Source organism: Bos grunniens, chromosome 6 (genome assembly GCF_055505025.1).
Source record: "Bos grunniens cultivar Pamir isolate PY7600 chromosome 6, Bosgru_T2T1.0, whole genome shotgun sequence".
NCBI lineage: Eukaryota > Metazoa > Chordata > Mammalia > Artiodactyla > Bovidae > Bos > Bos grunniens.
Window position 1 is genome coordinate 34,144,637 of NC_141170.1, and position 58,573 is coordinate 34,203,209.

Sequence of the window (58,573 nt, forward strand, 5' to 3'; positions counted from 1 at the left end):
GGTGATGGACGGGGAGGCCTGCGTGCTGTGGTTTCTGGGGTCGCAAAGAGTCGGACACGACTGAGTGAGTGAACTGAACTGACTGAACTGAACAATGAGAGATGTTGAGCATCTTTTCATGTGTTTGTTAGCCATCTGTATGTCTTCTTTAGAGAAACGTCTGTTTAGGTCTTTTTGCCACTTTTTGATTGGGTTGTTTGTTTTTTTAGTATTAAGTTGTATGAGATGCTTGTATATTTTGGAAATTAATTCTTTGTCAGTTGTTTCATTTGTTAGTTTCTCCCATTGTGAGGGCTGTCTTTTCACCTTGCTTATAGTTTCCTTTGCTGTGCAGAAGCTTTTAAGTTTAATCAGCTCCCAGTTGTTTACTTTTTATTTCCATTACTCTAGGAGGTGAGTCATAGAGGATCTTGCTTTGCCTTATGTCATCGAGTGCTCTTCCTATGTTTTCCTCTAAGAGTTTTATAGTTTATGGTCTTATATTTACGTCTTTAATCCATTTTGAGTTTATCTTTGTGTATGGTGTTAGGAATTGTTCTAATTTCATTCTTTTTCATGTAGCTGTCCAGTTTTCCCAGCACCATTTATTGAAGAGGCTGTCTTTGCCCCATTGTATATTCTTACCCCTTTGTCAAAAATAAGGTACCCATAGGTGCATGGGTTTATTTCTGGGCTTTTTAATCTTGTTCCATTGGTCTATATTTCTGTTTTTGTGTCAGTACCACACTGTCTTGATGACTGTAGCTTTGTAGTATAATCTGAAGTCAGGAAGGTTGATTCCTCCAGCTCCATTCTTCTTTCTCAAGACTGCTTTGGCTATTCAGGGTCTTTTGTGTTTGTATATGAATTGTGAATTTTTTTGTTCTAATTCTGTTAAAAATGTTATTGGTAATTTGATAGGGATTACATTGGATCTGTAGATTGCATTTGATAGTATAGTCATTTTCACAATATTGATTCTTCCTACCCAGGAACATGGAATATCTCTCCATCTGTTTATGTAGTCTTTAATTTCTTTCATTAGTGTCTTATCATTTTCTGTGTACAGTTCTTTTATCTCCTTAGGTAAGTTTGTTCCCAGATATTTAATTCTTTTTTTGCAACGGTGAATGGGATTGATTCTTTAATTTCTCTTTCTGATTTTTCAGTTAGTATATAGAAATGCAAGTGATTTCTGTGTATTGATTTTGTATCCTGCAACTTTGCTAAATTCACTGATTAGTTCTAGTTATTTTCTGATACTATCTTTAGGGTTTTCTACGTAGAGTATCATGACATCTGCAAACAGTGAGAGCTTTATTTCTTTTCTGATCCAGATCAGAAAGCTTTTTTGCTTCTCCGAAAAGCTTTAATTTCTCCATTAATTTTGAATGAGATCCTTGCTGGATACAGTAATCTTGGTTGTAGGTTTTCCCTTTCAATACTTTAAATATATCCTATCATTCCCTGCTGGCCTGCAAAGTTTCTGCTGAAAGATCAGCTGTGAAGAACATGGGGTTTCCCTTGTATGTTAATTGTTGTTTCTCCCTTGCTGCTTTTAATATTCTTTCTTTGTGTTTAGTCTTTGTTAGTTTGATTAGTATGTGTCTTGGCATGTTTCTCCTTAGGTTTATCCTGTATGGGACTCTTTGTGCCTCTTGGACTTGATTGACTATTTCCTTTTCATGTTGGGGAAATTTTCAATTATAACCTCTTGAAAATTTTTCTCATACCCTTTCTTTTTCTCTTCTTCTGCTGCTGCTGCTGCTAAGTCACTTCAGTTGTGTCTGACCCTGTGCGATCCCATAAACAGCAGCCCACTAGGCTCCCCGTCCCTGGGATTCTCCAGGCAAGAACACTGGAGTGGGTTGCCATTTCCTTCTCCAATGCATGAAAGTGAAAAGTAAAAGTGAAGTCGCTCAGTCGTGTCCGACCCTCAGCGACCCCATGGACTGCAGCCTACCAGGCTCCTCCATCCATGGGATTTTCCAGGCAAAAGTACTGGAGTGGGGTGCCATTGTCTTCTCTGATTGGACTTCATAGTGCCGATAAAATCAACAACTACAATAGAGGTGGAAAAAGGGGGGGGGGGTGATTAAAAAAGAATCTACAGAACAAGTTAAAACATAAGAATAAGAAACATTTTCTTGAGTCATTGCTGTCAGAGTCCTTTCCCTAGCTGGGAGTCACAGTCCACCTTAATTCCCTAGGATGCCCTCCATCACTGTGTTGATCTCTGGACCTGCACTGGGGGCAGCTGATTCTAATCTGGTCCTGCTCCTGTATGTCCTTGCCTCCAATGTCCACAGCTATCAGAACTAGTGTGTTTTATTTTGTGGGCACTCTCCCATGACCTTTTATATATTCCATAGACACAGAGTCTGCCTAGTTGATCATGTGGATTTAACCTGTAGCTTGTACAGCTGGTGGGAAGATTTTGGGTCTTCTTCCTGAGCCACACTGCCCCTGGGTTTCAACTGTGGTTTTATTTCCACCTCTACATGTGGGTTGTCCACTGGGGTTTGCTCCTGAGGCTGCCATGGAGGACTTGGGTTTGCCCCTGTGAGGGCCAGGTGTGGAGGTGGTGTAGCTGCTTGGGTCACAGGGGTTCTGGCAGCACCAGGTACTCAGGGGAGTTGACGGCTAGGGCCACAGGAAATATAGTGGTCTAGAAGGGTATGGTAACCAGTATGGGCCAATAGGCTCCAGTATTCTTGCCTGGAGAACCCCCCTCCCTGACAGTGAAGCTTGGCAGGCCACAGTCTATGGGGTCGCAAAGAGTCGACACGACCAAAGCGACCCTTCATCCATAGACGAAAGATTTTTTTTGCCTGTGGCAGCTCTGCCCCAGTAAGAGTTGAGCGTGAAGGTGGCACAGCTGATTGGCTTTCAGGGACCCTAATGGGACCAAGTGTGCAGGGACACAGATTGCCTATGCCACAGGAATTATGACTCTATCAGAGTCTTTTTTTGAACTTCTTGTAGCTGGTGCTCAGAAGGCCTTTTTGGCTAGTCTTTCTCCATAGCTCCACCCATTCAGGCACTTAGAGGGCTCCCTTGCCTGGGGTCCTTCTCTGTTGTTTGGCACATCAGGCTTATAGAGGGGTCCCCTTGGCTGGGGTCCTACTCTGTAGTTCCGTGTGTCAGGTGTCTGATGGGCCAGACTCTTTATTGTTCAGCTGCCGATGCTTGCGGGTGGGGAAAGAGAGGCTATGGTGATGGCTCCACCGGCTATGTGTGACTCAGCAGTATCACCTTGCTTTCATGGCTGCCAGGCTTTCTTCCACCAGCATGTGCCACCACGATCTCCTCCCTCACATCCCCTCACTCCATCTCCCCACAGTCAACAGCAGCCCTCGCCCTGGGATTGCTTCACAATCCCTAAACTCCAGGCCCCAGCCACTGTGCCTTCCAGGGGACCAGCGTTCCTGTCCAGGATATATATGACTATGGCAAGGACTGTCTGATTCTCACTCCATTTAGGCTGCCTCAGATTAGCTGTTTCACTCTCAGCCTTAAATGTGTCTCCTCTGACTCAGACAATTGCCCCAATGTGGGGATCAGACCGCTGCTTCAGTTTCCCCACCCACCGAGGGCAGGTCCTGTCCTACTAACACTCCTGCTTTTTCCCCTAATGCCTTCGTCCTACTGAGTTTTTCATGGTTCTATATATTCTTTTCCACTGGTCAGGTATTCTTGTCCACTGTCAGCTGGTGTTCTGCATGCACTTCTGTGTCTGAAGGTGTATTCCTTATGTATCCATGGAGAGAGATGTACTCCACATCCACCTACACCTCCTCCATCTTTTTACTTTTAAAATCATCTTTATATTTATTAACTTTTAACAGAAGCTTACTATTTCTTCCCATTACAAAATAGGCCAAAAAAACAAACAAACAAAAAGAAACCCTCCACAACCCTGTAACATAAGCTGTATCAGTGACTTTTTCACCAAGAGAAATCATAGATATTTTCATTTCATTTCATAGTTGTTAGATATGCATCAAAATATATTTATACTCATTACAGCTTTGAAATTATTTTATTAGACTCATTGCTATATCCCATTATCTAACATTTTAAAACAGAAGCATATTTACTTATATTAAAAATTGTAATGGACACATATATAGGTATGGCTGAGGCCCTTCTCTGTTCACCTGAAGCTATCACAACATTGTTAATTGGCTATACCCCAATACAAAATGGTTTTGGTATTTAAAAAAATTTAAATAAAATTTAAAAAAATAAAAATAAAAAAAGATTTTGATAACTACGTTGCTCTATACTGTTTTTTATATAACCCTATGTATTTTATCTTATGCATCTAAAAACATTATTATGAGAAGGGGTCCATAGTCTTGACCAGAGAGCCAAAGATGACAATGGATATGGCACAAAAAAGAAGTAAAGAGCCTTTAACCTATAGGGTAAAGACAAAATATAGTTTCAAGACATACAAAAATTTAATGATTATCCTCTTCCTATTTTCCATTTTAATCTCTCATCTTGGCTCTTTCCTTTTGCTCCTATCCTTAATTTTCATTTTTTTAAAGGTATTTTAGTGCTGTGAACACACTATAATGTTACATGCACACATGATTCCCTTTGCATAGAATTTCTTTCTTCCTCATCACTTCAGCAAGTTTGCATTCTTGAAAGGGATATACCAACTGACCATACCCTTAGAGTATGTGAATGTTAAATTTTTACTAAATATCTACTATTGTTAAACATATAGTTTAAAAGATAGAAAACAATGCTTTTTTTATATTATTGTGCTAGGCAGGATTCTAAAATAGTCCTCCAAGATCTTCTGCCCTAATCTTACTGCAAATACAGTGAGATATCATAGCCATGCTTATGCTACTGCTGCTGCTGCTGCTAAGTCGCTTCAGTTGTGTCCGACTCTGTGGAACCCCATAGATGGCAGCCCACCAGGCTTCCCCATCCCTGGGATTCTCCAGGCAAGAATACTGGAGTGGGTTGCCATTTCCTTCTCCAATACATAAAAGTGAAAAGTGAAAGTGAAGTCACTCAGTCATGTCCAACTCTTAACGACCTCATGGACTACAGCCTACCAAGCTCCTCCATCCATGGGATTTTCCAGACAAGAGTACTGGAGTGGGGTGCTTATGGTACATCACTTGGCAAAAGGCATTTTGTAGATATGATTCATATTACTAATCTCTTGACTTTGAGTTAATAAAAGAAGGAGATTTTTCCAGGTGGGTTGAAGTCCAAGCCTTTAGAAGTAGATTTCCTTAGAAATAGAGAATGTTCTCTTCTGAACAGCAGAAAAATCAAACAGATTCCAAGTGTGAGAAGATGCACCACTGCTGGCTTGCAGACAGAGGGGACCATTTATCAAGGGATGCAGATAGCCTCTAGAAACTGAAGGCAGCCCAAGCTGACAGGCAGCAAAGAAACCAGGACCTTAGTCCTTCTGCAATGAACTTAATTCTACCATCAGACTAAATGAGCTGGCAAGTGATTCTTTACCACAGCCTCCAGATAGGAGCCCAGCAGAGCCCTCACCATGCTTTTAGTCTTTAAACACTAAGCAGGGAACAACAATGAACTCACCTGGACCTCTGTCCAACAGAGTGAAAAACAGATAATAAATGGCTATTGTTTTAAGTGGTTATGTTTGTAGCAATTTGTTATACATGAACAAAAAGTGGACAAAGGCATAGAATTTTTAATTTATTAGCCAATATGTTCATTTATTCATTGCAATTATATGTGCCTGCTTTGCCAAAAACTTCTTTTCAAAGCAAAAAGGAACTTGAAATATGAATTCAAATGTTGATTTCCAAATCGACTAAAAGAAAGATTGAGTAAATGTTGAATATCAAAGTGTTTGCAGAAGTGCTGAAAATTCCATTCATTCATAGACATCACAATTTCTGGCCTCAAATCTTTCATTATCTAGCAGAAGGAATATTTTGAAAATAATCAAAACTAAAACTAGATGCCTGCTTGAGGGGAAAACATGGGTCAAGGGCTATTTAGAGGAAATTAGAGGAAAACATCCTGGGGGGAACACAGGCTCTCAAAGTCTAGGGACCCTGTGTAGTCAGATTCTAATTAAATGACTTGAATCTTACAGTGAGGTGGGTTTTTAGCTGAGAACTATACTACAAAGAGGGGAAACAATATTTTAGGTATATGGGCAAAGACACAGTGGGGAAAAAAAGGATCTGATCTACAGAAAACAAAGCTCTAAGTCAGAATGTAGGTGCTGATGTTGTTGTTTAGCCGTGACTGACCCTTTTGTGACACCATGGACTGTAGTCCACCAGGCTTCTCTGTCCAGGAGATTTTCCAGGCAAGAATACTGGAGTGGGTAGAATAGAAGGTCTTCTTGACCAAAGGATCAAACCCACATCTCCTGCATTTCAGGCAGTTTCTTTACCACTGAGCTATCTAGGAAGCCCAGGTGCTATTTTAGCTACAAAGAAAATCACAAGATGAGTTGGGAGAGCCCTTGAAAATGGCAATTGGCACAAACATCAATATATTTTCACTTTCCCATCTTAAAGTTAGATCTCTCTTTAAGCAGACACCAAAGAATTACTGGGCCAGATCCAGACATGTCTCAGACTATTGCACTAACAAAATCAAGTGAACAACTATCCAACCTTTTATGAAAAAGGTTGATCTTGCTCAAAGGTTGATCTGATCGTGTTTCACACCTGTCTCTAAAAGGGAAAAGGGCAGGGCCTGAAGACCAGACTGTCCTGACTCAGAACAAAGAGTACCATCTCTTGAAAGACAAACACAAAACTGCTCCAAGTATTAAGGGTGTTGCTTAGGTTTTGAACACAATATTTTCTCATTTAATTAGCCAGAACCAGGAAATTCTTACTTGCTATGACAAAGGTTATCAAGTGATTCTTCACCTCAAATCACACTATTGGTTAAAGTTTACCCATCCCAACTTGTTCAACTAGTTTATTTTAAATCCTTTAAGTATCCTTTCTTTAGTCAGCTGAAAGAATGCCCAGAGTGCTACTCATTTGACGAGAAATCACAAAGCAGCACAGAGGTGGAAGAGTTTGCATTCTTGACAGTGGATGATGTATCAGTAAGTTTAATTTTATTTCATGTTTAAAAGATATGTTTCATATTTGTGGCTTCCAATTCAGGAATTATTCTGATTTGTGAATTTAATAGTTTTTTTCCCCTCTACTATTGGAGAAAATAGTAACATAGTAATATTAAAACTCTTTATTTCAGGAAACCATGCTAACAATTTTTTTTTTAATCTGAAAATTCCACATGTTGGATTTTAATAGGGAAATTTAAATTTAATGTGAAAATGACATAATAACAGAGAAAGGGAGGAAAAACACAGAGCCTGAGGTAAAATTGTGTACGTTTTCAGCATGGAAAGATAGAGTAAGTAATAAAGTGTTTTCTCATCCCAGCTTAGAATGCTGTTTGTGATCTTTCTAAATTATGCATTTTTTTTTTTTTACAAGTTAGATACTTTTTATTCTTAGAGATTTATATGTATTTCCCAACATACCATTATTAAAACACAATGAAAAATGCAACTAAAACTCAGTTTCAGTGCCAGAGGACATTAGAGTGTAGTGGGACTGTAGCAAACTATCCTCTGGGGGTGCTCACTACTAGCTTGGGCCAACTCTTGCCGTCCAAATGAACTTTAATAGATACACTGAAAATAGAAGAAGTATATAAGTCGTATGTGTGTGTGTGTTAGTTGCTTAGTCGTGTCTGACTCTTTGCAACCCCATAGACTGTAGCCCACTAGGCCCCTCTGTCCATGGGATTTTCCAGGCAGGAGTACTGGAGTGGGTTGCTATTTCCTTCTCCAAAAGGAACTATAGAAAGAAATAAAGTGAAGTCACTCAGTATGTCCAGCTCTTTGCAACACCATGGACTGTAGCCTACCAGGCTTCTCCATCCATGGAATTTTCCAGGAAGGAGTACTGGAATGGGTTGCCATTTCCTTCTTCATATAAGTCATATGGGAAGTATCATGTTATAGCCCTTCTTCTGAAAATGATAATTATTATTAAAACTTCAAAAAGCAAATAAGAACTTTAATGTCCTTTGATAAATTCTTTCTTTTAAAATAAAAAATTAAATAACAATATAAGAATAATTTATACATATGACTATAAAAAGTGAAAAGCAAAAAATAGTGAGAAGTGAATAAATCTAAGATTTTGTTCTTTAATAGATTTGGAAGGAAATCTACAGAAAATAAAGCTTAAATGTTTTAACCTCCATTTCCCTGTCCTATCTATTCTTCATTTTTCTACATTTTCCAAATGTTTCATTTGGAACATTAATTCTTCTTACATAAATATGATGTCAATAAGTACAAACTGCTCAAGGTAATAAAAGAATTACAGATGTCTTTTCTAATGACTTTTAACTGGAGTTGCACTCTTGTCTTCATTGGTAATAATAGAATATTGTCTATAAAATTCAAAATACATGGATTTCTGGACCACAATCCCCCCCCAACAAACTCTTTACAATCACTCAAAATGTTCCCCTTTCTCCTTGCTCACCTTAGAGACACAAATTAAGGTTTAAGTGGTTAAAAAAAAAAAACAAAAAAACTTTTCACACTTGACCTTATTTCTAGAACAGGCACACGCTAGCAATTTTCTTTTCAAATGGACAGTAATAGAAACATAATGATGATACTATTACCAGTATTTTTATTTTTACTTCAAAGTATTTCTAATCTGTAGGGGAAATATGATGATTTTATACTAATAATGATAATTCAATTAATCAAATTATTTTTTGCCCTTCAGTATATTTAACTGTCATGTATTTATGCAAGACCTATTTGCTATGTACCAGTCACCATTTTTTGATATTGAAATGCTATGCTAAGTCACTTCAGTCGTGTCTGACTCTGTGCAACCCCATAGATGGCAGCCCACCAGGCTCCCCCATCCCTGGGATTCTCCAGGCAAGAACACTGGAATGGGTTGCCATTTCCTTCTCCGATGCATGAAAGGGAAAAGTGAAAGTGAAGTCGCTCAGTCGTGTCTGACTCTTAGCGACCCCATGGACTGCAGCCTAACAGGCTCCTCCATCCATGGGATTTTCCAGGCAACAGTACTGGAGTGGGGTGCCATTGCCTTCTCTGTGATATTGAAAAGATGGGAATAAATAAACATAAAGTTTTTAAATTTTTACTTATTTTTTAATTGAAGGATAATTGCTTTACAGTATTTTGTTGTTTTCTGTCACACCTCAACATGAATCAACCATAGGTATACATATATCCCCTCCCTTTTGAACCTCCCTCCCATCTCCCTCCCCATCCCACCCCTCTAGGTTGATACAGAGCCCCTGTTTGACTTTCCTGAGACATACAGTAAATGCCTATTGACTATTTTATATATGGCAATGTAATTTTCCATGTTACTCTTTCCATACATCTCACCCTCTCCTCCCCTCTCCCCATGTCCATAAGTCTGTTCTCTACTTCTGTTTCTCCATTGCTGCCCTGAAAATAAATTCTTCAGTACCATTTTTCTAGGTTTTGTATATATGTGTTAGTATACAATATATACCTTTCTCTTTCTGACTTACTTCACTTTGTATAACAGGCTCTAGGTTCATCCACCTCATTAGAACTGACTCAAATGTTTTCCTTTTTATGGCTGAGTAATGCTTCATGGTGTATATGTACCACAAGTTCTGTATCCATTCATCTGTTGATGGACATCTAGGTTGCTTCCATATTCTAGCCATTGTAAATAGTTCTGCAATGAAAAATTGGATACATGTGTGTTTTTCAATTTTGGTTTCCTCAGGGTATATGCCTAGGAGTGGGATTGCTGGGTCATATGGTGGTTTTATTCCTAGTTTTTTAAGGAATTGCCATACTATCTTCCATAGTGGCTGTATCAGTTTACATTCCCACCAACAGTGCAAAAGTGTTGCCTTTTCTTCACACCCTCTCCAGCATTTATTTTTTGTAGACTTTTTGATGATGGCCATTCTAACTAATGTAAAGTGATATATCATTGTAGTTTTCATTTGCATTTCTCTAATAATGAGTGATGTTGAGCATCTTTTCATGTGTTGGTCAGCCATCTGTATGTCTTCTTTAGAGAAATGTCTGTTTAGGTCTTTTTCCCACTTTTTAATTGGGTTGTTTGTTTTTCTGGTATTGAGTTGTATGAGCTGCTTGTATATTTTGGAAATTAATCCTTTGTCAGTTGTTTCATTTGTTATTATTTTCTCCCATTCTGAGGGTTGTCTTTTCACCTTACTTATAGTTTCCTTTGCTGTGCAAAAGCTTTTAATCAGCTCCCACTTGTTTACTTTTTATTTTATTTCCTTTACTCTAAGAGGTGGGTCATAGAGGATCTTGCTTGGTTTGTGTCATTGAGTGTGTCATTGAGTGTTCTGGCTATGTTTTCCTCCAAGAGTTAAACCTACAGTTTTAATTCAGCTTCTTTTAGGATTTATGTAAATTTCAATTCTGGTTAAATGTTACAGCTGGTTAATGGAAAATGAAATCTACCAGAAAGGTAAGGAGAGAAATGAAAGTGACATAAAGAGACAAAAAAAAAAAAAATAGACTGAAGTAAAAATCAGAGAAAAGCAAGAGACCTACATCTGGTTAACAGACTAACAAACCATTTCGATCTCTCCATTCTTATTACTTTCCATTCTCAAGGTTTTCAAATTTTTCACCTCCAGGACCAAAATTCTTAAAACCTTGACAGTCCCATCCACTATTCAGATAAGTCGTATGCCTACTTTACGTATTTTTGCCATATTAGCCTTGGCTTTCTTTGGCTTTGTGCCTCACAGGAGTAGTAAAGGATGAGGGTGCTGGAAAGAGTTGGAAGAGGTGTTGTTGAAAAGCTGTCTCTACTCTTTCCATTGATGATCCACGCCCCAGAGTAATTAAGTCTCAGAGGATTTTTTCCATTTGGAATACCCAAACATTTAGTAATTCGTTTTTGTCACCCATGGCCAATATGGAGAAAACATATCTTATTCCTCATTGTGCATGCCAATACCAAGTAGAATGCTTGAGACATGTTAGTTGAACCACTATTCATTCTTCAAATTTATTTGGGACCAATTTCCAACTAACAACTCATCAACTACTGGTTGTTTGAATATTCTCTGTTATCTTAATATCCACGTAGTTAGATTTCATACTATTTTTAAAGACTCCTTTCTATAGAGAAATATTTTGTTTACTTGTCTAGTGAGCCATTCTGTATTTAGATATAGTAACATACGTGCTGTGCTTAGTTGCTCAGTTGTGTCCAACTCCACGACCCCATGAACTGAAGCCCGCCAGGCTCCTCTCTCTGGGGATTCTCCAGGCAAGAATACTGGGGTGGGTTACCATGCCCTCCTCCAGGGAATCTCCCCAACCCAGGGATTGAACCAAGGTCTCCGGCATTGCAGGCAGATCCTTTACCACTGAGCTACCAGGGAAGCCCATGAATACTGGAGTGGGTAGCCTATCCATTCTCCAAGGGATCTTCTCAATCCAGGAATTGAAACAGTGTCTCTACCAGGGAAGCCCCATGTATGTATGTATGTATATATATATATATATATATACATATATATATATATAGAGAGAGAGAGAGAGGCATAAATATATTTCTAATATTTAGTCCTTTTTTCTTTCCTGAAAATGAATATCTATGAACTAGATTCCCTGGATTATTGCATTCTTACAGTGAAGTTCTGAGTAATATTACATTATTCTTTACCCCACACAGAAATATTGCAGTCTCTTTCCATTTTTAAAAAAAATTAAGATACAGTTGACATATAACCTTACAGTTTCAGGTGTATGACATAATGATGTAATATTAGTATTAATATATCTTGTGACCACCACAGTGACCACCACAATGATCACCACAATGATCACCACAATGTTTAGTTAACATCTGTCATCATACAATAGTTACATTTTTTTTCTTGTGATGAAAACTTTTAAGGTGTACTTCAGTAATTTTCAGATACAAAATATGTTATTATTAATTATGCTGTACATTACATCCTCATAACATTTATTTTATAAAAGTTTGTACCTTTTGATCCCCTTCACCCATTTCACCCATCCCCACCCCTACTTCTGGCAGCCACCTAGAATCTCTTTTCACGTAGTAACACCCATCAGTGAATTTTACGTCCCACAATGATTGTTTAAATGAGGTTTATGTTTTATACCAATAGGCATAAAAGAACTCCGTCAAGTGAAAACATATCAATGTAGAAATCAGGGACTAATGATTTTAATTTAAAAACCAAACTTGCTTTTAAATGAGAGTCTTTCCTCAGCTTCAGTAATAGTACCTTATGTCCTAGGAGTTCAGCATTATCAGTGGAGTACTAGGAATAGATATCAAAAAGGTGAGATGACTGATGGTCCCCAAAATGAATAATTAATATCTCTGATGCTTCTAGTTCAAAAATGCACTTAAAACTTTACCAGAACATAGACACATATAATACATATATATATATGTATTGTCTTTTTTATAATATATATTTTTAAAAATAAGAGTTAAGATACAAACATATCTATTTTATCTATCATGTATTTTTTACAGGAAAATATCATGATAGATTATCCATAATTTAAAACTCTTCTGTTTAAAACGTTTTTAATCTTGGAATAATTGATACCCATTTTATAAGAAACACCACAATAATGAACAACCCTCTGGCTAATTTTTGCATGCATTCAAAATTATTTCCTTAGAATAAGTTATTTTCTGCACTTGCACAATTTCTGGAGTACCATCCCATAATTACCAAATTACTCCATGTCCCAAATAATTTTTTTCTCTGAATATTGCCTATGTCCCTGTAAAACTGAAATATAATCGTTCCTCAGAACACAGCATTGTTTACAGCCCTCTCAAGTAAGAGCTTTTTATTGAAGATTTTGTCTTGTCCTCACTTTTTAATGCCACCTCAGATCATTCCTTTCCACATCCCTGTAAACCTCCTTATTCCTTTGAGGCTCACACAGTTCTACTCTACCCTTTTCCTTCCTCATCTTTGTCCTCATGGACCCATGATAATGCCTTTTATGTATTAAAGGCTGACACTTGCTTCCCTATATCATTCTTTACTCCAAGTCCTACATTTACCCTAAGTAGCCTCAGTGCTCATGCTGATTGACCTTGAAATCCTACTCATTCATTTCCTTGTCTCATCACTACAACCTTCTCTTCAAATATTACTCTCATCCCACACCCTAGACTTTGTCATGACTCTCTGACTCATACTTTTGGACAGCTATCACTATCTTAACCTTCCTTATTACAGTCTCAGTTACTTCTAATGTATAAGTCATCCACTTTTTAAAAATTATTATTCATTGGTTTTTCCAGTCTATGAATTCTTCCTATCCTTCAGCTTTCCACCTCCACCAAACATATACCACACACACATACATACACTCCTCTTGGTTTCTCTTGTGATCCTTAAATTCATCAATGGAACAAATTTTTCAATGTCTCAAACTCCACTAAATTCTCTTGCTGCATATTTTCCTTCATCATTTATACCTGGATAAATTCTAGAGAGAATGTACCTCTGAACAATGGTTCACCTCTGCCAAGACAGAACTCTGGGAATGCAACAAGCGTGTATGACGTGCCTGTTCATCTGAGCCCTCAGCCCTAATCATTACATCCCCTTATTCTATGCTCTCATTTTCTATAATTAGTGTTTTCAATTTCTCTAGCCTCCTCAAACTGCCAGTTCTCACCACCTGTCCTCTCATGTTTCTAAGATATATTTTGATGATCAGTTAGACGAGAATTCCTTCAGCTTCCTTACCTCAAACCAACAAACCTACCTATATCCATTCATGCTCTCAAGAGGATGCTGCAGTTTATTCAAGTTCTCCAATCTATTAGATTGAACCATATGAAGCTGTCAACGTATCACCAGTTTTGTCCTACACAAATGGCAATTTTATATGTGTGAACTTAATAGTTTAGAATTCATGATCCTTCAGCTGTGCTCTCAACTCAGTCCTCCTCCAAACTTCAGCTTCTCTACAAGTTCCCTCGTGGCTCAAATGATAAAGGATATGCCTGTAATTCAGGAGACCTGAGTCTGATCCCTGTGTCCAGAAGATCCCCTGGGGAAGAGAATGGCTACCCACTCCAGTATTCTTGCCTGGAAAATTGCATGGACAGAAGAGCCTGATGGGCTACAATCTATGTGATCCCAAAGAGTTGGACGTGACTAAGCAACTAATATTTTGACTTTCACTTTTCAAGTATACTCAAAACTTACATATTCTTACGAAAAAAAAAAAATCTTCCATCAACCCCATAACTTCTCTCTCTTCTAATCTATAATTCAACTCATAAAAAAATTGTTGATATCCACTGTTTCATCTCGTTTCTTCCAGTTATTCCTCAAACCCTTGACATTTGGGTTGTAACTTTGGTTTGCTACTCTGTTCCTTCACCTGTTGTGGTCACCGTGATCCACTATTATTTAATCCACTAGTTATTCTAAACTTTTATCAAGTTTGATTTCCTAACCACACTGGACAATTTGGATCAATCTCTCCTTGAATATCTTTTATCCTTTATTATCATATCACACATGTTTTCATTAGAGAGTGAAGAGGAACTAAAGAGTCTCTAGATGAGGGTGAAGGAGGAGAGTGAAAAACCTGACTTAAAACTCAACGTTCAAAAATCTAAAACTATGGCATCTTGTCCCATCACTTCACAGAAAAGAGAAGGGGAAAAAGTGGAAACAATGACAGATTTTCTTTTCTTGAGCTCCAAAATCACTGTGGGTGGTGGCTGCAGCCATGAAATTAAAAGACGTTTGCTCCTTGGAAGGAAAGTTCTGACGAATCTAGATAGCATATTAAAAAGCAGGAATATCACCTTACCAAAAAAAATCTGCATAGTCAAGAAACTATGGTTTTTCCAGTGGTCATGTATGGATGTGAGTTCAGTAAGTTCAGTTCAGTCGCTCAGTCATGTCCAACTCTTTGCGACCCCAGGAACCGCAGCACGCCAGGCCTTCCTGTCCATCACCAACTCCCAGAGTCCACCCAAACTCACGTCCATTGAGTTGGTGATGCAATTCAGCTGTCTAATCCTCTGTCGTCCCCTTCTCCTCCTGCCCTCAATCTTTCCCAGCATCAAGGTCTTTTCAAATGAGTCAGTTCTTCGCATCAGGTGTCCAAAGTATTGGAGTTTCAGCTTCAACATCAGTCCTTCCAATGAACACCCAGGACTGATCTCCTTTAGGATGGACTGGTTGGATCTCCTTGCAGTCCAAGGGACTCTCAAGAGTCTTCTCCAACACCACAGTTCAAAAGCATCAATTCTTCAGTGCTCAGCTTTATTTACAGTCCAACTCTCACATCCATACATGACCACTGGAAAAACTGTAGCCTTGACAAGATGGACCTTCGTTGACAAGGTAATGTCTCTGCTTTTTAATATGCTGTCTAGGTTGGTTATAACTTCCTTTCAAGGAGTAAGCGTCTTTAAATTTCATGGCTGCAGTCACCATCTGCAGTGATTTTGGAGCCCAGAAAAATAGTCAGCCACTGTTTCCACTATTTCCCCATCTATTTGCCATGAAGTGATGGGACGAGATGCCATGATCTTAGTTTTCTGAATGTTGAGCTTTAAGCCAACTTTTTCACTCTCCTCTTTCACTCTTATCAAGAGGCTTTTTACTTCCTCTTTACTTTCTGCCATAAGGGTGGTGTCATCTGCATATCTGAGGTTATTGATATTTCTCCCGGCAATCTTGATTCCAGCTTGTGCTTCCTCCAGCCCAGCATTTCTCATGATGTACTCTGCATATAAGCTAAATAAGCAGGGTGACAATATACAGCCTTGACGTACTCCTTTTCCTATTTGGAATCAGTCTGTTGTTCCATGTCCAGTTCTAACTGTTGCTTCCTGACCTGCATACAGATTTCTCGAGAGGCAGGTCGGGTGGTCCGGTATTCCCATCTCTTTCAGAATTTTCCACAGTTATTGTGATCCACACAGTCAAAGGCTTTGGTTTAGATGGATATGGGAGTTTGACCATAAAGAAGGCTGCTAACTGCTGCTAAGTCACTTCAGTTGTGTCCGACTCTGTGCAACCCCATAGACAGCAGCCCATCAGGCTCCACCGTCCCTGGGACTCTTCAGGCAAGAACACTGGAGTGGGTTGCCATTTCCTTCTCCAATGCATGAAAGTGAAAAGTGAAAGTGAAGTCGTTCAGTCTTGTCTGACTCTTAGCGACCCCACAGACTGCAGCCTGCCAGGCTCCTCCGTCCATGGGATTTTCCAGGCAGGAGTAGGGTGCCAAAGAATTGATGCCTTCAAATTGTGGTGCTGGAGAAGACTCTTGAGAGTCCCTTGGACAACAAGGAGATCAACCCTCAATATTCACTGGAAGGACTGATGTCTGAAGCTGCAATACTTTGGCCCCCTGGTGTTAAGAGCTGACTCATTGGAAAAGACCCTGATGCTGGGAAAGACCAAAAGCAAAAGGAGAATAGGGTGGCAGAGGATGAGATGGTTTAGATAGCATCACCAACTCAATGGAAATGATCTGAGCAAACTCCAGGAGACAGTGAAGGACAGGGAAGCCTGGTGTGCTGCAGTCCGTGTGGTCACAAAGAGTTGGACACAACTTAGTGACTGAACAGCAACAATAAGATTTATGGTAGGTTAGAGACCAATGTCAACAGGAGAGTGACAGTGAAAAGATGGTAGGTTCTGTGGCTTATAAATCTCAGTAGGATTAAAGTCAGGGTACTAAGGCGGTAAACTAGAAGGATATGTCATGACAATTGAAGAGTTTGATGACTAAATTAACATTTAGTTTATGGAGAAATAGAAGCTTTTGGTAATGACAAGATATAGAGTTTGAGTATGAAGGTGGGCAGCTAAGGTAAAGAGAAGGACAACGTCACTGGCACAAATAGCCAGAATATAAAATAGGACATGATCACTATAACAAAATAGACAGCAACAAAGCAGGATAGGCAGCGTCAAGGTAGCTGTTAACTGGAGTGGGATAGCTGTGAATAGATCAATGGTTTTGGCCCTTAGAGAAGGCTTTAGAGCAGCACACTGAAAGGTTTTCAGAAATGGAAACACCAGGGATTTCCCAGGAGGCTCAGTGATTAAGACTTCAGCTTCCAATGCAGGGGCTGTGGGGTCAATCCCTGGTCAGGGAGCTAAGATTGCACATACCTCGGGGCCAAAAAAAAAAAAACAGAAGTAATATTGTAACAAATTAAATAAAAACTTTAAAATTGGTCATCAAAATATTTTTTTTTTAATTGAAAAAGAAATAAACAAATGGAAATGTCAGCCACTGGAGAAAAGGAGGTTAGAAACACAGAGGGAGAGAGGATATTTTAGGTAGAGCGGTGCTGTGAGTGGAACAGGGGTGGGTGGCTGTAAGAAAGAGAATAGCACATGTGAAGGGAAGTGCCATACATTAAGAACCCAAAAGTGAATTAGACACAGCAAATGAAAGACATTTTTTTAAACAAAATGTAAAGTATATCAACATCCCTCCCATATTACTGCCCACTGGGTTCCTATAGACCCTCAGAATTAATAACACCTTGCCATGGGCTTCAGGGACCCCATGATTTGGTCCTCGCTTGTCTCTCTAGCTGAACCTTTTCTACATTTCCCTGGGCCCACTGTGATCCAACACATTATGTTCATTTCTTCCTGGGACTCAACAAACTCACTCCTGTTCCAGCTCTAGGAACTTGTTACCACTGGGTTGCTCTTTGCCCAGTTCTTCTAGATGTTTCCTCACTATTTACCACTTAGCTCAAAGGGCATCTCTTTGGGGATGATTCATTAAATACCCTCTCCCCCTGGCTTCCAGTCACTCTTTATTCATCAATGTGTTTAACTTTCATGAGCTGAATCTTACTTTTTGGCTTGTTTAAGTATTTCTTGAATGAATGAATGAATATTAATCTAAAGAGTACAGTCTATGTAATGATAAACATCTGAGAGTTTTTATACAAGGGTATCACATTAATAGAGCTATATATTTAGAATATAGTTCTCACTGGTACACTGTAGAATGTAAATATTTTATAGGAAATCATCTGGAGATAAAGAGATCTATTAATGGCCACTCTACTTGTTCAGATAAGACATAATGAATGCCTAAGTTTGGATGGTATTAAGCAAATGGGAAAAAAGACAAATAAGAAAGACAATTCAGCAGTGACTGATGAGGTAAAGGAGTTGTTGAGAGGAAGATGTCTGTGATTTCAGGTTTCAGAGAATGGGTAATCTAGAAAACTGCAAATAATATTGTTAATACATATATTTGCTTTCTTTATTTGATTAAAAGTTAAAAGGAAGTAAAAGGTGATGGGAATAAGAAATGAACAGACTCAAGTGGAAAAAGAGTGATATAATAAGAATGAGTCAGAAGAAACTAGAAGATAGAAAAGACAAAAACCACTGTGCTGTGCTGTGCTTAGTCACTCAGTTGTGTCTGACCGTCTGTGACCTCATGAACTGTGGCCCTCCAGGCTCCTCTGCCTATGGCTCTGTCTATGTCTTCTCCAAACAAGAATACAGGAGTGGGTTGCCATGCTCTTCTCCAGGGGCTCTTCCCAACCTAGGGATCGAACCCAGGCCTCCGGCATTGAAGGTGGATTCTTTACCATCTGAGCCACCAGGGAAGCTCAAAAACCACTACAGCACAGCAAAGAAAAAAAGATTAGTTGAAGATGTGGAGAAATTATAATATTTTTAGATTGTCAGTGGGAATGTAAAATGCATAGACACTTTGGAAAAGTTTAGCAGTTCCTCTAAATGTTAAACATAGATTTAGCACATGACCATATTCAACTCTTTGATATGTATGCATAGAAATGAAAACACGTACATACAAACTTTGAACATTAATGTTCACAGAACCACTATTTATAATAGCCAAAAGTAGAAACAATTCAAATGCCCATCAGCTGATGAATACATAAATAAATCATAGTATATCCATAAAATGGAATATTATTTTACAATAAAAAGAAATGAAGCTTTACCTTTCATTATGGAAAACCATATGGAGGTGATACATGCTACCACACTGATGAATTTTGAAAATACTACATTAAGTGAAAGAAGACAGATAGCAATCACTTCATATGATTTTATTTATATGAAATATCCTTAATAAACAAATCCACAGAGACAGAAAGTAGATTAGTGGTTGTCTACAGTGAAGGGCTAGGGGAAAACAGAGAATGACTATTAATGGGTATGGAGTTTCTGTTTGGGGTGATGAAATGTTTGAAAATTGATTGTGATGATGGTTGCACAACTTTTGTGAACACACTGAGAACGACTGAATTGCATACTTTAAGTGAGTGAAATGTATGGTATGTGAATTACATCTCAAGAAAGTTGTTAAAGAAATAAAGGAAGGAAAGAGACAAAAAGAAAGAAGAAGGAGGGAAGACACCAAAAAGTTCAAAAGCTCAGAAGGGTGTTTTCATTAAATATGAAAGCTCCTGAAGGCTATTGTTCACTGAAGCTGCCAGTTGCCTGCCTCTCACCATCCCTCCAATTTGGCATTCATGAGACCTCTACATCAGTATCAAACAGTTCCTTCAGTAATTCTTTCTGACTCAAGAAAATCCTCAGTTAATTGTCTTTTCATGTTTTAAACTTTATTTTTTCAAATAACTATCTCCCAATGCTCAGATATAGCGACCGAACTCTTTCGTTAGGAAGGATTTGTAGCTAACACATTAGGACATGTTTCAATGTTCAGAGAAGGCCTGAGTCCTTGTGGAAGTCAAAATTTGTTGGTAAATATCAGTAGGAAGAGACATGATTAAAGATAAATGATGCTTAATTGAAAACATTAGTAGGAAATCAGGAAAAATTGAAGCCAAAGTGGGTGGGAAGTACTGCTCCAGCTATCTTCTTCAACAGCCCAGGTCAATGGCATATGCCCTCTTTTTGGTTTTCATCAGGCTTTAATGACCTCAGTGTTCTAAAATTCCCTTCAAAGAACAGCTTCTCATAGAGATTCACCATGTAAATTTGCATTAATGAGCAGAGCTCTGAAGAGTAACACTCTCTGACCTTGTTTATTTCCTTTTGAACTCTTATCAACTAAAACACTAATTATTTTAATCACATTTTAATTATGACATCCATCAACTTTTTATCTATGAAACATTATATCTTTCTTATTTGCATTATGTGGGGTTATGTAAATAATACACACAGCTTGTCAGAACACGAAGCATAAAAGAAAGCACAAATCACTTAATCTTTTACACAACTTTGAATAAGTCTATCCACATTATAGATTTAATGAAAGTCTCATAATGTCTGGTGGTACAATTGAAATGATGATGATTATCATTGTTCAGCCACTGTTATTATGAGTAATAACACCAGCGCCTAAGGATATTTGCATAACAACTTTCTTCCAGAGTTATTCCGTCTTCCTCAGGTGATGAATTAAAACCCCAGCTAGATGATTCATCTGTATTATTTTGCCTTGAATTTTCCCATACCCATTATTTTTGCCCAGTAATTCTTTCCTCATGGATGCTCACCATGTGAGCATCAAAATGTGTTCACCACATAATGTCTACTTCTGAATCCTGTGATTTCTCTTGAAGGCTCTAAAGTCCTTCCTAAACCCAGATAGAATGATTCTATCTGCTGGAACTCTTCGCGGGGAAAATCGGGGCTTTGCTAGTCTCCCAAGCTGCTTCCCTATCTCTGTGTATTTTGTGCCTAGTGTCGTCACTCAGATTCTGAAGTACTGGACACCAGTTCTCGCTTTTTTCTTTCATGAACAGAACATCCAATATCTAGTATAAACTTTCCACCAGCTCACTCTACTCCATTTATGTACAAACTCCTTGCTGACATTTTCAGTTGCTTTCAATAATAAAAATAAGACAATAATCCAAACTCCTAAGTCCTCACCTTGTTTTAGATACAGTTCTAAATGCCTTTTCATACATTAACTCATTTAATGTTTTCAATAAATCCCACAAGGTGGGTATTATTACTTTCATCTTACCATAAGGCAGCTGAGGCACAAAGAAGTTGAATGGCACAAAGACTGTCCAGGGTCCTGCAGTGGGAAGTCAGGATAAAAACTCAGGTAGGCTGGCTGCAGAAACTACACTCTTAACTGCTCTGCTGGGTACCCTCTTTCAGAGACCAGAAGCCCTTCAAATCATGTGGTGGCTGCTGTGCAGAAAAATCACTTTATTCCTCATATTTGAATTATTGGGCTTCCCACATGGTACAAGTGGTAAAGAACCCACCTACCAATGCAGGAGACATAAGAGAAATGGGTTCAAACCCTGCATCAGGAAGATCGCCTGGAGGAGGGCATGGCAACCACTCCAGTACTTTTGCCTAGAGAATCCCATGGACAGAGGAGCCTGGACACTTACAGTCTATGGGGTCACAAGGAGTAGGACACAACTGAAGTGACTTAGCATGCATGCACATTGATTCACTGACTGACAACATTTTGATTAAATAAAGCATTTGAAAAAGCTCCAGAAAAAAATAATAGATGCTCAGAGAGCCATGTAAGGTGAAATAACCTGAAGATGTACCTTGGTAAACGTTGTAACATTGAAAGAGAATGGTTGGTAATGAAAAGAGAAGGATAAGTTCTTTCTATACTGAGGTTTGGTTGAATATCTCTGCATGAGCTGGTCTGGATAATGTGTCTGTGAGTGCTCAGTCACAGCTGACTCTTTGCGACCCTGTGGACTATAGCCCACCAGGCTCCCCTGTCCATGGGATTTCCCAGGCAATAATTTTGGAGTGAGTTGCCATTTCCTCCTCCAGAGGATCTTCGTGACCCAGGGATCAAACCTGTCTCTCCTGAATTAGTAGGCAGATTCTTTACCACTAGAGTCACCTGGGAAGCCAGTCTGGATGATAAGCCCCCTCAGAATTTAAACAAAAGTAGAGAACGTCAAAAGATGAGATGGCTGGACAGCATCACCGATGTAATGAACATGAACTTGGGCAAACTCTGGGAGGTGATGAAGGACAGGAAGGCCTGGCATGCTACAGTTCATGTGTTGCAAAGAGTTGGACATGACTGGACTACTGAACAACAACAACAAGAGGAGGGATTAAAAGGCTGACATAATCAATGACTATAGTAAAGTTGCAGGATATAAAATCAACACACAGAAATCCCTTGCATTCCTATACACTAATAATGAGAAAACAGAAAGAGAAATTAAGGAAACAATTCCATTCACCATTGCAATGGAAAGAATAAAATACTTAGGAATATATCTACCTAAAGAAACTAAAGACCTATATATAGAAAACTATAAAACACTGGTGAAAGAAATCAAAGAGGACACTAATAGATGGAGAAATATACCATGTTCATGGATTGGAAGAATCAATATAGTGAAAATGAGTATACTACCCAAAGCAATATATAGATTCTATGCAATCCCTATCAAGCTACCAACAGTATTCTTCACAGAGCTAGAACAAATAATTTCACAATTTGTATTGAAATACAAAAAACCTCGAATAGCCAAAGCGATCTTGAGAAAGAAGAATGGAACTGGAGGAATCAACCTACCTGACTTCAGGCTCTACTACAAAGCCACAGTTATCAAGACAGTATGGTACTGGCACAAAGACAGAAATATTGATCAATGGAATAAAATAGAAAGCCCAGAGATAAATCCACGCACATATGGACACCTTATCTTTGACAAAGGAGGCAAGAATATACAATGGATTAAAGACAATCTCTTTAACAAGTGGTGCTGGGAAATCTGGTCAACCACTTGTAAAAGAATGAAACTCGAACATTTTCTAACACCATACACAAAAATAAACTCAAAATGGATTAAAGATCTAAACGTAAGACCAGAAACTATAAAACTCCTAGAGGAGAACATAGGCAAAACACTCTCCGACATACATCACAGCAGGATTCTCTATGGCCCACCTCCCAGAATATTGGAAATAAAAGCAAAAATAAACAAATGGGACCTAATTAACCTTAAAAGCTTCTGCACATCAAAGGAAACTATTAGCAAGGTGAAAAGACAGCCTTCAGAATGGGAGAAAATAATAGCAAATGAAGCAACCGACAAACAACTAATCTCAAAAATATACAAGCAACTCCTACAGCTCAACTCCAGAAAAATAAACGACCCAATCAAAAAATGGGCCAAAGAACTAAATAGACATTTCTCCAAAGAAGACTTACAGATGGCTAACAAACACATGAAAAGATGCTCAACATCACTCATTATCAGAGAAATGCAAATCAAAACCACTATGAGGTACCATTTCATGCCAGTCAGAATGGCTGCGATCCAAAAGTCTACAAATAATAAATGCTGGAGAGGGTGTGGAGAAAAGGGAACCCTCTTACACTGTTGGTGGGAATGCAAACTAGTACAGCCACTATGGAGAACAGTGTGGAGATTCCTTAAAAAACTGGAAATAGAACTGCCTTATGATCCAGCAATCCCACTACTGGGCATACACACTGAGGAAACCAGAAGGGAAAGAGACACGTGTACCCCAATGTTCATCGCAGCACTGTTTATAATAGCCAGGACATGGAAGCAACCTAGATGTCCATCAGCAGATGAATGGATAAGAAAGCAGTGGTACATATACACAATGGAGTATTACTCAGCCATTAAAAAGAATACATTTGAATCAGTTCTAATGAGGTGGATGAAACTGGAGCCTATTATACAGAGTGAAATAAGCCAGAAGGAAAAACATAAATACAGTATACTAACGCATATATATGGAATTTAGAAAGATGGTAACAATAACCCTGTGTACGAGACAGCAAAAGAGACACTGATGTATAGAACAGTCTTATGGACTCTGTGGGAGAGGGAGAGGATGGGAAGATTTGGGAGAATGGCATTGAAACATGTAAAATATCATGTAAGAAACGAGTTGCCAGTCCAGGTTCGATGCACGATACCGGATGCTTGGGGCTAGTGCACTGGGACGACCCAGAGGGATGGTATGGGGAGGGAGGAGGGAGGAGGGTTCAGGATGGGGAACACATGTATACCTGTGGCGGATTCATTTTGATATTTGGCAAAACTAATACAATTATGTAAAGTTTAAAAATAAAATAAAATTAGAAAAAAAAATAAAAGGCTGACACTTTTTAAAAATACTTTGACTCTTTGTGAAAGGCTTTCTAAAGCCTGCTGAAAGGACAACTTTTGTCACTGCTCATCTTCACTTTGATGTGAATGCCTCAAAGGTGAGGTCACTTAAATTTTTATTTTGTTTGGATGGCAAAGGCTTTTCTAAGGCTGGATTTTCCTAATTACAGTGAACTTGTTTAGTCATCTTACTGGAACAGTCTGACCAAAATTAAATTCTTTGTATCTGAAGGGTTGGGGGAAGGAGAAACCAAGAAGGGAAGAGGAGAAAGCTGCCCATTAGCAGTTTTTAAGTACAAAATGTACAATTGTATCTTGATTCCAAGTAAGTGCTTAATCTGATTTTTTCCCCTGCCATGTTTGAAGTGATTCATCTCTAGCAAAACTCTCTACTAAAAATAGTTTTTCTGTTGCAAGTAGTTTAGGGTCGCTTCTAACTTATAACACAATATTTTCTTTAGTAAACAAATATCTACCAAGAACCTATGAGGTATAATCTCTACCAATATCAAACAACCACTGAAATTAGTCAATGTTTAAGATAAAATTGGGTTAGAACTAAAATAAATCAGGAATAAAGCATTGTTTTATTTAAAACAAGAACATATATTGGTAAATATTTGAGGGCATGTCAGCATGGTTTCCTGGTAGCTCAGACAGTAAAGAATCTGCTTGCAATGAGGGAAACCCAGGTTTGATCCCTAGGTTGGGAAGATTCCCTGGAGAAGAGAATGGCAACCCACTCAAGTGTTCTTGCCTGGAGCATTCCATGAACAGAGGAGCCTGGTGGGCTACAGTCCACAGGGTCACAAAGAATCAGATGCAACTGATTCTTTCACTTTCTGCATGGTTAAGGAAACAAACAATTTTTAACTACGATCCTTACATAAAATGGTAAGTAAGTCACAGTGGTTTTCTGGAGTTCAAAGAGTTCAACAAGAAACCCCATCATTTTGATGATGAGAATTTTGTTGCAAAACAATTTCCCTCTTCATGAATGGTTTTCTATATCTGATACAGAGGGGAAAAGAATGAGAAGCGGATCTAGCATTTTCAAGTTTTAAAAAAGTATTATTATTTTTCAGCCATTATTTCCTCCAAGGAGAAATTGTGAGTTCTCTGAAACTCCATTAGAAATGCTCTGCAAATCTGGTACAATGTGTTACACTATGCTCCTCCTTTAAAATACTATAAGTTAAAGTTCCTGGAGGGGAACATTGAAGATTCTTTTCTATGTTCCCCTGCATTTCATACATATGTAAATAAGTGCTAGTCACTCAGTCATGTCTGACTCTTTGCAACCCCATGGACTATAGACCTCCAGGCTCCTCTGTCCATGGGATTTCCCAGGCTAGAATACAGGAATGGGTAGCCATTTCCATACATAGTACTGCTCAATAAATATCCACCAAGCTAACTAATTGCTCCCTGTTAATTAACTTCACCTCCATTCTCATTTATGACCTCTTTTATGACTTTCTCAAGTATGTTCTTGAGACATTCTTGTCCTTATCTCATATCACCTTAATTTATACTATTCCCTCTGCCTGTGATACATCCATTCTTGCCAGCCTTCCTTCTCAGCTTTCAAGAAGCAGTTCACAAGACAACTTCTCTAAGGCAAAACCATGTGCCCACTCAGCTTCCATAGCATACCAGGCATAATTCCATCATGACATTTATCACTTCTATTACAGTAGTTACTTAATATGTTTCTAGATCACACATTCTTTTAAGATGGGAACCTATATATTATTCAGTTTTGAGTCTTAAGCAGAAAGTGGCACACAGAAGGAACTCAGCAAATCTCAACTGAGTTCATGATTGCCCATGATCTTCTATTAATAAATGTGATGAATACATTCACCAGCACTTGCCTGGGCCCAAGCAGGATCCCAGCCCTTTTATAGACTTCAAATGTTTGCAGATGTAATACTCTTCCCAAAGAGTATTACTCTGTCCTTCAACCAAAGAGTAGAAGGCCAGAGTAACTTTAACTTTAGATCTTTCCAGAAACACAGAAGAACTCAGATTTGGTGCTACCTGAGATACATATAAGAGGTCAGGTTAATGGTTCTGAGTGGGGAAACTGCTTCTATCTTCTTGCCCAGATACAAAGATGCATTGTTGCTATTGTTTTTCAGTCACTAAGTCTTGTCCAACTCTTTACAAACTCATAGACCGCAGCCCACCAGCCTCCTCTGTCCTAAACTATCTCCTGGAGTTTGCACAAATTCATGACCTTGAGTCGGTGATGCTATCTAACCATCTTATCCTCTGCCACCCCCTTTTCCTGCCCTCAGTCTTTCCTAGCATCAGGGTCTTTTCCGGTAAGTCAGCTCTTCACATCAGGTGGTCAAAATTTTGGAGCTTCAGCTTCAGCACCAGTCCTTCCAGTGAATATTCAGGGTTGATTTCCTTTAGGATTGACTGGTTTGATCTCCTTGTAGTCCAAGGGACTCTCAAGAGACTTCCAGCACCACAGTTCAGAAGCATCAAGGATCCCTAATCCTTCTAGATCGCTGATGCCAAAAGGCACATCTCAGTTAATATCTTTAATTTTTTAGCTGGAGCCTATTTTCCACCATCTACCAACTCCAGGGAAGAAAATTCCTTATTCTTTTTTTCCATGTGTAATTTTTAACAGAACAAGAACTGGTACCTTTAACTTTGTAAAGGATATTCCTGTTCAGTTCTCCCATAGATTAGATCCTCCCAGACCATGCATGTTCATCACAACCCTGTCATTGTTCAGTTAGTCCTTAGACTCTGGGCCCTGACATTAGGATGGAGACAGGCTTTGCCACATTTTCCCCCTTCCACAAAATTTTCCCAAATATCAGTCATTTGCATTCCACTTTCATTCTTTCCATTATATTTTCAATATATTTCAATATATTACTGTCTTAGTATTTTTCTTTAAATCTATTATTTATTCAAAAAAATCTCTCCTTATCCTGTGCAACATCACCTATAAAAGTCACAAGTTTAAAATCTCATCATCTTATGAAATAGATGTTTATTATATAACACCAGTGGTTCTCACACCACATAATTCCTTGGTCCAAAATGCCAAGCTATCACTATTTATTGGTTTATCATATTAACGATATCATTTTGGTTCACATATTATTTTTTTCCTTATAGTTCCATTCTGTTTTCTTTTCTTCAACCTGTCCTATTTCAGATGCTCTTCGTATGCATTATAGATTACTTGTCTTATAAATAGGGATTATGAGTTTAAGAAGTGTGAAAGAGTCCCAGAATCCATGTCCTAGTGCCAATTCCTCCAATATCCAATTTGAGGATTTAGTGATCTCTCTGAGTCTGACTATTTATGCTAGAACGAGAGGAGTGTCCCAGAAGCCCTCACTCTTTGAGGCTCATATGATTTGAGGCACATAAACCAAATATAAAGTATTAGTCCATTTATAAAAACAAAAATATTTCAGAACATCTAGTATCATGAACCAGAAACAAAAGAAATAGTAGTCAACTATAGTACAATTATGAATTTTTTAAATAGAAATGTAAAGTCAAATGCCAGTGAGACCTTTAATGGTACTTTTTCTAATTTTTTATAGAAAAAATATATTCAAATGTTAGTAAGTGCAGTAAGGGCTAACTATGAATTCCAGAAAAAAAAAATTCTATACCAAAGCTATGTGAAATTGAGATTCTAGTGTTTAAGTTCTATTTGTTTGTAACATACCACTCTTTCTCAAAAGGCCATCAATTCTTGGTAGAAGAACACATTCATTGAAACCATGGATGATTGCCCTTATTATTACAGCTGTTGTGTTGGTTCTAGCAGTAATCATCGGTCTCCCTGTTTATTTTTTGGTATTTGGTAAGAATCTGATTGCATTATTTTGAAAATTTAAAGATCTAGACAATTGGTTTTAAAATCTTAATATTTTAGAAACCCTTTTCTAATATTTTCAAATGTAATTTTCATTGCAATAATAGTTTATATAGATGTATATATACTTTGTATAATTAGATATTTATTTGCATAAATTTATCTACATTTGGGAAATATAAACATTTATGTGTAAAAATTACTTCTAGCATTTAAAATTTTGCTTGGTTCATATAATATTTTCTCTCAAACAGTGCAGTAGAGTCATAACATATGTTATTGTATGGTTTAATAATATTTAATGTACTGAGAGCAAAATATTATTTTAGTAGCAATTCTAACTTTGAGGTCAGCTTTTTTAATATAATACAGTCTACTATTATTATTTAATTAACAACTTAAATTTATAAGTTACCACTAACAGGTGGTAATTGTGTCAGGATACAACTGACAACCATGTGACTATGAGAAGGTATGATCTTAATAAAGAGTTAAAGGAAGTGTTAGCTACAGCTGTTGTGTTTAATTCCCAACAAATTGTCAGTTACAGGAGTTTTCTGCATATCATTCCTTCTGATAGTTACAGAACTCAAAGGATCCATTTCTGTTTTCCTTTCCAGATCAGAAGGTTCATTATTACCAAACTTCCTTCCAGATCCCTAGTATTGAATATAATCTTGATTTTTCAGTGGAACATTCAAAAAATAGGACAGACCTGAAACAAAAAATCAGTAGTGAGGTAAGTCTGAGCTTCTCTGCTATCATTCCTACCTTGATAATATTATTATGAGGGAGTTTAAATTATAATAAGAGGCAATTTGAGAACATACCAAATTGCAGTTATGTTAGGGTTGCCAGAAAAACAAAGAATGCCCAGTTAGATTTTAATTTCAGATTCTCCTGAGTATATATTTCATGCTTATACTAAAAAAATAATTGTTTATCTGAAATTAAAGCTTAACTACATTTTTATTTGCTAATCCTGGCAATTCTAACTGTCTCAGGAAGATTGGAACAATACATTGGAGAAAGGATAATTGTACCATATGCTGAACAACATAAGCCCAAGAGATAAATGGGTAGCTCAAATACACACACACAAAAATATATTAGATTTATCTGGAGACATAACTTAGTTAGGTACAAACATTACCACACACTATATAGTAAGCTCTTACTGTGTGCATGACCTGATACATTTCCCATTAGGCAACTTATACTGAACATTTTAGTCCTGAAAATATACCACAGAAACACACACACTAGCTCTTTCACTGAAGACTTCAGTTTATACACAGATTCTACAGAATATAGCACTGACCAAAAACGGCAGATCTTTGCCAGGTTTAGAAATACTTCTTTCGATCTTTCCCAACCAAAAGCAGAAGCTGATGAGATGAGTCGAAGGATGCAACTGAGCGGGATTGGTGTGCCTTTCCAAAAATACATCCTAAGAAAATACTTAGGCGGAAAGAAAAATTGGTGCAGAATATATACTATTTTGTTATATGATTCTAGGTAAAGATTTGATGCTTTTTTCTTGATAAGTAAATTAATTTTTAAAAAGTGTTCCCCAAAATACACATTTTCCTCCTCTTCCCCATTTACCACAGTTTCAAAACACAGCCTATAAATTTTTACCAAAGCCTAAAAAGTTTATTTTTAATCACACTCATGGGGATGATAATTATGTTTGAATGATAGTGGTTGTTAAGTCCATTCATAGCAAGTTTTCAATGAAATTCCGTCTCTGTACTGGCTGTTGAAATATGTGACTTCATACGACACTTTATCATTCATCTTTGACCAGGTGATAATTTATTCAAATACCAACATTCAGTTACAGAGATGACCTTTATGATGAGATTATGCCCAAATGAGCTTTCTGGGCATAGCTGTAAACAAACTTAGAAGTAAATGCTATTTGAATCACTGTACATTTTATACAAGCATTTTTGTAATATACTGAAATGTGCAAAATTCATATTTAACAAAGTTCTACACTTCTTTTTTTCTTTTCTCAGATAGATGAGATATTTCAAAGATCCAGTTTAAATCATCATTACATCAAGTCTCATGTTTTCAATGTTAGGTAATTATAGCTAATTACTTTGATGAAAAGGCAACTTTGTATTATTTAGTTTTTCTTAATTATTTGCTTTCTGGATATGATGTAAAAAATTAAAATATACTGAGAGTAAAAATAATTTAATATTATTACATTTAATTGTTATTTCTCATTTACAGAGTACATTTAGGGAGAGAGTGCTGTAACTTGGGTAGTGATGAAATATATTCTACTGGTTGTCCTTTTAAAGTGTTTTGTATTTCAGTTAAAGATTCTTACAATCATTAAAACCTCCTCTCAATTTTACTTACATTTTAAAAAATAAACAAATATAATGGATTTTTTAAATCAAGAATAAAATACAAGTTTGATTAATTTAACAAGTGCTTTTATTTGTCCAGAAAAAAAAAAAAAGATTTTACCATTTTCAGATACTCTCCCCTCCCTAAATATGATCAAGTTTTACAAACCAGGAGTAATTCAGGTATTAACACCTATATGATACATAAAGGGAAAACATCCATGACAACGAAGAGTATAAAATATTTATGTTGTATTTTCTTGAATATATAACTATATTTATGTAATAAGTTATAGTAATTACTATGCTACATCCTCACTCATTTATTCTGATATTTTTGTTTTTCAGGCCAAGTAATAATGGTTTGAAAATAAACGTATTGCTCAAATTTCAGTTTACCTCTAACAATGCAGACACAATAAAAAGAGAAGCTGATAGCATTTTGCATCAGAAGTTGAAATTAAATGAAAGCTTCTTGAAGATAGATACTTCATTGCCCTATCTTAAAGGCAAGAAATACCATTTTTCTTTCTTTGTTACAGTTTATCATTTTAACAGTCTTCTCAGCTACAGAGAAATCTTTATTTAACCATAAAATTAAATCACTTTTATTTGTAAGTCTCTTATTTACTTGATAATAAACAAATCTCCACACAATCAACACTTCCTTTTGTTAGTATGGACACAATTGTAAAACAAGGATAACATGATAATCCAAATAGAGTAGTATGTCTTACTCTTTAAAAAATATTTTAGTGGAATTTTTTCGACTAATTAACCATTGTTGTTTTTGTTCAGCTGCTAAGTCTTGTCCAACTCTCTGTGACCCCATGAACTGCAGCATGCCAGTCTTCCTTGTCCTTCACTATCTTCCAGAGTTTATTCAAATCCGTATCCATTGAGTCTGTGATGCCATCCAACCATCTAATACTCTGCTGCCCACTTGTCCTCCTGCCCTTAATCTTTCCCAGCATCAAGGTCTTTTCCAATGAGGTGGCTCTTCACATCAGGTGGCCAAAACATTGGAGTTTCAGCTTTAGAACCAGTCCTTCCAGTGAATATTTACAATTGATTTCCTTTAGGATTGACTGGTTTGATCTCCTTACTGTCCAAGGGATCTCAAGAGTCTTCTTCAACACAATTCAAAAGGATCAATTCTTTGGCACTCAGCCTTCTTTATGTTCCAACTCTCACATCTGTATGTGACTACTGGAAAAACAGCTTTGACTATATGGACCTTTGTTGGCAAAGTGATGTCTCTGCTTTTTAATATGCTGTCTAGGTTTGCCATAGCTTTCCATCCAAGGAGCAAGTATCTTTTAATTTAGTGGCTGCAGTCACTATCCACAGTGATTTTGGAGCCCAAGAAAATACAATCAGTCACTGTTTTTACTTTCCCCCATCTATCTGCCATGAAGTGAAGGGACCTGATGCCATGATCTTAGTGTTTTGAATATTGAGTTTTAAACCAGCTTTTTCATGCTCCTCTTTCACCCTCATCAAGAGGCTCTTTAGTTCCTTTTCACTTTCTGCCACTAGAGTTGTATCATCTGCATATCTGAGGTTGTTAATATTTCTCTCAGCAATCTTGATTCCAGCTTGTGAATCATCCAGCCTGGCATTTCACATACTCTGCATAGAAGTTAAACAATCAGGGTGACAATATATAGCCTTGACATATTCCTTTCCCAATTTTGAACCAGTCTGTTGTTCCATATCTGGTTCTAACTGTTGCTTCTTGTCCTGCATACAGGTTTCTCAGGAGACAGGTAAAATGGTCTGGTATTCTCATCTCTTGAAGAATTTACCAGTTTGTTTTATCCACATAGCCATAGGCTTTAATGTAATCAATGAAGCAGAAATAGTTATGCATGTGATAAAAATCTACTCTCTCCTACTAATATAGTAATACTTAATGCTTGGGTCTTTTTGATGCAATACTCTCTCCAATCTGAATTCAAAATGTAAGAATGGTCTGCACACAGATATCACAGTATGTGAGGTATAGCATGATTTGGCTCCAGTGAAAAGAAGTCTGATATTTTTTCTTGTACTCCCATAACCTTTTCTAGGCATGTAGGATAGGACTGGCCTAGGGAATAAAAGGAAAAGAAAAATGACACACCCTGATAGTACCTGTCTCAGGCATAAAGACACCATCTCATTTACAACAGACATATTTCTAGGTGATGAATGTTTGGGGCCTGAGATTAAACAAACCTTATTATAATTTGAAGACTACTCTTCAGTTCAGTTCAGTTCAGTCGCTCAGTCGTGTCTGACTCTTTTCGACCCCATGAATCGCAGCACGCCAGGCCTCCCTGTCCATTACCAACTCCCGGAGTTCACCCAGACTCACGTCCATCGAGTCAGTGATGCCATCCAGCCATCTCATCCTCTGTTGTCCCCTTCTCCTCCTGCCCCCAATCCCTCCCAGCATCAGAGTCTTTTCCAATGAGTCAACTCTTCGCATGAGGTGGCCCAAGTACTGGAGTTTCAGCTTTAGCATCATTCCTTCCAAAGAAATCCCAGGGCTGATCTCCTTCAGAATGGACTGTTTGGATCTCCTTGCAGTCCAAGGGACTCTCAAGAGTCTTCTCCAACACCACAGTTCAAAGGCATCAATTCTTCCGTGCTCAGCCTTCTTCACAGTCCAACTCACATCCATACATGACCACTGGAAAAACCATAGCCTTGACTAGAACGAACCTTTGTTGGCAAAGTAATGTCTCTGCTTTTGAATATGCTATTTAGGTTGGTCATAACCTTCCTTCCAAGGAGTAAGCGTCTTTTAATTTCATGGCTGCAGTCACCATCTGCAGCGATTTTGGAGCCCCAAAAAATAAAGTCTGACACTGTTTCCACCATTTCCCCATCTATTTCCCATGAAGTGATGGGACCAGATGCCACGATCTTCATTTTCTGAATGCTGAGCTTTAAGCCAACTTTTTCACTCTCCTCTTTCACTTTCATCAAGAGGCTTTTTAGTTCCTCTTCACTTTCTGCCATAAGGGTGGTGTCATCTGCATATCTGAGGTTATTGATATTTCTCCCAGCAATCTTGATTCCAGCTTGTGGTTCTTCCAGTCCAGCGTTTCTCATGATGTACTCTGCATATAAGTTAAATAAGCAGAGTGACAATATACAGCCTTGACGTACTCCTTTTCCTATTCGGAACCAGTCTGTTGTTCCATGTCCAGTTCTAACTGTTGCTCCCTGACCTGCATACAAATTTCTCAAGAGGCAGGTCAGGTGGTCTGATATTCCCATCTCTTCAAGAATTTTCCACAGTTTATTGTGATCCACACAGTCAAAGGCTTTGGCATAGTCAATAAAGCAGAAATAGATGTTTTTCTGGAACTCTCTTGCTTTTTCAATGATCCAGCGGATGTTGGCAATTTGATCTCTGGTTCCTCTGCCTTTTCTAAAACGAGCTTGAACATCAGGAAGTTCACGGTTCACATATTGCTGAAGCCTGGCTTGGAGAATTTTGAGCGTTACTTTACTAGCGTGTGAGATGAGTGCAATTGTGTGGTAGTTTGAGCATTCTTTGGCATTGCCTTTCTTTGGGATTGGAATGAACACTGACCTTTTCCAGTCCTGTGGCCACTGCTGAGTTTTCCAGATTTGCTGGCTGGCATATTGAGTGCAGCACTTTCACAGCATCATCTTTCAGGATTTGAAATAGCTCAACTGGAATTCCATCACCTCCACTAGCTTTGTTCGTAGTGATGCTTTCGAAGGCCCATTTGACCTCACATTCCAGGATGTCTGGCTCTAGGTCAGTGATCACACCATCATGATTATCTGGGTCATGAAGATCTTTTTTGCACAGTTCTTCTGTGTATTCTTGTCACCTCTTCTTAATATCTTCTGCTTCTGTTAGGTCCATACCATTTCTGTCCTTTATTGTGCCCATCTTTGCATGAAATGTTTCCTTGGTATCTCTAACTTTCTTGAAGAGATCTCTAGTCTTCCCATTCTGTTGTTTTCCTTTATTTCTTTGCATTGATCGCTGAAGAAGGCTTTCTTGTCTGTTAGCCTTCTAAAAATTAACTTTGAAATGTTCATATTTTACCAGACTAAGGTGTGAAATGAGATTAATAAGCTGACAAGTTACCAATAAGTCTTCTCTTGGTACTTTTTTTCCCCAAATTGTTTAGAGGGCTAGAACAGATATATTATAATATGTTGAAGAGGAGAAAAGCATTGTGGATTTGACTAAAGAAGAAAAACAGCTTGAAGATAAAGACATGAAGTCTCTGTAAGTGATGTTCAGCATTCAGTTCTGCTAGTCGTGCAAATAGAACAGGGTAGATTCTGAATTCAGTGCATTGGGTTTAGACAGCAAAACAAGATTTTCTGAAAGAAACATTTTGTTAAAGAGGTGGAGGTATGTACAAAATTTTAATTTCAAAAAATTTAGATTTTGGCCTCCCATTAAGACAACTGTTAGAAACTGAAACTGCCTCATTTCTGTGTCTGTCCCCCCCAGTCTTACCCCCACTCTGTGATGTTAGTGGATTTAAGTTGTATACAGAGTTGCTGGATCAGGGCTGGGGGACTGGTCCATGCAGGCATCTGCTGGTGATCCATCCATCCAAAGATTTTCAGTTGCCTGTCTAAGCAAGTTACTGTTAAGACATTCCTCATTCCCATGGGAAGGTCTCCTAAGATTCATAATTTATCCTGAGACACTTCTGTCCTTATCAGGGTGCTTGAAAATTAATTCATATATTATTTTTAAAAATTTACTTCTCTGCAAAAGAGTGGTAAGTCCTTGAATACAGGAAATGTGTCTTCTGTAGATGTAATCACCTTCAGAAGATTAGCACAGAACTCAGTACAGGACAGGAACAGGGTATTTGCAAAACACTGTGTCTTTAACTCTGTAAACTAACTCAAGGTTTCAAAAAGTAAGCATGAAACAAAAGTAGTGTTTTAACATTAACGGATACCACAGAACACTGAGGAACCTGGAATCCTTCCTTTTCTCACCTAAGAGTTTTACAACTATGCTTTAGAAAGTAAGAGGTTATATATATATAATTTAAAAACCAAAAGTCGCATTTTATAGGGTAAGAGAACTCATTTAAATACATATAATATAAAGACAAATGCATGGAATGCACACTAGGAAGGACTGTAGGTGGTAGTGAAAAGAAACCAAGACTTGAAACCAGAAGACCTATGCCCTAGCAGCAAAAGTTGTAGCCTTCGATAAATTGTCGGACCTCTGTGTCTCGATTCCTGTTTCGCAAAATGAAAATAATAAGTGAAACTTATTCTTTAGGAAAACGTAAACATTTTGAAATGTACAAGAACAAGCAAATTAATGTAAAGTATCATTAAATGGATTTTCTTTGATATCTTTAACAATGTTGATCCTGAGAAGTTGGAGAATTGATTAACTTGTCTTTTTAAAAAAAAGAGAGCTTGGAAACTAAACACACAAATGGCTCCAAAACATAAATATTGAAAGAGTTATCTGAGAATATCTTGAGTCCAGCAGAAATCTGTTAAGCTTAGTCTTTTAAAGGTATTTTTTCCAGGATTATGATAAAGCTCAAGGAGAAGCTTTGAGTTTAGCCTTCAACTAAATTTTGTTTTGGGTAATGAATATTTAGTTATAATAGGAAAGGAATGACAACAAATCAAAAAATTATCTAAATATCATGTAATTCAGAAAAAAGAATGCTTTTTAAAAATCAATTTTAATTGGAGGATAATTGCTTTACAATGCTCTGTTTATTTCTGCCATGTAACAACATGAATCAGCCATAAGTATACATATGTTCCCTCTCTCCTGAACTTCCCTCCCACCCCTCACCCTATCCCATCCCTCTAGGTTGTCACAGAGCACCAGGTTAAGCTCCTTGTGTTACACAACAACTTCCCACAGCTATCTATTTTAATATGATAATGCATATGTTTCCATGCTACTCATTCAATTTGTCCCACCCTCTCCCCTTACTGTGTCTACAAGTCTGTTCTCTATGTCTGAGTCTCTATTCTTGCCCTGCAAATAGGTTCATCAGAATCATTTTTCTAGATTCCATATATATGCGTTAATATATGATATTTGCCTTTCTCTTTCTGACTTACTTCACTCTGTATAACAGGCTCTGTGTTCATCCACATCAGTTCAGCTGATTCAAATTCATTCCTTCATTCCTGGCTGAGTAATCATTGTATATGTGCATTGCAACTTCTTTATCCATCCGTCTGTTGTTTGTTTGTTTGTTTTTAAGGAATGTCCATACTGTTCTCCATAGTGGCTATGTTCATTTATATTACCACCAACAGTGCAAGAGTTTCCTTTTCCCCACATACTCTACAGCATTAACTGTTTATAGATTTTTTGATGATGGTCATTCTGACTGGTGGGAGATGATACCTCATTGTAGTTTTTATTTCCATTTCTCTAATAATAAGCAATGTTGAGTATCTTTTCATGTGTTTATTGGCCATCTGTATGTCTTCTTTGGAAAAATGTCTTTTTAGGGCTTCAGTACATTATTTGCTGGGCTGTTTAAAAACATCCTTTTTTTATTTGTTAGTTACTTCATGTTTCTCTGTAATATCTTACTATTTTTCCCTTATCTCTTTTTTTTTGCTGTACACTCTTCAAACATCAAAATTTTTATATTATTTTCTACAGAAAAAAGAGAAAGATAATTCAGACTTTCTACCAGCATGTTTGATAGGCTTTTAAATTATTATTTTGAAATAATTATAGATTTACATGAGGTTGCAAAGAAATTAATAGAGAAATCTCATGCACTTGCACCCTTCCCCCAGCCTTCCTTAATGCAGTACATTAAAACCAAGAAATTCAAATGGATACAATGCACAGAATTTATTCAGATTCCACAATAATATATGAACTAATGTGTGTGTGGATTTGTATGTACAGCTCTAGGCAATTTTATCACATATTGTATAACTACCATCAGCATCAATATATTCAACTGTACAATGTCAAGGATCTCTAGTGTTACTTCTTTAATGCCACACCTATTTCCTCTATCTATACCTAGCCCAACTACCACTAATCCATTTTTCATCTCTGTAGTTACATTATTTTATAGATTTCACATAAATAGAATTATATACTTGGTATCCTTTTGAGATTGACAATTTTTGTTCAACATATTTTGCTTGAGGTTCATCCTTCTTATTGTATCAATAGTTTGTTCCTTGTTATTGCTAGGCAGTTTTCATAGCATTCCGGTTTGTTTAACCACTCCTCTGCTGAAGAGCTTTTGGGTAGTTTCAAGTTTTTGGCTTCTACAATGAAGCTGCTATAAACATTCATGTCCAAGTTTTTTCATGAAAATGTCTTAATTCTTTGGGATAAATGTCTAAGAGTACAACTGCAGTTGATAAAAACATTTTTAGTTTTGAAAGGAACTACTAAACTATTTCTAAGAGTGGCTGTACCATTTTGCATTTCCTATTATATGAGTTACCCAATTTCTCTTCATCTTTGCCAAAATTTGGTGTTATCACTATTTTTCATTTTAGCCTTCCTGATAGGTGTGTAGTGACATCTACCTACACCCTCTTCTGTTTAACTTATATTTTAATAAATTGATGTGGGATTAATTAATTAGATGTAGTCATCCATTATGGCAAACAATATCCTTCCCCACGCCGATGATTTTATAATTATGAACAGGATTTTCCCAGAGGCTACATATAGTCAGAAGAAGAGTTTAATCTATGTCTAGGCCTCTACTTTTTGTAGAATTTTATTTAAATTAAGAATTTATTGACTCTTCAATTCCTCCGAAATAGAAACATTCATGTCGTGTAGACAGAGTATTTAAATTATAATTGTTCCACTGCTGACCAATTATCTTGTTTTTTTTTTCCACAGCTATGAATAATGTACAAGCAGAGCACATCCTGAACAGCTGTAAGTTCAACATTATTATTGAGATGTACATAAATCAAATGCTTGCACATGTGCTCAGTCGTGTCCGACTCTTTATGACCCCATGGACTGTAGCACCAGTCTCCTCTGTCCATGGGATTTTCCAGGCAACAATATTGAAGTGGGTTGCCATTTCCTCCTCCAGAGTATCTTCCCGACCCAGGGATCTAACCCACATCTGCTGCATTGGCAGGCAGATTCCTTACCACTGAGCCACCTGGGAAGCCCACATAAATCAAATAATATAACCCAAAACACTTTTGGAATATCACTATTCCCATATAAACTTTTTCCTGGAAGTATATAACATCTTTTAATGGATACATAATTTAACTCTCCCCAAGGGGAAAAATTACTAATAATTGGAAATGTCTATATGGACATACTTGCTCTACTGCAAAGAAAATTTTGCTGATGACTTTTTTTTAACAATCCCTTTTAATTTTATCTTGTTTTTATTTGACACATTTTGTTAAAGCAGAAGATTTTGCTTAGAATTTAATGACATCCACTAACTTTAAATATGTGAACTTTGACATTTATGCTATTGTAGTGTAATGATTTTTTGTAACACTAGAGAAGTATTTTAGAAGAGTAAAAATGGTATTTTTCTGCTATAAGTACTGTACATTTCACACTCAAAATTGTAAAAAATCACTCGGGTAAATTTCTGCCTATAAAAATGTGATTCAGAAAATATGAAAAAATATTTAAAATGAAATTGCTGTAAGATGTATCAAATACTTTTTTAAGTTAATCCTTTTTTCAGTGTGAATAATTATTATTCTGTCATGCAGTTTTGATTAATTTTTAAGGTAAGGCAAGGTTACATTTCTGTCTTAATGTGCCAAGCATACTCACACACATTTATAACTCTGGAAATAACCGTCTAATTCCCTCTGACAGGTTGCGGTTTAGGGAGGGAGTTCCCATCCATGGAAAGAATTGCTTATGGTAATGTTGCAAAGAAAGCTGATTGGCCTTGGCAAGCCAGCCTGCAAGTTGATGGCATCCATTTCTGTGGAGCCACTTTGATTAGTGAAGTGTGGCTTCTGACTGCTGCTCATTGCTTTGATTCGTAAGTCCTCACCTGTACCAAACTCTCCATATATAACAGATCACCAATTTCATCTCCTCACCTTCACATCCTGTAATTATTATCCCCTTTTCATTGGTCATCTTAGACCTTAAAATGGTATACATAATTGTCCAGCAGACTTAGAAGAAGTAATAATTACTGCAGAATAGGAAAAAATTAGAATATTTTCAATTCCATCTGAATATAGATTCTCCAACAACCTCAACTTTAAAAACAAGTTAACATCACCAAAAGTTAAACACATACACACACACCAGTTTTCCTGAAATATACTGTACATTTCTTAAAATAAAACTCAGATAATAGTATCCCAACCCTCAAACTTACATCTAATTTTCCCACATGAATATCTGGTGCTGTGCTTTTATTATTGTATGCTTTTTGGTGACTTAACATACTGAACACTTGGGGATACTAAAGAGGTACAATAAACCTATTGAAATTCATATAAAATGGGAAAATATTCTGGATAAAATGTTTACTGAAAAGGAAGGATGTGAAAACAATATGAAAGTGGCTCCATCTCTCTCTCCTTCCCTCTCTCTTTTCTCTCTCCATAGATATACATACATTTATGTGCACAGATATGAGTACTTATGTGTGTGTACATGTGGGTACATAGGTCTAATTTTTATTTACTCGTATACTCATCAACTAATCTGAATTACTTTTACAACCAAAACGGTGATAATAAAGTTTCTTTTAAAAAAAATACAAACTTTCCCTCAAGGAGAGTGATTTTAAGCTATTTTAGAATGGGGAAGGGTTATTAGCAAAATGAAACAAAGCAGTCCCAGGGAGAAGCCACAGATAAAGAAAGTGGGAGGATCCCAAGCAACTACCACTTTAAACAATTTGCCCTTCCCCACCGTTATGTCCATGCTCGTTCAGAGTCCTGGGCAACTTCTGATCAGAAATGATCTAAACCAACCATAATCCTTTTAATCTGTGATCAGATACAAAAACCCCAAACGCTGGACAGCTAGCTTTGGAACAACTCTAAGCCCCGCACTAATGAGACAAGAGGTGCAGTCGGTTGTCATTCATGAAGACTATGCTTCCCATAAGCATGATGATGACATCGCTCTGGTGAAGCTCTCCGCCCCTGTCATATTTTCGGATGAGGTGCACAGAGTCTGTCTCCCGGATGCTACTTTTGAAGCCTTGCCTGAGAGCAAAGTGTTTGTCACTGGATGGGGAGCTCTAAAAGCAAATGGTGAGTATCTCAGTAAAAACGTACAAATGAAAAAAGAAAACTCATCCTCCATTGGAATGCATGCGTGCATGCTAAATCGCTTCAGTCATGTCCAACTCTTTGTGACCCTCTGAACCATAGCCTGCCAGGCTCCTCTGTCCATGGGATTCTCCAGGCAAGAATACTGGAGTGGGTTCCCATTCCCTCCTCCAGAGGATCTTCTCCCCCATTGGAAGAGATATAAGATACAAAATCAAAATATAGAAAATAGATGAAATCAAGATGTCACATGAAAAATATGGCTGAAACAAGATATAAACCCTTGGTGATGGACAGGGAAGCCTGGCATGCTGCAGTCCATGGGGTCACAAAGAGTCGAACATGACTGAGTGACTAAACTAATGGTAAATTATTAAAACTACTATTAAACAGTGCCTGCATGTATTATCTTCTTTATGGGGTATTTTGGAATCTATGTAGCTATAGCTTTCCTTTAAAAAAAAAATGGTAACCTACTCCAATATTCTTGCCTGAGAAACCCCATGGACAGAGGAGCCTAGTAGGCTACCCTAGTAGCCTGGGGTGTCAGAAGAGTCAGACACAACTTAGTGACTAAACACAACTTTCCATATAATGTTATTCTTTCTTTTGTTGCCTTTTGTACACAGAGATTGTTATGGTTGATGATTCTTAAAGTATGTAATTTGTGAGCAGTAATAATGACAAGGTTTCTGTACTGTACACAAATACAGTTAAACAGAAATACCTTAGGCAAGCAATTTGAATGGTGTTCTTGATGCTAAACATTAAAGGAGCCCTTTGTATCCATGTCGGACACAACTGAGTGACTGAACTGAACTTGTATCCATGTGTCTATGAAAGAGTTTTTGAGCCTGAGACTTTATAAATTTGACAGACATAACATTTTTCTACACTTAATAATATACAATAAACTACAAAGAGAGAACTTTAGAGCCTGATTTTAGTTTCCAGGTCCCATGTCTCTTGGTTGGCTTTATTACATATAATTTAATCTGCTTTTGAATTTCTGACTCTTATAGGCTTCCCTGGGGGCTCAGTGTTAAAGAATTTGCCTGCCAATGCAGGAGACACAAGTTCCAACCCTGGGTTGGGAATATCCAATGGAGAAGGAAATGACAACCTAATCCTGTATTCTTGCTAGAAAATCTAATGGACAGAAAAACCTGGTGGGCTCTAGTACATAGGGTCGCAAAAGAATCAGACAAGAGTAAAATACGAGCAGCAATATAGACTCTTATAATGGCATTACAGTCTTGTTTGTGTCCTTGCTCAAGGTATAGCTTTTATCTGAGTCTTTATCAAGTAGCAGTTAGTATTTTCCATCAATAAGATTTTTAAATTAACATGTATATATATACATACACACATATATATATTTAGACATAATGCTATTGCACACTTACTATCAGTGCAGTTCAGTTCAGGTGCTCAGTCGTGTTTGACTCTTTGCGACTTCATGAATCGCAGCATGCCAGGCCTCCCTCTACATCACCAACTCCCGGAGTTCACCCAAATTCATGTGCATCGAATCGGTGATGCCATCCAGTCATCTCATCCTCTGTCATCCCCTTCTCCTCCTGTGCCCAATCCCTCCAAGCATCAGGGTCTTTTTCAATGAGTCAACTCTTCATATGAGGTGGCCAAAGTATTGGAGATTCAGCCTCAGCATCATTCCTTCCAATGAACACCCAGGACTGGTCTCCTTTAGGATGGACTGGCTGGATCTCCTTGCACCACAAGGGACTCACAAGAGTCTTCTCCAACACCACAGTTCAAAAGCATCAGTTCTTCGGCACTCAGCTTTCTTCACAGTCCAACTCTCACATCCACACATGACCACTGGAAAAACCATAGCCTTGACTAGATGGACCTTTGTTGGCAAAGTAATATCTCTGCTTTTCAATATGCTATCTAGGTTGGTCATAACTTTCCTTCCCAGGAGTAACCATCTTTTAATTTCATGGCCTCAATCACCATCTGCAGTGATTTTGGAGCCCAAATAAATAAAGTCAGACACTGTTTCCACTGTTTGCCCATCTATTTGCCATGAAGTGATGGGACCAGATGCCACGATCTTCATTTTCTGAATGTTGAGCTTTAAGCCAACTTTTTCACTCTCCTCTTTCACTTTCATCAAGAGGCTTTTTAGTTCCTCTTCACTTTCTGCCATAAGGGTGGTGTCATCTGCATATCTGAGGTTATTGATATTTCTCCCAGCAATCTTGATTCCAGCTTGTGCTTCTTCCAGCCCAGCATTTCTCATGATGTACTCTGCATATAAGTTAAATAAGCAGGGTGACAATATACAGCCTTGACGTACTCCTTTTCCTATTTGGAACCAGTCTGTTGTTGCATGTCCAGTTCTAACTGTTGCTTCTGACCTGCATATAGGTTTCTCAAGAGGCAGGTCAGGTGGTCTGGTATTCCCATCTCTTTCAGAATTTCCCACAGTTTATTGTGATCCACACAGTCAAAGGCTTTGGCATAGTCAATAAAGCAGAAATAGATGTTTTTCTGGAACTCTCTTGCTTTTTCCATGATCCAGCAGATGTTGGCATTTGATCACTGGTTCCTCTGCCTTTTCTGAAATCAGCTTGAACATCTGGAAGTTCACCGTTCATGTATTGCTAAAGCCTGGCTTGGAGAATTTTGAGCATTACTTTACTAGCATGTGAGATGAGTGCAATTGTGCAGTAGTTTGAGCATTCTTTGGCATTGCCTTTCTTTGGGATTGGAATGAACACTGACCTTTTCCAGTCCTGTGGCCACTGCTGAGTTTTCCAGATTTGCTGGCTGGCATATTGAGTGCAGCACTTTCACAGCATCATCTTTCAGGATTTGAAATAGCTCGACTGCAATTCCATCACCTCCACTAGCTTTGTTCATAGTGATGCTTTCTAAGGCCCACTTCACTTGACATTCCAGGATGTCTGGCTCTAGGTGAGTGATCACACCATCGTGATTATCTGGGTTGTGAAGATCTTTTTTGTACAGTTCTTCTGTGTATTCTTGTCACCTCTTCTTAATATCTTCTGCTTCTGTTAGGTCCATACCATTTCTGTCCTTTATCGAGCCCATCTTTGCATGAAATGTTCCCTTGGTATCTCTAATTTTCTTGAAGAGATCTCTAGTCTTTCCCATTCTGTTGTTTTCCTCTATTTCTTTGCATTGATTGCTGAGGAAGGCTTTCTTATCTCTCCTTGCTATTCCTTGGAACTCTGCATTCAAATGGGAATATCTTTCCTTTTCTCCTTTGCTTTTCGCTTCTCTTCTTTTCACAGCTATTTGTAAGGCCTCCCCAGACAGCCACTTTGCCTTTTTTGCATTTCTTTTCCATAGGGATGGTCTTGATCCCTGTCTCCTGTACAATGTCATGAACCTCAGTCCATAGTTCATCAGGCACTTTATCAGATCTAATCCCTTAAATCTATTTCTCACTTCCACTGTATAATCATAAGGGATTTGATTTAGGTAATACCTGAATGGTCTAGTGGTTTTTCCTACTTTCTTCAATTTAAGTCTGAATTTGGCAATAAGGAGTTCACGATCTGAGCCACGGTCAGCTCCCGGTCTTGTTTTTGCTGACTGTATAGAGCTTCTCCATCTTTGGCTGCAAAGAATATAATCAATCTGATTTCAGTATTGACCATCTGGTGATGTCCATGTGCAGAGTCTTCTCTTGTCTTGTTGGAAGAGGGTGTTTGCTATGACCAGTGCATTCTCCTGGCAAAACTCTATTAGCCTTTGCCCTGCTTCATTCCGTATTCCAAGACCAAATTTGCCTGTTACTCCAGGTGTGTCTTAACTTCTTACTTTTGCATTCCAGTCCCCTATAATGAAAAGGACATCTTTTTGAGGTGTTAGTTCTCAAAGGTCTTGTAGGTCTTCACAGAACTGTTCAACTTCAGCTTCTTCAGCGTTACTGGTTGGGGCATAGGCTTGGATCACCGTGATATTGAATGGTTTGCCTTGGAAACTAACAGAGATCATTCTGTTGTTTTTGAGACTTCATCCAAGTACTGCATTTCAGACTCTTTTGTTGGCCATGATGGTTACTCCATTTCTTCCTAGGGATTCCTGCCCACAGTAGTAGATATAATGGTCATCTGAGTTAAATTCACCCATTCCAGTGTTTACACTATACACTTACTATAGTATAGTGTAAACATTACTTTTCATATGTACTGTAAAGTAAAAAATATTTGTATGACTGGCTGTATTGAGATATTAGCTTCAGTGTGGTGGTCTGGAACCAAACTTGCAATGTCTCTGAGATATGCTTGTATAGCTGTGTGGTTTGTCAAATGATGAGGCAGATTTTCAGATAAGGTAAGGTAAACTGTCACAGATTATCCCAGGTGGTGAGGAATCCCCTGAGTTTAAATAACATTATCCTTCATGTAACTATGTGATCACAGCTAAGACTCAAAACCAGGTGAGCTTTGGTTTCCTCATCTGAAAAAAAGAACATTCACATCTATCTTTGATGATGGTAGCTAAGATTAAATAAAATAGTAGGAGTCAGTTTGCCAAGCATGGTACCTAGCACATAGGAGATACCCTAGAAATAAAACTTGAATCTGAACACTGTCATCGAGTCCAGAGTTATATTACCTCTAGAAATATGTTTTATCACTGGTTCATCATTGGCAAGAAACAACAATTAACTATCATAAGCAATAATATGGAAATTCTTCATCTGTTTATTTTTTTCTCTTTAGGTCCCTTTCCCAATACTCTGAGAGAAGTTGAAGTAGAGATCATAAGTAATGATATATGTAATCAAATTCATGTATATGGTGGAGCTGTATCATCAGGAATGATATGTGCTGGATTCTTGAAAGGAAAACTAGATGCCTGTGAAGTAAGAATATATTCACATCTACAAAATGAATCTGTTACTAGAGATGACTTGACTGAACATAGACTAATGTCACTTTATGTGACTCTATGAAATTAAATTTGTGGAGGAGAGAGAATAGCAGAGTATACAGAGTTACATTAAAACAGATAACCAACAAGGACATACCATATAGCACAGGGGATTCTGCTCAATATTCTGTAATAATCTAAATGGGAAAAGAATTTGAAAAACCATAGATACATGTATATGCATAACTGAATCACTTTCTTGTACATCTGAAGTTAACACAACATTGTTAATCAACTATACTCCTATATAAAATTGAAATTTAAAAAACTTGAATAAAATTTTAAAAAACAGGCATGATTAGAAATTTTTTTAAAAAGTTACAGGGACCAAAAGAGCAATAAGAAATCGTCCTCGTTTCCTATTGTCTAGTGCTGTGCTTAGTCGCTCAGTCGTGTCCAACTCTTTGCAACCCTGCGGACTGTAACCCACCAGGCTCTTCTGTCTGTGGGGATTCTCAAGGCTAGAACACTGGAGTGGGTTGCTGTGCCCTCCTCCAGGGGATCTTCCCAATGCAGGCATTGAACCCAGGTCTCCCGCATTGCAGGTGGATTCTTTACCATTTGAGCCACCAGGGAAGCCCAGAGCCATGTGTAAAGAATAATCACCAGCTGCAAACTGGTGGGCTCTGATTAAAGAAAAGCACTTCTTGTAGAAGAGAGATATATAATCATTGCTTCAAGCCATAGTCAGACTCTCTAGTTAGGTATCTTATCCCTCTAATTGCAAGGCGCTGTGGCCTGGGACCTGCAGATGTCTCCACAGCCAGTAGAGCATCATCCCACCAGTGCTTGAACCTTTGAACTTAAACAGTGTACATCACATAGAATTATACTACTTAAGTGAGAAATATCTATATATTCATTTTAAAGTGTTATCTCACAAATCATGTACTAATTAAATAAATTACATTTCCCTCAATCTTACAGAGCATTAATTTTAATCATTAAGCATTTAAAGAAAACACATTGTAAAGTATGGCTATTTCAAGGACTGAAAATAAATAATTAAACCTCCTGCCTATAGCATTGGAAACTGAATCCAACGGTTTAGCGATTCAATGTTTGAAATAGATTCAGCTCCACAAAAAAAGGAATCTGTTGAATAGAGACTTGTATCTGAGTTTATTTCGTAAGAGAGCAGATGTTCTCATTCTGTTGGTTCATGCTCCCTTGCTTCCTTCACCTCTTGTATACTAAGAACCTAAATTAGGATCTAGGACTTTGGGAAAGAAGATCAGGATGATTGCTTTTGGTACACCAGCAGGATTGCTTTTGGTAGACCAGAGTTCTTACTCTCTGTCCACTGGGCATGAGAGCGTACTAAGAAGTATGTGATGGGAAGAGAGTTTAAAGGCACAAGACTCTAAGAACCCTGCCTACTTCAAACAGAATCAGCTCTCTTTTTTAAAAGAAACATCTGGAAGGAGTTTCCACATAATATTTCTTTTACATGAATAAACTCATTGCTAAAAGATAAAGTTAAAAATCATTTGTGAAAGGGTTAAATACATCAGGGAAGCCTTCTTGATTCCTACACTCAAACCAGTTCACTTGGGAGCAAAACTCTGTGTGTAATCAACGATGCACATTTATTTGGAATGTCCTTTGCCTATCTTTCTCCTCTCAAACCTATTGCTACACAGTGATACAGTGCCTCAGACACTTTCCTATCAACTGGTGGAGCAAGCTGGGGATTCAGATTCAAAGCATGAGATTATTCCTACCTAACAGATTTAGGAGAGGCTTCATGGCAGAAGTGACACTTGAGGTCACGTTTATGTAAGAAACTGATGCTTAGACCTAGGTTCAACTTGTGCTGTCTGCTGAGACCAAGCAAAACTAAAAACTATACAAGGATAAAACTGAAACCTCAACTTTAGTCACACTACCTTCCAGAAAGAGACATTAATAGAGATAAACAGAGATAATCAGATAACAGATAATAAGAACCTCAACTATTAAATTAATGGTGAGTAAAACAGAACTTGTCTTTCATATTTCAACTTAAAATGTTATTTATTAGACATTCAGATTCTGATTAACTTGTATTTCTGACACCCCTTTATTTATCACATTGATCTTTTTTTTCCTTCCCACTTGCCAGGGTGATTCTGGAGGACCTCTGGTTATACCACGTGATGGAAACATCTGGTATCTTATCGGAATAGTAAGCTGGGGAATGGACTGTGGGAAAGAAAACAAGCCTGGAGTCTATACCAAAGTGACTCGTTATCGGGACTGGATTAAGTCTAAAACTGACATCTAATGTAATAATCACCTCTACATCCAAAATGTAAATGCCATGTGTGGCCTCTGGCAATATCATGTGCTGCTATGTATATTGTCAAGATGCAAATAAGCCTGTTCTGACAACTCTCCTCTAACATGTGAGGAAAGAAGGCTTTCTTTCACATCACCTGAAGTGTCTCACTGACCATAGTGTTAACTCCAGTAAGATCTGCCATTGCTGCTAAGTGTCTCTGATTGCCTCCTGGCTCATCTTTTGGTTTCTACTACACACTTTCCATTTTAGAAAAATCCAGCAGTTTAATCAGATGAGTACCAGCTGGCTAAGTATTCCTTATTTTTTTCCTGCACAGCATACTGCCCTTCCCTGACTTCATAGTTTTTAGCTTCCTCCTCAAATAATCCTCATTCAGGATCTGTAGATTCACTGCACCAGACAAATCCAGGTGATTCATTTTGGCTGACATTAATGCAAACGATGAAGAGGCATTAGACATGAAACCAGGACTCAAGAGATGGCACTGCAAGAGTCCTTTCCCCTTTGCCCTCAGATGTTCATTTAACCTCTTTCTGAAACTTGAAAAATCTTGACATTTAAATTTACACCCAACAATGCACATTTTAAACTCTTTAAACAACTACAATAATGTTCACTTTAGAACAATGAATAAATCTTTGGATCAGATAGTAGGAGAACTGGAAATATTGCCAAGGACAGGATTTGTTTCAAACTATGTAAAAATGACTTTTGATATTCAGGAAATAAAAGCAGTTCCTTGGCCTTTTCGTCAGGTGGGGAATGAGAAGAGGCAAGGACTTAGTGAGAGAAGTTACTTTCCAGCTCTAAAAAATGGAAAATGTTCTGGTTCTGGTGTAACTGTACTTTTTACTTCTGTTTAATTACTTACTAATGCAGTTTATTTCTTAAACCATTTTATTTTCAACTTCAGAACACTTAAGGGACCCACAGAATGAGATGCCAGTATAAATTATACATTCATAAATATATGAGAAATCAACAGAAAATTAGAAATTCATTTAGTTTGATATGAGTTTGGGAAAGACTTTATTGTATAATATTTAAATTTACTTTTACAAATGGTAGTCATTCTTTGCAGAATTGTATTTATAAAGAATATTCAAATAAGAAAGCATCTTTGGAATGGTTTAGTAATGATATAGTCATTTTATATATATTTAAATGCATATTTTGTGGCACTGTACATGACTAGTGTTCAGCAAAACTCAAACTTTTCTTGTGCATCTGAACTTTATTTGGCTCCCCCTCCTGTTACAATTAATTTAGTTGATGAAATAACTGCCACGTGAAGACATTTTGAGTTTTATATCAAGTAAGAGTCTTTCTTCTCCCACATAATATTATATTGTAAATTAAAATGTATTTATAACGATAAATTCAGACTCATTATCTTTGAATCATCACTACAGGGCAGGGTTTCTCAACCTTGGTACCATTGACATTGTGTCAGGTAATTCTTTCTTGGGGCCGAGGCGGAGGCGGGGGAGGTTTGAGGGGCAGCAGAATCTTCTACAGTGTAGAATGATTAGCAGCTTTCTTTCCCTCTGTACCCTAGGTGCCAGTGGTAACTCTATCAAGTTGTAACAAATAAAAATGTACCCAGACATTGTCAAATGTCCCCCAAGGAGCAAAATCACCCCCCAGGGGAGAACCACTGCCATGGAATCAATAGAGAAAAAGAGTCATTGTTAAAAATCTTGCACCCACAATTGCCTTACATGAGTTTGAAAATATCTTTCTTCTCATCCTTTATATAATGTTGATACACTGAGAATGCCAAAATGCCATTTATCATGATGGTATTTAGACACTCATATCTAAACAATCTAAGCCAAATTAAGATCATTTGGGAATTGAAACTAGTTGGATAAAGGAGGCAGTTTGAAGACTGAGTTGCTACAAGCAAATAATTCATCTCTAGTTGGGCAGATGGGTGGATGGATGGATGGATGGTTGGATGGATAGATATAGACCTAAATAGATAAATCTATTTATCTAGAGATATAGAGAGATTATATAGATATTGATATAAATATTTATCTAGAGGCATAAATGTCAAATAACTAAATCCTGAGTAATTTTTATCTATTAAGTATCCTTGCAATATATAAACAGATACCATTTGAAAGAGTATTACATAATGAGTTGAGGCAGAATGTTTCAGACCATCATTCACTAACACTGTAGACTGAAGAATAGAGAATCATGTAGCATTACTATGCACTAAAATCTGGATTGTCTAATATAGTTGACACTAGCCAGTTGAGGCTATTTAGATATAAATTAATTTAAATTAATACAATTAAAATTTATTTCTTCAGTCATACAAATCACATTGTTTTCAACAATTAAGGTCATTTCCTTTTTTCTAAACAAAAAATTGAACAAGAACCATATTTCAAATCCCTTTTCTGCTGGAACCAGAAAGATGTAGATACAAATATGTTTTAAAGCATTACCCTGAACACTTTTACACTCATTTAATTTAACTTCATAAAAATCAGAGTATAAAACACATATGTAATCTAAATATTCTTAAGCCCCAAGTGAAACTGCATAAATGTTAGTATTCATCAGCTACATAAACAAATCACAATTTAAACACAAAATCACTACCTGTGACTAGCGGCTACCAGATTGGGTAGCACAGATATACATCATTTTCATTGCAGAAAGTTTTATTGGACATCACTGACCTAGCATATTTGATGCAACTACTTACATAATAACTTATTCATCTAACAAACATTTCTTAAATCTCTATGCTTTAGACATTGGGTATTCTAGACAATGGGTACACCGTTGTATATAAACCTGAGTCCTATGCTCAAGACCACTTAAAGAACAAAAAGTATTTTTTTAAACTGCTGTTGAAAGTAGCAGACCCTTTGGAGAGTATGGTTAGGCAGGCAAAGCATGACCACTTTTGGCCTCTCGTTCCTCTGGAGCTGCTGACCCACTAGTGGAGAGGGGATCTGTATGATCTACAGCAGGTCCACAGGGACCCACAGGTAGAAATGGGGCCTTCCAATTTCCCTTAGATAAAGATCCTAGAACTTCCTCAATTAGTAGCGTATTAAAGAATCAAAGAGAGGTGTTTTTTTTGGTTACTTTTTAAATCAATAGGGAATTTCTTGTAAACACAAAAGCTATGTTAAAGGCAACCAAACAAGAGTAGCAAATAATGAGGTGTATGAGAGTGACTTAGTCACACAGAAAAGAAATATCAAATTACAGGTTAAGCAAGAAGTCAACCCAAGAAAACAAGGATTGGATTGTGCAATCTGTTAATGTAGATTTATTATAGATGAATCTATAAAATATGAAAACAACAAATCACTGTGACCCACACCTATGTTTATTCAAACGTTGCAAGGACCTAAGAAACTTAGGAAACCTAAGAAACTTAGACCAAATGTTACTATGCTGCCATCTCCTGGTTCATATTATTTTAAAATATATTTTATTGTTGTTTCATTTCAAGATACGAAATTACAGGAGCTGTTTGCTAAACATAAAGCAGTACAGAGATAACTCTGGCAATACCTCTCCAATTTTTTCCTAAGATAACCAAGTTTAAAGTTCTATATATGTTTCTATTGGGCTGGCCAATAAGTTCGTTCAGGTTTTTCTGTTACAGCATATGGAAAAATCCGTACAAATTTCTTGGTCAACCGATTATGTTGTTTTCTATAATATAAATGAACATATAATATATAGGAACATATCTATTCACTTATAAATAACTTACCCACCTTTTCCCCCCAAAATGATATTATTTTGGCCTATCTTGAACCAGAGTATGTAGGAGGGTGGGCCACTGAAGCCTAGAATGTAATGAGCAAATAGTTGAAAGAAGTTTTTTTAAGTTTTACTCAGTCCCCCAGGACCCTGCCTTGCCCTATACTACCTTGAGACAACGTTCACCTGTTTTTCATACCAGTCTAGACTCAGCAACCCAAACCACCAATTTTGGAAGTATCAGGGAAAATTCATACAAAGGAGAGAAACTTCTGGAAAAGATAGCAAATGATCAGCTGCTTTCAGGTCTTCTTTTCCTCACCCTCCCTCCTCCAGCCTTCCAGCACTGGTGAACTGAAGTCTAAGAACAATATGACGTCTCCTGAGTGCTGCTTCACTCTGAGAACCCAGATCTGTAGCTATTAGTATCATGGTCAGCCTTCACCTGCAGAGGAGCGCCAACACTGAACTTCTTAACTATGCTCAAGCCCCTCCCACCAGCTCAGTTTTGGTAAGCGGCATGGGCCTGACCATGGTACATATCCACCGGTGGGTCTCCTGGTTTCATATAATACCTGTTCCAGAATGGCCATTTTCCTTGGCCTTTTTATTTCTTTCTCCAGTATCTGCCCGGCCAACTAGGGAATTTCTGCTTCAGTCAGTCTTAATTGTGCTTCTTCCAGTCTGTTAAGATCTACTCTTCTAAGTGTGCCTAATCTCCTTGATCCTTGCCAGGATGTTAAATTCCCTACCTCAAGAAGGTCAATGGATTCTTAGTTATCCCATCTTCAGTTCAGCCCTCCTTCATCAGGCAACTTCAGAACCCAATGCCAGGAACAGGAATACTCCTCTGCCAGCACATACTCACTAATTCTTATAACTTCTTCAGTGCATAGTCTCCTTACCTCCTTCTCAGGCCCAGCACATTCTTAGCTGAGTTAATGGTATGGTTGTCAATAGAGGAGGGGGGCTATCTCTTGAGGAGCCATTGGTTGCCAGGTGAGGGAAAGGGCTCTGCAGCTCTTCCAGCATGGGAGAAGTGTTGGCTCCTAAAAGGAACAAGGGGCTGAGGTTCAGGAAATCTGCAGGACTAATACCAATATCTTTCCACCTGTCTCCATCTTACATTTCAAGATTCCAGGTTTTCTTTGTGTGTGTGTTAGTTACTCAGTCGTATCTGACTCTTTGAGATCCCACAGACTATAGCCCACGAGGCTCCTCTGTCCATGGGATTCTCCAGGCAAAAATACTGGAATGGGTTGCCTTGCCCTCCTCCAGGGAATCTTTCTGACCCAGGGATTAAACCTGCATCTCTTACGTCTCCTGCATTGGCAGGTATGCTTAACCTTTAACTGATTTTAAACAACCTTCAATTTCTCCTTATCTCTCTGCAGGGCAATGATACAATTTAACAGTAACCAGCCAATTCCACTATCTTTGTAGGCATTCTTCCTTCTCATCCCTTAATTGCTGAACCATCACCCCTACAATCATGTCCCCTCCACCAGGAAGTTTTCCGAGATCACTGTTGGCGAAATCTTTAGCAAATTAGATGTCACCTCCTGCCACGGATTATCTGTGCCTCACATGCCACTCAGAATGTCCTCTTTACCAATAGGTGGGGAAATAAGTTTTTTGATCTTCAATTTTCTGAAATCACTCAATCATACCCCATAGTTGGATTTAAGGCACAAGAGATTTATAGGGGTAAATTTCTGTGAAAAAAGTGGGACATATGTTGGAAGAGGAAAAGAGACCCTTCAAGATGCAGTTCAGGTCCAAAATTTGTGTAGTAAAGGGGAAAAGAAGAGTTTGGGAAAAAAGTATCACTTGGCAGTGCGGGTGCAAGAAAATTTGGCCAAGCCTATGGGGAGTCTTCAAATTAAAGTCAACCATCAGAGAAGTTCCACATTTTCTAAGAATATGCTTGCCTTAATACGCCTGCTGTGTGCTTGTATACTGCTTCTATTAGGTAAATAACACCATGGATAGAATGGAAAAAAGATATTTAAAGTGTTTAAAATTGAACAGGTAGTGATGTCTTTAGCAAAATATAAAATACTCTTGCAAATCAACAAAGAAAGGAACAACCATATTAGAAATATGGACAAATGATATGAAATGGCAATTTATAAAAAAGAAGCAAGCATATAAAACAAATGCTTAAAGAATTAGTATTCAGATTATTCAAATACAGTTAAAGCAAATGTAAGGCAGGGCTTTATACCTAATAAGCAAGTAGAATAATAGCAAGTGCAAGGAAGGATGTAAACCTTCATGAACTACTGATATTTGCATCAGTTTTAGTTAAATTATGTATACACTTGTCCTGCTGCTGCTGCTAAGTCACTTCAGTCGTGTCTGACTCTGTGTGACCCCATAGACGGCAGCCCATCAGGCTCCCCTGTCCCTGGAATTCTCCAGGCAAGAACACTGGAGTGGGTTGCCATTTCCTTCTCCAATGCATGAAAGTGAAAAGTGAAAGTGAAGTCGCTCAGTCGTGTCCGACCCTCAGCGACCCCATGGACTGCAGCCTACCAGGCTCCTCCATCCATGGAATTTTCCAGACAGGAGTACTGGAGTGGGGTGCCATTGCCTTCTCCAATACACTTGTCCTATGACCCCCAAATTCTAAAATATATCATATCATGCACAAAGTCAATTTCAAATTGTTTCCTTCTACATTTTCTTCAGATCAGATAACTTGGAAAAGTTTTAATTTTCTCATATAATTTCATGTTCAAGCTAAACATCAAGAACACAGGAAATCTTCATTTAACAACAGTTTAGCTATGAGAGTAGAAGACTTATGACAGAAAGAAAAGCATGCATTCTCAAGTAATGCTGTTAGCCTTCACAGTCTTGAGAATTGATGACCCATCTCTATTGTTGAAGGAAGGAGAGAGTGTTTTCTCACTTTGAATAAATTTCCCTAGGCTGTTAGAGTAAGCAGTAAATGATGACCCTGGCATTCTATGCAAAATAAATGACATATTTTCATCTTTCAGAGATGCAAGGAGTAGAGGGAAGGTTTTGAACATTAATCTTTAATTTTAATAGATTCTTATATTTATAACTAATACCTGTAACTGCATTAACTCACAATTTTGATTGAAATTAATACATTATCAAATTTTCTTCCTTTTTTCTACTTAATGTAAGATGTAAACAGTATGATATCCATGCCAATGATATTCCTAGATTATAATGCAAGCCACGTTCTTTCTTTTGCACAGAACAGGGTAAACAGGCTTCTGAAACCTCTAGGGCAATAGCTTTCATGGGGACCATCTCTCAGGAGACAGAGATGCTAAGTAAGTGGGATTCCAGTTTTGTCCTGCTCAACTCAACCAGAACTACTTCAGTGTGATTTGCTCATGTATTTAACTTCAGCATAAAACTCATTTAGAGTAAATGGTTCCATTACTTCATCTCCCCCACCCCCAAATAACTGTTGTAATTCATCATTTTAGGAGGATGTTTGTTAATATTTTGTGACTTAGTGGAGGTGGGGTATAGATTCTTATGTTAATGAGAAGGAGATTTTGAAGAGAATAAATGCAAGTCATTACAATTTAATAGATGTAGAAGACCCGAGAATGGATGAAGGGAAATTGGAGAACAATATCTTGTTTGGGCATTTTAAATTTGAGATATCAGAAACAATACCATATAGAACTATTCCAGAAAACAGAACTTTAAATCAGAAGAATTATAATAAATATTTAAAGAGATTTGTGGGTCAGATGCTTATAGATGATATCTGTGGCAGTGGATTAGAAAGTATGGAAGACAAATTTCATGATATGAATTTGGCAGTAATTTCTTAGACATGACACCAAAAGAACAGGCAACAAAAGAAAACAATGGATAAACTGGACTATGTCAAAATTTAAAACTAGATGTCCATCAGCAGATGAATGGATAAGAAAGCTGTGGTACATATACACAATGGAGTATTACTCAGCCATTAAAAAGAATACATTTGAGTCAGTTCTAATGAGGTGGATGAAACTGGAGCCTATTATACAGAGTGAAGTAAGCCAGAAAGAAAAACACCAATACAGGATACTAATGCATATATATGGAATTTAGAAAGATGGTAACAATAACCCTGTGTACGAGACAGCAAAAGAGACACTGATGTATAGAACAGTTTTTTGGACTCTGTGGGAGAGGGAGAGGGTGGGAAGATTTGGGAGAATGGCATTGAAACATGTAAAATATCATGTATGAAACGAGATGCCAGTCCAGGTTCGATGCACGATACTGGATGCTTGGGGTTAGTGCACTGGGATGACCCAGAGGGATGGTATGGGGAGGGAGGAGGGAGAAGGGTTCAGGATGGGGAACACATGTATACCTGTGGTGGATTCATTTTGATATTTGGCAAAACTAATACAATTATGTAAAGTTTAAAAATAAAATAAAATTTTAAAAAAATAATAAATAAAATAAAATAAAAAAACTTTTGTACATCAGTGGACACTATCAACAGAGTGAAAAGGCAACCCATGGAATGAAAGTACATATTTGAAAATCAAATAAGGGGTTAATAGCCAGAAATATCAGAGAAGGCAATGGCACCCCACTCCAGTACTCTTGCCTGGAAAATCCCATGGACAGAGGAGACTGGTAGGTTGCAGTCCATGGGGTCGCTAAGAGTCAGACACGACTGAGCGACTTCACTTGCACTTTTCACTTTCATGCATTGGAGAAGGAAATGGCAACCCACTCCAGTGTTCTTGCCTGGAGAATCCCAGGGACAGGGGAGCCTGGTGGGCTGCTGTCTCTGGAGTCACAGAGTTGGACACAACTGAAGTGACTTAGCAGCAGCAGCATCAGCAGCAGCCAGAAATATATAAAGAAACTCTATGACTCAGCAACTAAAAATCAACCAACCAAATTCAAAACTGGGCAAAAAACTTAAACAGTATTTCTCTAAATATACACAAATGGCAATAGGCATATGATGTGTTGCTTCCCTGGTAGCTCAGCTGGTAAAGAATCCGCCTGCAATGCAGGAGACCCTGGTTTGATTCCTGGATCAGGAAGATCTGGAGAAGGGATAGGCTACCCACTCCAGTTTTCTTGGGCTTCCCTGATGACTCAGTCAGTAAAGAATCCACCTGCAATGCAGGAGACCTTGGTGTGATCCCTAGGTTGGAAAGATCCCCTGGCAATCCACATCAGTATTCTCACCTGGAGAATCCCCATGGACAGAGGAGCCTGGCAGGCTGCAGTCTATGGGGTCACAAAGAGTTGGACATGACTGAGCAACTAAGCACCCACACGTGTTGCTCAATATCACTATCATTAGGGAAATTCAGATCAAAACCACAGTGAGATACCACTTCACATCCATCAGGATACAAAAAAAAAAAAAAAAAAAAACATAAAATAGCAAATGTTGGCAAAGATATGAAGAAATTAGAATACATGTTCATTATTGGTAGAATATAAAATGATATAACTGTTATGGAAGGTGGTATGACATGTCTTAGTTCTTTCTGGCTGCTATAACAAAAATAGCATGGAGTGGGTAGCTTACTAATAAACATTTGTTCCTCACAGTATGGAGGCTGGGAAGTTCAAGGTCAAAGTGCTGGCAAATCCATGACTGTTGAAAGTTTGCTTCGTGGTTTTTAGATAGCCATCTTCTTGCTGTGATCTGACATGGCAGAAGAAGAAACAGAGTTCTTTGGAGTTTCTTTTATCAGGGTTCTAATCTCATTCATGATGACTCTACCCTCATGACCTCATCACCTGTGGAAGGCCCTACTTCCTTTATCATCACATGGGGGTTAGTATTTCTACATATGAATTTTGAGAAGACACAAATAGTCCATAACCAGTAGCTCCTCAAAAAATGAAACAGAGAATTTCCATATGAACAGTGATTCTATTTCTGGGTATATATCCAAAAGAAATGAAAACAAGGACTGATATGTGTATACCCATATCCACAGCATCATTATTCTCAATAACCAAAAAGTGGAAGTAACTCGTTACTCAAGTACATCAACAGATGAATAAACAAAATATGATATGTATGTATACAATGGGATATAATTACAGTTTTAAGAGGAAGGAAATCCTGACACACGCTATAATATGGATGGACCTTGAGGATGTTAAGTGAAGTAAGTCAGTCACAAAAAGACCTACTATATGATTATACTAATATGAAGTAGTTTTAAAGTCCTTAGAGTCATCAAATTAATAGAGACAGAAAATAGTATAGCGGTTGACAGAGTCTAGGGGAAGTGGGAAATTAGAAATTAGTGTATAATGGGTACAAAGTTTCAGTTTGGAAAAATGAAAAAGTTCTAGAGATGGATGATGATGATGGTTGCAGAACATGTGGGTTCAATCCCCGGTCAGGGAGTTAAGATCCCACACATCCCAGAGCCAAAAAATCAAAATATAAAACAGAAATAATATTGTAACACATTCAATACTTAAAAATCATCCACATCAAAAAATCTTTAATAAAATAAATAAAATGGTAAATTTTGTGATCTGTATATTTTATCACATTAAAAAAGAGAGACAGGAAAGGAGGGAGCACAAAGAGAACAAAGAAATCCATGTCAAGACTAAAACAGAGATTGGAGATTTTTAGATACAAGCCAAGGAATTCCTGGAGCCACCAGGACTAGAGGAGGCAAGGAAGGGCTCCCTTAACCTTTGGAGGGAGTGCAGCTCTGATGACACCTTAATTTCAGACTTCTGTCTCCTGAGCTGTGAGAGATTAAATTTTTGTGTTTGTTGTAATTTGTGACAGCAGCTTCTGCAACCTAACATAATCATGTAGGAAGCAAAGTCATCAGCTAATAGTGAGAAGTGAAGGGATTTGAGTAAAGAAGAGAGGTGAAAAATTGCTGTTCAGGAGTGTGAGAAAAGGAAAGGCTGTGAA

The 58,573-nt window shown here is 37.7% G+C and overlaps 1 protein-coding gene across 7 annotated transcripts; it reads left to right on the forward strand.

Annotated features, from left to right (window-relative positions):
- The first annotated feature begins 6,933 nt into the window (after positions 1 to 6,933).
- LOC147370577 (transmembrane protease serine 11G-like) lies at positions 6,934 to 49,289 on the forward strand. 7 transcript variants are annotated; one of them, XM_086405565.1, is made up of 11 exons: positions 6,995 to 7,069; positions 24,421 to 24,513; positions 27,917 to 28,038; positions 28,671 to 28,789; positions 30,075 to 30,142; positions 30,768 to 30,928; positions 38,302 to 38,340; positions 39,265 to 39,436; positions 40,414 to 40,673; positions 45,416 to 45,558; positions 47,731 to 49,289. In XM_086405565.1, the coding sequence occupies exons 3-11, from the start codon at positions 27,960 to 27,962 to the stop codon at positions 47,890 to 47,892; spliced, it is 1,203 nt and encodes a 400-aa protein (XP_086261691.1). In that variant the 5' UTR covers positions 6,995 to 7,069; positions 24,421 to 24,513; positions 27,917 to 27,959; the 3' UTR covers positions 47,893 to 49,289. The 7 variants fall into 7 exon arrangements, with proteins under 7 accessions (XP_086261690.1, XP_086261692.1, XP_086261694.1 ...); XM_086405564.1 differs by lacking the exon at positions 24,421 to 24,513 and having other exon boundaries at positions 6,934 to 7,069; XM_086405566.1 differs by lacking the exons at positions 24,421 to 24,513; positions 45,416 to 45,558 and having other exon boundaries at positions 6,968 to 7,069.
- Positions 49,290 to 58,573: the final 9,284 nt, after the last annotated feature.

Bases quoted from the DNA above. Each gene is read 5' to 3' on its own strand.
- LOC147370577 (XM_086405564.1), top strand. The intron at 28,039-28,670 runs GTAAGAATCTGA...TTTCCTTTCCAG, and splicing joins TGTTTATTTTTTGGTATTTG to ATCAGAAGGTTCATTATTAC. The intron at 30,143-30,767 runs GTAATTATAGCT...TTTGTTTTTCAG, and splicing joins TCTCATGTTTTCAATGTTAG to GCCAAGTAATAATGGTTTGA.